The sequence below is a fragment of the Narcine bancroftii genome, chromosome 11 (assembly GCF_036971445.1).
Source record: "Narcine bancroftii isolate sNarBan1 chromosome 11, sNarBan1.hap1, whole genome shotgun sequence".
Lineage (NCBI taxonomy): Eukaryota > Metazoa > Chordata > Chondrichthyes > Torpediniformes > Narcinidae > Narcine > Narcine bancroftii.
In genome coordinates, this window is record NC_091479.1 from 65,531,911 (window position 1) to 65,603,999 (window position 72,089).

Here is a 72,089-nt window from a genome sequence, read left to right on the forward strand (position 1 = left end):
TCCAGGCTGACATAATAAATTTTTTTGCTACAGCTAGGGCTATCCTAACAAATCTTTTTTGTGCACCATCCAAATCGAGTCCAAATTCTTTGTTTTTTATGTTACTTAGGAGGAAGATCTCTGGGTTTTTTGGTATATTGCTTTTTGTGATTTTATTTAATATCTGGTTTAGATCTTCCCAAAATTTTTTCACTTTCTCACATGTCCATATTGCATGAATAGTTGTTCCCATTTCCTTTTTACAGCGAAAACATCTGTCAGATACTGTTGGGTCCCATTTATTTAACTTTTGAGGTGTAATGTATAGCCTGTGTATCCAGTTATATTGTATCATACGTAACCTCGTGTTTATTGTATTTCTCATAGTTCCAGAGCATAACTTCTCCCATGTTTCCTTCTTTATCTTTATGTTTAGATCTTGTTCCCATTTTTGTTTAGTTTTACCATTTGTTTCCTCATTCTCCTTTTCTTGTAGTTTAATATACATGTTTGTTTCAAATTTTTTGATTATCATTGTGTCTGTAATCACATATTGATCAGTCAATGAGGTTGACGGCTGTTCGGGTCTATTGTTAATTAAAGCCCATCAGTTTCACAACTTCAGTCTTTTGTGGTTATTGATGGTGCATCATTAAGATTTATCTCTTTTGTTTACTTATCTTTTCTTGAGTATGGTTCTTTTTTGCACTACTGATAAATAGAAATCTTGCCTGGCCGGCAGGCAAAGGGAACTCAGGGTTGTATGTGATTTCATGTATGTACTCTAACAATAAATCTGAACTTTGAGCTTGAACCTTGAACCTTGCAGGTCAAAGGTGACTTGGCCTTGAAGGCATAACTTACCAAGCAAGTTTCTTCACAGGCCTTGTGTTCAGTTTTGAACTGTTTGCCACAGTGGAGGGAGCAAAGAGCAGGAGTAGGCCCCTTGGTTCCTCAAGGATGCCCTGCCATGGCTGATCCACCCCAGGCCTTGGCTCCTTCTGTGTGCAATGGGCCTCCATCACCTGATCTTTTTGAAGATGTAGCTACCTCCAACTTTAAATACTTCAGGTGAATGAGCCAGCACAACCCAGATGCTGAACATGATCTGGTCATAGGGATGGCTGTAAAGTAATATTATTCTTCCTTATCCACAAGTATGCATTAGGTCGGGGTCTGGAGAGCACCGAGATCCACCTCTCTGTCAGCGACTCTCAAGCTGAGAAAAATTCCCTGATCAAAATTTCCGATGGCTGTCTCTTGCCTGCCAGCTAGTGACTTCATTGGTTTGTGGTTTTCTCATCCTGTCTGCTTCTGGTAGGAGCCTCACACGATACCTGAATCCCTGCCATAAATATTATGGCAGCCAAGAATGCAGCGAGATGGAGGCAGCATTTTGAATTTCAAGCATTTACTCCCTTGCCCAATGTTCTGGACCCCGACAAATGGTGCAGGGAGCTGGTTAAAATTGAAACAAATGCCTGAGAAGCAAGGGTAGCAAAGTAAGAGGGAAAGAAAACTGCTTTTGCAACCTGAAAGCAAAATTGTTATCCTATTTGTAGCCTCAGCAGCTGGTCTGCTCGGCTGGTAGTTGATTTGATTTAATGTGCAATTGGCAGTTGGGGCTCGCCTTGCATCTCAATGAAAAGATCACTTTCTTGACACCTCTTGAGCCAGACAGTATTCTCTTTGTTCGGCTCTTACTGCCTGGTCTATGTATTAGCCTGTCAAGCTATCACCCCCACCCCAACCCCCACCTTCTTCGCGTGCAGAATCTCTGGAAAACAGAGCACAGATATGTGGGTGTATTGTCCACGGCGACCATGGATTGAGGCTTGTTTTGCATGCTGTTTGATGGCTGACGAGGCAGATGAAACTCATTTAAAAAAAAAATGTGCAACAGGTGACGCTCTGCTTCCCAGCTCCCTGCCCCTTCCCTTTGTGATGTGCACAGCGTTCGATCCACTTACGCAAATGGACATTCTGTGCTTGAAAATGAAGCCATTATTACTGTGATGCGTTATGCAGAACAGCCTTAAGTGTTTATAGCAACCAGAGCTCTGTCACGCCTGTTCAAAATAAAACACCTGCTGCTGAACTTTCACAATAAATCATGAGAAAAGAAGCCCAAATGCACATTTTGTGGACAGTACTCTTGTGAAGATTGAATTTCACTTATTCAAGCCTCTGTGATGTTACTTATAAAATAATATTTTGACTTTTAACATTTTTTAAAGGATGTTAATATTTTGAAAGGGTTCAAAAAGGTGTTGTAGGGAAAGTGGGTTCACCATGAGTAACACTGAAACTTGGGTCAAGTCCATCACTGAGGATTTAGGGAGAAGGTTCTTGACTCAAAACAAGAATGAGAAAGGAAGATCTTACCACCACTGGGAATGCATTTAAGAAAAAGGCAGGCGAATATGGAAAGGGAAAGATGCATTTCGGGTTGGATAGAAAGGGGTGGCCGTGGGGCATTTGTGGATCTGAAATTCATAGTTGGACTGATTAGCCTGATCCTGGGCTGTAAATCATGTCATTTTGTGGTCTGTGAACCACACTGGAAATCTACGTACAGTAGTTCATTCATATTCTGGATGACAAAAAGCAAGAAAATCCCTCCTGGCTCATTTATCAGCACAGCCTTGGAAAGCCACCGCAGTTTGCCTGGAAGCCAAATCTCATGTTTAAAAAAAACCCTGTTTTCTTTAGGCAGCATTAAGCAGGTAGCTCCAGCTGCGGGTTGGGTTCCACAAGCAAAAACACCAGAGACCATCAATTTTGCCTAAGCTGGTTAGCAAGGGAATGGCAAAGGAGCCAGGTTTTGATATCTTGTGTACCAACACAGCAACACACTGTTTACGAGCCTGTGTAATTTGGGGCTTGAGAATGTTTTTGTTCGGTGGGCAAATTGAGATGGTCTGGATGGATGCCTGGGCTCAGGATCATTTCCAGTACTTAGTTGGCACTGTCCTGTATTTAATGGCTTGCTGCCTGGCCTCACTGAAGCAACATTCAGGTCCACAGGTTCCGGCCCCCAGCTATCCTTTCCTCCTCTACTGGAAGCAGAAGGTCCTGCCATCCATGTCATTTCAGGCTGGTCCCCAATCCCTCACTGTCTGTATGCTCTCTTTAATGGAACAGGATTTTTGCTCTCTCCCAATTCGGGATAACGGTTGCACTATCATGGTTTCCGGTCCTGAAAGTGGCAATTAACTTCCAATTTTAGAGAAATAAATTCCAGGTTTCCACTGACCCTTGTGTGAGGAAAAGCTTCAACTCATCATCCCTGAATGACATCACTCTAATATGAAAATTTCTGTACACTACCATTCCCCCCCCCCTATCAGGTGCTTTAATCTTCATCTTTTGAACACTACCTCAAGTCTTAATCTTCTCCAGTCCAAGGGATAGATCTAGTAAATGCAACCTTCCTCAAAGGTAAATCATATTTAGCCCCAGGATCATTCAGGGTGGCATTCATTCAAATCCTGGAAACTCCCACTGACATGAGACCACAGTGTGAAGTTAATTGCATCAGAAGTGCTTAGATAGTTGGTGCCAATGAGGTTGGGAAACGCATTGAGATGAATGAGGTTGGGAGAAAAGTCTGTAGGCCAGATTAGCAACTTTGCATTCTGTAGTTAAATGTCCATACAATATTGGCTATCATCGGAGAGATGTGATGTGGTGAAAATTTCAATAGTCCATGGAAAAGGAGAGTAAAGATTGGTGCCTTCACAAGTGGTAGGAACATGGGAGTGGCACGGTTAATGTAATGGGTGCCATAGTTACCATAGGTGGGCAGCATGGTTAATGTAGGTGGGCGGTAAGGTTAAAGTAGTGGGTGGCACTGTTAATGTAGTGGGTGGCACGGATGGTGTAGGTGGGTGGTAAGGTAAGCATAGGTGAGCAGCATGGTTAATGTAGTGGGTGACATGGTTAACACAGTGGGCGGCATGGTTAGTGTAGGTGGGCAGTAAGGTTAACGTAGGTGGGTGGCACGGTTAATGTAGTGGGTGACATGGTTAACATAGTGGGTGACATGGTTAACGTAGTGGGTGACATGGTTTACATAGTGGGCGGCATGGTTAGTGTAGGTGGACAGTAAGGTTAATGTAGTGGGTGGCACGGTGAGCATAGGTGGGCAGTAAGGTTAGCATAGTGGGTGGTTCGGTTAGTGTAGGTGGGCAGTAAGGTTAACGTAGGTGGGTGACATGGTTAACATAGTGGGTGGCATGGTTAGCGTAGGTGGACAGTAAGGTTAATGTAGTGGGTGGCACGATTAACGTAATGGGTGGAACGTTTAGCATAGCTGGGGAGTAAGGGTAATGCAGTGGGTGGCACGGTTAACACAGTGGGTGGCACGGTTAATGCATTGGGTGGCATGGTTAGCATAGGTGGGCGGTAAAGTTAGCGTAGTGGGTGTCACGGTTAGTGTAGGTGGGTGGCACGGTTAGCGTAGGTTGGTGGCATGGTTACCGTAGGTGGGCGGTAATGTTAACACAGTGGGTGGCACAGTTAGTGTAAGTGGATGGCAAGATTACCATAAAGAGTGGCATGGTTAACATAGTGGGTGGCATTAAGGTTGATGTAGTGGGTGGCACAGTTAGTGTAGGTGGGTGGCATGGTTACCGTAGGTGGGCAATAATAACACAGTGGGTGGCACGGTTAGTGTAGGTGGATGGCAAGATTAATGTAGTGGGTAGCAAGGTTAACATTGGTGAATGGCATGATTACCGAAGAGAGTGATTTGGTTAACGTAGTGGGCGACACTGTTAGCATAGGTGGATGGCACGGTGAATGTAGTAGGTGGCATGATTAGTATAGGTGTGCAGCTTGTTTAGCAGAGGTTGATGGTTAGTGTTGTAGTTAGAGCAACGCTATTACAGTGCCAGTTCAAATCCCGCACTGACTGTAAGTTTTCCTTACGTCAGCATGGGTTTCCTCCGGGTGCTCTGATTTCCTCCCACCGTTCAAAATGTACCATGGTTGTAGGTTAATTGGTGGCTTGTGGGCCAGAAGGGCCTGTTACTGTGCGGTATGTCTAATTTTTTTTTGACCGCAGCACTTTCCATGCTCTCAGGACTCTTCTTGCAGTTAATTCAGAAGAGTCATTGTTATGATCTAGGATGCTTTCAAGATAAGTTTCATGCAGCAGAATCCGAGAAAGAGCAGTGTGATAATGAGATTTTAATCTGCTTGATATGAGAGCCAGATCACAACATAATTCTTCAAGTTCTTCGAAATGGGGGGAGGGGGTTATGTACCTGAGAGAGCAAATGAGGACCTGGCTTTGCACTTTTTCCAAAAGCTCAGGTGAGTAGACCCACAACATTTTGCTTCACAAACAAGATGTTGGCTCATTGAATCACAGCGGAATTTCACACAGATGTGGATGTTAATGGTTCAATCAACTGGTGATGGGATGCATGACAACAATGCAATGCGAGCTGGAATCAGGGAGATTTTTATAACATGGAAGCAGCATCTTTTCTATATTTGCTCCACCAAATCCTTCTGTAATGTTGCTGTTTTTGAGAGTAATGACAAGAGTTAGTGCTGAAACATTGAAATGCAGCCGGTCTTACAATGCCCATAGGAGAAAAAGACATATTACTGACATTACTGACCTCGAGGTATGACCAAACTGCAGGAAGGGGCCTAAATTAAAAGGCTGGTGAAAATGGAACATGGGAGGAGTACTCTAGGAACCTAAATTCAATCCTGACCTCATGTTGTCAGTATAGGGTGTATATATAATTCATGATAAGGAAGTTGAACCTGCTGGGTCTAAACACCTCCCTCTGTAATTGGATTCTTAACTTCTTGTTGGGGTGACCTCAGGCAGTCCGGATCGGTAATAGCACCTCGAAGACCATTGAACTGAGCACGGGGGGCCCCGAGAGCTGCGTCCTTAGTTCACTGCTGTTCACTCTGCTGACCCACGACTGTGCAGCCAAACACAGCTCGAACCACATCATCAAGTTTGCTGATGACATGACCATGTTGGGCCTGATCAGTAAGGATGACGAGTCAGTGTACAGAGATGAGGTGCAGTCACTAACGAACTGGTGCAGAACCAACAACCTGTATCTGAACATTAAAAAAACAAAAGAGATGGTTGTCGACTTCAGGAGGGTCCAGGGGAACCACGCTTCGCTGACCATTGACCGCTCCACCATTAAGGTTGTCAAGAGTATCAATTTCCTTGGAGTGAACCTGGTGGAGAATCTCACCAGCTCCATAGTCAAGAAAGCCCAGCAGCGCCTCTCCTTCCTGCAAAGGCTGAGGGAAGTCCATTTCCCATCCTACAATCCTCACTACATTCCACAGAGGATGTTTTGAGATCACCCTGTGCAACTGCATCACCGCCTGGTTTGGAAGCTGTACCTCCTCGGACCACAAGGCCCTGCAGAGGATAGTGAAGTCAGGGGAAAAGATCACTGGGGGCTCTCTTCCTACCATAAAGGACATTGACAACACTCGATGCAGGCTAAAGGCAATAAACATTGTGAAGGAGTCCACACACACACCTCACGTAAACTGTTCTCCCTTCTGGCATCTGGTAGGAGGTACTGCTGCTCTCGGGCCCTTATGCCCAGATTGGGCAACAGTTTTCTCCCCCAAGCCATCAGACTCCTGGATTCCCAGAATATGTGTGGATAGTGGACTTTTACTGCATACGCCTTAATATTTTAATATTTCATTGTGTTTAACTTAGATTCTAACTGATATTTATGTAAATGTGCTCTGTGGTTCTGGAGAAACGCTATTTTGTCTTTACTGTGCGAGCAGGGAATGAATGATAAATAAAGGCGACTTGACAAGTAAAAAGCAAATTGAATCTGCAGGAGGAACTCAGCAGGGTTGAGAGGCATCAGAGGGAGAATGATAATGAAGATAATAATAACGCGTTTATGATACAATGTACATGTACCACATTCCTTACTTGCTGCAGCCAAATGGGTACTTGGTTAAAAAAAAGTATACATGAAATTATTGTACGAAAGGAAATAATCAATATAAGAGGTAAACATTATTGACAGTTGGTTAGTGCAAGGAAACAAAGGTGCAGACCAGGCTTTTTGAGGGGATGGAGTAGTTTATGACTGTAGTGAGGGAATGTTCAAGAGCCTGATACCTTCGATAAGGTCCCGCATAAACGATTGGCTTCCAAAATCAAGGCTCATGGGATTGGGGGCAAAGTATTGATGTGGATTGAGAACTGGCTGGCAGGTAGAAGACAGAGAGTTGGGATAAAAGGCTCGTTTTCTGAGTGGCAGGCGGTGACCAGTGGGGTACCACAGGGATCTGTACTGGGACCCCAGCTGTTCACAATTTACATTAATGATCTGGATGAGGGGATTGGATGTAATATCTCCAAATTTGCAGATGACACTAAGCTAGGAGGGGTTGTGTGCACGGAAGAGGGAGTCAGGAAGCTCCAGTGTGATTTGGATAAATTGAGGGACTGGGCAGATACATGGCAAATGCACTACAATGTGGATAAATGTGAGGTTATCCACTTTGGTAATACAAACCGGAGGGCAGATTACTATTTGAATGGCAATAGATTAAGAGATGGGGAAGTGCAGAGAGACCTAGGGGTACTTGTACATCAGCCTCTGAAGGCGAGCATGCAGGTACAGCAGGCGGTTAAAAAGGCAAATGGTATGTTGGCCTTCATATCAAGAGGGTTTGAGTATAGGAACAAGGATACCTTACTGCAGCTGTACAGGGCCTTGGTGAGACCCCACCTGGAGTATTGTGTGCAGTTTTGGTCACCTTATCTAAGGAAGGATGTTCTTGCAATGGAGGGAGTGCAGAGGCGATTCACCAGGCTGATACCTGGAATGGCAGGAATGACTTATGAGGAAAGATTGCGCAAATTGGGATTGTACTCGCTGGAGTTTAGAAGATTGAGAGGGGATCTCATAGAGACGTATAAAATTCTGGCAGGACTGGACAGAATGGATGCAGATGGGATGTTTCTAAGGATGGGAAAATCCAGAACCCGGGGCCATGGTTTGAGGATAATAGGCAAACCATTTAGGACCGAGATGAGGAGGAATTTCCTGACCCAGAGGGTGGTGAATCTGTGGAATTCATTGCCACAGAGGGCAGTAGAGGCAGGTTCATTAAATATATTTAAGAGGGAATTAGATCTGTTTCTTCAGTATAAGGGTATTAAAGGTTACGGAGAGAAGGCGGGGACGGAGTACTGAACTTTAAGATCAGCCATGATCTCGTTGAATGGCGGAGCAGGCTCGAAGGGTCGAATGACCTACTCCTGCTCCTACCTTCTATGTTTCTATGTTTCTCATTAGGGAAAAAAATTGTTCCTGAACTTGGAGGCAGGTCTTCAGGCTTCTGAACTGTTAACCCAAGGTTACTAGTGAGAAGAGGTTGTGACCAGGGAGATGGGGGGAGGTGTTTCATGACATCAGCTGCCTTTTTAAGGCCGCGCTACACAGAGAAATCTGCTATGGGTAAGAGTTTGGTGCCACGGAGGGACTTGGCTGTACTTGATCAATTTTTTTTTTTGCAGTCTTTTGTGTCCTTGGGGACTCAAAATGATCAAACCTCTGATGCAATCAGTCAGTATACGCACCTGGAGAAGTTTGATCAGACTATTTTAGGACATGCCAAATCTCCTCAGACTTCTTAGAAAGTAGAAGTTTTGGTTGCTTTGACATGTGATCTCCAGGAGGTCTTTCCCCCTCTGTCCCATCAATGCAGACATGTGCGCGGTCCCTCTGTCACTTCTGAAAATCAGAAATAAGTTCCTTTTGAAAAAATTTCAACTTAGTTCTTCAGATCAAGAAATAGGTATGTTTTTTCATTCGACTTAGACTTGTCCAAAGGTTAAAAGGTTTTGGTTACAAATTAAATTGTTTTTAGAACAAGTAATAAAAGTGAATTTACCTTTTTTTGATCCATTGTTATTTTTATTAGGAGATATTAAGTCAACAGCTTTAAGATTGAGACTGACTATGCAGCAAATTGAATTTTTACATTTGGCTTTGGCTGTTTCTAAAAAAAGTGTTTAGCTATTACATGGAAATCTGATTTGGTTTTAGGTAGGAAAAGATGGCATAATTAAATGAAAGCTTTAGAAAAGATAACATACAATTTGAGAGATAAATATTTTTTCTTTATTAAAGTTTGGAGCCCTTATTTGAAAGTCATTGGTGTTAAAATTTTATCTCACGGTCCGCTTCGATGGATGCCACCATTCCTGGAGCCGAAAAGTTTAAATACTGATGATGATCTCTTTTTCTTTTCTTTTATTCGTGGGGAAGGGAGGAGGGAGGGTATTAGTGGGGTGGTTGGGGAGGACGTTTTTTTTTATATATAAATAACTAATCACATTATGTTTGTATTAATATATTGTAATTAATATTATGTCATGTGTTTTTAAATTTTAAATAAAATATTTTAAACAAAAATAAACTCCTTAATCTTGGTGATGTTGAGAACAAGATTATTGTTCTGGTGCCATCCAACCAGATGTTCCATCCTGTGTTCCGACTCCTCATTTCCAGTGTCTCGGCCAGCAGCGTTGATATTGTCAGCGAATTTAAAGGTTGCGTCGGAGTTGAACTTGGCTGTGTCATTGTGAATGTACAGAGAACAGAGCAGGGGACTCAGCACACAGGAAAAAAAATGGTTGATGTTTTGGGTCCGAACCCTTCATCAAGACACGCCAAGGTTTATGTGATCTCTTCACGATACTGTGATTCTCTCTTGGTGCTCTTGGAGTCTAACTCTGGTACGTTAATTGCTTATTGCAATGTAATGCTTAGTGTACGTTATTTTGCAAAAGGCATCAAAGGAGAGTTGGCGGATGTGTGCGAGAGTGAGTAAGATATGGTGATACAGGAAAATAAGGGAAAAAGGGGGAGTAGAACTGATGGGAGTTGTTCCCTTGCGAGGCAATGTGGAGCTTATGGGGTGAAAATCAAAATAATTGATCAAAATGCACTTTTCATAGAGGGCTTAACCTAATCAGGTTTTCCGAAAATAATCTCTCAGCTGCAATATAATTTTTGTTTGTGTTTTGTATCCTCTGCTAAGGCTGGCAGAACATTATTAGGAAACTCCATGTAGCAACTTTTGACACAGCCTTCTGAATTGGGATTGAATCGTGCTTTACTTCACTGTAGACATGGTTTGAGCATTATCATTAAATGGAATAACAAAGGTCAATGCTCAAACAGAAATTGCAGGTAGCTATAGAATGGAAGCTATAGGAAGAGAAGGAAACAGATTTCGAGGTGATCTTAGCATCAGTGCCATTGACAAGTATTGTGTTAACTTGGCCTTCGCATAACTTACAATGCAGGATAGAGGGAGAAGCCAATTGTGGATGCCAGCCCATTTCTCGAACCAAAAGTAGTTGACCAGTAAGATGCTCACTTCTGTTAACACAAAACATAAAATAACTCTGAAGTTTTAAAGTAAGAAGTGGGAAGAGGAGTTAGATGAGGATAAAAATGTTTGCGTGAATGCCAGGCTTATACAGAGAAAGATTGAGACTTTATTCATTGGAGCGTAGAAGGTTGAGAAAGGATTCGATAGAGGTATTTAAAATTATGAAGGGAGGAGATGTGAATAGGTTCTTTTCCCTAAGGGTAGGGGAGATTGGTACAAGGGGTCATAAGTTAAGGGTTAGGGGGCAAAACTTTAGGAGTAATATAAGAGCATCCTCTTATAAGAGCATCTTCACTCAGAGAGTGGTGGCTGAGCGGAATGATCTTCCGGATTAAGTAGTTGCGGCAAGTTAATTCTGTCATTTAAGAGGAGGGTAGATGAGTACATGGATGATAGGGGGTTGGGGGGTTATGGGCATTGGAGTGGGTAGGTGGAACTAGTGGAGTTTCACGTAAAACAGTGTGGACTAGAAGGGCCGATATTGCCTGTTTCTGTACCGTAAATTGTTATATGGTTATATGAACTACATGGATCAATATAGAAATGATGATTAGCATGGAGATTAAAACTATCATTAAAAAAAAAATTGAAAATAACTAGAGGGAGAATGGTCTGTGATTATGAAGTGCAGGAACTCCTGTGAAATATTGCACTGTTTATTAGGGCATAGTTTGAATCTTAATGAAATCGGAGTAGGCAAAATAACTGATCAGATTTCTTTGGTGTCATCCTTCGACAACATTCCCATTTTAAACTGTGATTACAATAAAAAAGGTGGCAATACTTCTGCAATATCATTCCCCCACAACCTTTCATAAAACCAGAGGGTAAATAATTGTATAAGGCAGATTATTGCATTCCTCACAGTTGAGGAATTTGCCATGATGAATCCTCATTCTGCTTGGAATTAAAGCTTTAGAAATGAATTCCAGATTAATAATTAATACTTTAAAAATGAACCAATTGATCATTGCCTTCCTATACCTGGGTTAAAGTAAAACAGATCATTTCCAAATACTCGAGAAGATTGGTCTCCAGGGTGGAATTGAATTACCAGATTCAGTTAAGCACTATACAGCTTTTCAGGTTGAACTATCGATTTATTGCACTGATACCCAGAATTGCCTCCATTAGATTCTTATGACAGAGGAGCTGGAAACTCCTACTAATGCAAGCCTCGTAATGAAAATAAAACACTTGCATTTCTTTTACATTTCGCAGTCTGGACCTCAGTGCTTTACAGCACATGAGGGCTCTTTTGCTGAGAAGCTGCCATGGAGAAACCTTGTCAGCCAAATGGACGCACTCAGAAACACAGCAGTGGTGAGATCATCTCAGATTTCAGCTTCAGTGTTAGAGTTCATACATGACATCACATGCAACCCTGAGATTCCTTCTTCCTGTGGGTGCGGCAGAATTACCACTAATTGGTAATCCAATTCGTGATGATTTGGTGATGTTGTTTGAAAGACCAATATTGGGAGAAACATGTGGAGAACATCCTTGGTCTTTTCCTAAATAGTATTGTGGAATGTTTTGCAACCCCTGAGAGAACAGCCATGTTCTCAAGTCAACATATCATTCCAAAGATGACACCTTTGGTTGTGCCACAGTTGATAGATCCTTCTCAAATCATGGCAGCTATTTTCAATGAAAATATTGATCAATAATGAGGGATAAATATTGAACAATATAAATACTGTGGAGAGGAAAGGCTCAGAACAATGGTTCTCAACCTTTTTCTTTCCACTCACATACCACTTTAAGTAACCCCCCTATGCCATCAGTGCTCAGTGATTAGTAAGGGATTGCTTAAGGTGGGATGTGAGAGGGAAGGGGAGGGTTGAGAATCACTGCTCTAAATGTAATGATCGTGGTTGCAATGCAACTAGCAATGCCTTACTGTTTGATTATATTTGGCTGCCACCAGGGGCTGACACAGAGCAGGGCAGCCTCACTTTGGCACAGCATGGAGTTTCAAATGAGATGATCAGACTGATATTGAGCAGTTTTTAACTTGCTGAAACCAGGGAATCGGTCTGCAGTAAACCCCGGAGAGGATTGATGGAGGCTCTGAATGAGAAGGCAGAGGCACGGCAAGTGGGCCGGCATCCAAGTTAGTCTAAGAATTAACCCCTTCAGTCCCTTGCTTCCAACGATCTTACTCATAAGCTGCAAGCTGGCTAGAGAAGAAAACAGATTACCTGAGACTTGCAGCCTCACAGCATGCCTCACATGCTGTTCATATCAACTTTAAAGTAAACAAACTTTCCTTAAGAACTCACACAAGATGAAACACTAAACCCAATTGTTACTAAAATATTTTGCTTGAGAAAAATTGTCATTGCCCATTTCCATTGGAGTTATGAAACCATGCACATAACGAGTCAATTAGGGATGATTAAAACAGTGGTTTTCAAACTTTTGATTTCCACCTTAAGCAATCCCTTACTAATCACTGAGCACCAATGGTATAGGGAATACTTAAAGTGGCATATGAGTGGAAAGAGAAAGGTTTAGAACCACTGACTTAGAAGGATATGGACCAAATGCACCTATTGGGATGAGCCCAGAGCGTTAACCTGATCAGCACGGACGAGTTGGGCTGAAGGGCTTGTTCCATGCACTATGTCTCTGAGGCTGTGGAATTTTTGCCTCTACCTGCTTATCTGTTCCAGGGTCTTCTCCAACTTTTGTCATTAATATTGTACGAGAAGAGATCTTAGCTACTTTTTCACAGCAATATCAACGCCATTACCAAAGTGTAACAGTAGGGCCTTCCAAGCTGCTGTGTAAAATGGGGTTAACTGGGCAATTTTCCCAATTAGCGCCCCACTCATGCAGCAGCTTGAAAAGGTCCTAATCCAATCGGGTCCCTGATCTACCTCAGACGTGGTCAGGGAACCCAGTTAAACTTAACTAGGCCACATTCACCAGCGACTTGAACAGAAAAATGGCCGACCTGGTTACTCCTGTGACATCAATGTTTGTGTGCTGGAGTCACAGGAAAACCCCTGGCTGAAGTGCCTGCCACTATCATGGGGAGAGAGGGGTCATTGCCGCTGGACCCAGTGAGGAGGGGGGAGAGGTCACTGCCGCAATCAAAGGGAGAGAAGAGTCACTGCCACAGGACCTGAGGTGGGGAGGTAGAGGTCACTGCTGCAATCAGGAGGAGAAAGGTCGCTGCAGCGATGGGGGGGTGGGGGAGAGGGGTTGCTGCCGCTGGACCCAGGGTGGGGGTGAAGAGGTTACTGCTGCAGTTGGGGAGGGGGGTAGAGGGGTCGCTGCAGCAATTGGGAGGGAGAGGGGTTACTGCCATGATGGGGGAGAGTAGGGGTCGCAAACTGTCGCTGCTGTGAACGCTACTCCAGTTCGCAGTGATGGCTCAATGTTCGCGGCAGCGAGACATTGCTGGGGGGAGGGGCACAATTGACGGGGTGGGTGTTGATTGATGGTGGTGGTGGTGACTGATGGGAGGAGGGTGATTGACTGGAGGGGTGATGATTGATGTTGAGTGGTGACTAACAAGGTGGGGAGGGAGGGCGACTGACAGCCGATGTTGGAGGTGGGGCAAGGGAGACTTACTGATAGTTCCCATGAGTATGTGACGTTTCACTTACTGTGTCATCACGTGGATCTCCTTTAAATTGCTGGGTTAGCGATTTAATGGGTAAATCCCCATGCAATTTAAAAGGTGCTTCCATCACCTTTGCCCCAGTAATCGCACCTGGGCCCCAGGAGGTCCACCTAGGTCCTGCAGTTTCAAAGTGCCTATTGCCTAAAAGAGCCTATTGCCTCCACTCATCTGGTGTTGAAACTCTGACCTAGCCTTGGCAATCCTATTATGCCCCGGGCTTAGTCCATAAACTTGAGTAAGCCTCAAACTCCTGCCTGCATCTTTTCGGGTACCATCCCATTCATGTATCTCCTCATGATTCTAGGACCATGATTCAGCAATGTTTTGATTTTCACTTACCCTCCTTATCTCTAATCTCCTTTTGCCTTTCAACATACTGAGATATCACAGCTTATAATTGTCTCGCTACATCCTTGCCTTCTTTCTCCTTTCCTAATAACTTGCCTCCTCTCATTTGATCATCTGTCCCTATATATCCTAGGGAATTCAATTTAACAGTACTCCTGTGTGGTGTGTGGAATTTTTAACATCAAAGGTGCATTATAAATACAGCTTTTTTTTACCTTTGAGTTTCTGGTGGCTTCCTGAGCATCTCATAAATGGCAGCCTTGGGTAGAATCGTCCCAATACCAGCCCAAGAACGTCCGAACATATCCCAACCTCACACCCCTCTTACCAATGGCGATATCCTAAATTTCCACTTTGGAGCCCACAAAATTCCTTTCCTATTTCTTTCCCCTGAGCTAAGTCTCGAGCAGCCCCACACACTCCTCCCCAAGGCTGCTTCGGAACCTCAATAAACATGGCCAACCCGCGACAAGCTGCCCACGTTTTCCTGTGTGCCTTCAGAGATGAAAATTAGCATTTTACCACATAGCTTTGATTTTATAAAAGGCCTGGTAAATTACTTTGCACAATTCTTTGGCTGTTTTACTCAAATTGGTTGGCCGACCCTTAACATTGACATTGATCGACTCCGATCTTGTTCAGCAGATCTCAAAACTCAGAAATGTAACTATGAACTCAAATCAACAGAGCAAAATGGAACCTGAATCTATTAGTTCACCCAATTTTATTTTTTTCAAGAACACTTTCTGCCAGAGCTAAATAGCCACAAAACCAACCAATTAAAAAAAAAAGCCCGGGATTGGTTTTGCATTTCTCCAGTAATGACCTGACGAATGCGCAATGTTGCCAAGGTGCCTCCTTTTGGACTATAAACATGTATCATTTCCCTTGATGCAGTCAATAATCATATTAGAAAAACACAAAACACTGCAGAGGCTGGAATCTTTAGCAGGCAGTGAGCTGCTGGAGAAACTCGATGCGTCAAGCAGCATGTCTGGGTAAAAATGGTCAGTCATCATCTTGGGTCAAGATAGATTATCGAGACTAAACCTTTACCGAGATCATATTAACCCGCTTAATCAGTTTCTGCAAATCAGTTTCTTGCTTTTAGTCAATTAGCAACCTGCCCCTCCTAAATGTTTCACTTGTTTAACGTCCTCAACATGCTAAACTAATCCTCCAATCAGCTGATAATATAATTTCTTTGGTAGTACAAGGAATCACACCACAGGGCCACATATTAAGGATTCCAGCCCCACTTCAGAGGCCTTCTATACCAAACTTGCATTGAGATTCTAATGTAGTGCGTGAGAAGTGTTGGGGTCCACTCAGTTTGTGTCAGATAAACTTAAAATATTCCATTTGTTGAAATATGAAAGAATTGGGTGATATTTTTCTTCATTATAATGTATGCAAGAACAATTAATTAATTAACAATAGGTTTAATAAATAATTAATAATGCTGAAGCAACTGCACGAGTTGGCAGTGGTCACTTCGGCTCCATATAACGGTCAAATTCCCAACCCTACACATCTTCTTTATGATCAGAAAACACCAAAAGAACTTAGACGCATGGCATGGAGTTTCAAATGAGATGATCAGACTGATATTGAGCAGTTTTTAACTTGCTGAAACCAGGGAGTCGGTCTGCAGTAAACCCCGGAGCGGATTGATGGAGGCCGTTGGAAGCTCCGAATGAGAAGGCAGAGGCACGGCATCCAAGTTAGTCTAAGAATTAACCCCTTCAGTCCCTTGCTTCCAACGATCTTACTCATAAGCTGCAAGCTGGCTCGAGAAGAAAACAAATTACCTGAGACTTGCATATGACCCAGAGAGAAAAAAAAAACTGCAGGGCTGCTGTGCTCTGATCATTACCGAAATGCGGCCCCAGGACAGCCTTATTTCCCTCAGGCCAGACATGACGCTGTTGCTTCTGGCAAGACTCGAGGAGGGAGTCAGTGCATTGACCTCAGAGAGAACTAATGCACAAATATCTCTGTTGTAAAGACCTTCTGCTGCACAGAGATAGAGAACCCAATGGTGAAATGCTTACCCTTCTACCTGCCCAGGGAATTCACAGCCATGCTAATTTCTTCAATTTACGTTCTGACTTTGAGCAATGAAGGAGCTTTATGGTACCTTCTGAGAAGACAAGATGCACCACCTTAATGGTTGCATGATTGTGGCTGGTGACCAACCTGAAAACTGTTCTACTATGGCTTCAACATCATGGCAACTTTGCCACCAGAGGAGAAAATACCCTAAATCGAGCACATATCAAGTCCCTGCTGCATACAAGGCTGCTCCTCGATACCACCTTGGATACTGACTACACATCTGTCCTGCTAACTCCAGCATAGAGACCGTTGGGAAAATGGGCTAGGGAGTTTGCAGGGAGATCAGGACATGGCCTGGGGTGGGGGGGGGGGGGTGGGGGCACAGCATCGCTACAGGACTGCTTTCAGACCACAGACTGGAGCTGTTTCAGGGAGGCGGCCACCTACAACAAGTGCCTCAAGGATATCACAGATATCAAATGCTACACAACTAGTGCTAACCAGAAACCATGGTTGGCCACAGAAGACCATGCACTTCACAAAGCTTGAGATGCAGCCTTCAGGACAGGAGGCAAGTTGGCACTAAGATCAGACAGGGCTGAAGTCTCCTGTGCAATCCGGAAGGCGAAGCGCATGTATGCACAGGGGACCCATAATCAGGTGTGCGACACCAGTGACACAAACCACATGTGGCAAGGTATCAAAGCAAAAAGAAATCATGATACAACCTTACAAGTCAACGACAACAACGTCTCCCTTCCGGACGGACCGAACATTATCTATGCGCAACTCAATGAGAAGAGCAGGTTGATGCCAAAGAAAGCTCCATCTCCCCCTGATGAATGGCCCCTTTGTATAGCCAAGGCCGAAATCAGAATAAACCTATCTAAGATGAACCCACACAAGGCAGTGGGATCAGACAGCATACCCGGTTCTGAAGGACTGTGCAGGCCAACTGATGGAGGCCCTAACTGACATCTTCAACACATCACGGCAGCAGTCCGTCATCCCTGCCACCATTATCCAAGTAGCAAAGAGGGCATCAAATATAGGCCTCAATGACTACTGCGCAGCGGCACTGACCTTCACCATTATAAAAGGAGTCGAATGTCTGGTGATGAAATGCATCAAAGCGCACCTCTCAGAGATGCTGGACCCATTTCAATTCATCTATCGGTGGAACCATTCCACTGAAAATGGTATAGCCTTGTCGCTCCACTTCTTCCTGACCCACCTGGAGAATGACACCTCGTAAGCCAGGTTTATAGACTTTTAATGCAATTGTACTCCAGAGCTGGTAGAGAAGCTGTCCTTGTTAGGACTTAACACCTCTCTCTGGATACTGGGCTTCCTTATGGAAAGACCACATTCTGTCCAGATTGGCAGCAGACCGGTGAGTGGGCTGAACACTGGCACATCTCAGGGCTGCATGCTCGGCCCATTCCTGTTCATGCTGCTGACCCATGACTGCATCGCCAGGTCAAGCTCCAACAAAGTTATCAAGTTTTCAGATGATACAACAGTCATTGGTCTCATCAGCAACAATGACGAGTTGCACTATAGAGATGAGGGGGAAAAATCTTGTGAAGTGGTGCGAGAATAACAACCTGAGTCTCAACGTGGACAAGACAAAGGAGATGATCATGGACTTCAGGAGGACCAGGGATGATCGCCCCTCCACTGCACATTAATAGCATGGTTGTGTAGAGAATGGAGGGCACCAAGTTCCTCTGAGTCTGCTTAAGAAGTGACTATCCTGGACCCTGTGAGGACCTTACCACCCCACACACAGCATCTTTCAGCTACTCCCTTCGGGAAACAGATACAGAATCAGTAGAGTCAGATCCACCAGGCTGAGGGACAACTTCTTCCCAAGGACTGTGAGACTGCTCAACAGATTAAACATCACCCCATGACTCTAATATTTATTAATAATATTTATTTTTAATATAATAGGTTCTGTGTATGTTTATCCTGTTTTTGCACCATGGTCCAGAGAATGCTGAAAAGACATTATGCCAACTGTGCCAGTCCAAGTGGACCAAAGTTAACTCAGGGTATTTCCCTTAACAGGCCATTAAATTTATGCCAGGTCCATCTGAAGAAAGTTAGTAACTTCAAACTTAACACTCCTACTCCCTCACAATGATCTAATAGACCACATGTAATGGTGAAGCAGAATTCCACCAATAGGCTGTGAACTGGATGCCCCATGCCAAATGAGCGTCTGGGTGTTTTGGGAAGTTCCCATTAAGCTTCTGGCATAGCTTACATTCCCAAGCTTAGTGTCAAGCAAACTTCAATATAACTGCCCCCCTAAACTCACATTCCGCTTTAAGCAATCCCTATGCTGTAACTGCTCTGTGATTAATAAGGGATTGCTTAAGGTGGTATGTGAACGGAAAGGAAAAGGTTTGAAAACCACTGTTGTAATCGTCCCTAATTGACTCATTATGTGCACGGTTTCAATAACTCCAAAGGAAATGGGCCAATGACAATTTTTCTCAAGCAAAATATTTCAGTAACATTTGGGTCCAGAGCAGTGATTCTCATCCTTCCCTTCCCACCCACTTTCCACCTTAAGCAATCCCTTACTAATCCCTTACAAACCACTGCACTAGATTGTAAAATAATGTATCATATATCATTTTTAAAGATTCCTCCAATCCTAAATTTTCCTCTCGTCTGATGCCGCTACATGCTGGAGTTTATTTTGAAGAGGATTTAGAGGTTTGATAAAAAAATGCAGAAACAATCTACTTATGCTAGTTGTTTGTGGTGGGGGGGAGGGGGGGGGTGGAAAGAGTTAGAATGACTTGACAGAGGTCTTTAAAATAATGGTTGGGTTGGAAAGAGTGGGAGGAAGTGGAATCATTCCATCTGGGAGTATCCAGGACGAAAAATTAGATGTAATGAATAGTTCCTAATTAAATAGTTTCAAAGGGGGAGAAAATGATCTTCCTCAGAGAGTGGATGGATGTGGGTGAGGCAAATAGCTTAAGTGCTTTTGAAAGTAAAATGCACACAAGATGATGCAGGTGAAATAAGAGGCATGGAGGAGAAACATCAGCGCAGAGTGAGTGTCTGTTTCCAACTGACAAAATTCTGCCGGATCCTCTTGGCTGTTTAATCTTCCCCAAGCGGCTTTCCTTTATCAATTATTCTGGATGCCAAAGTCACCAGTTCACCTCCCTGTTCCTTTCTCCTTTTTCTGATTAAATATTTGTGATTTTTTAAAAATCTCCCTGCATTATGTTTCTGTCCTGGATCTAATGAAAGTTTCCAATGCATCTCAAATATTCTATTTTGCTAAAGCTTTTGTATAAAATCCAGGCAGTCTAATACGGCTATTGTCGTACACTACATTTCTACCTAGTGGATTTGTGTTTTCCCTTTTCTGATTTTTCGTTCTCTGTGTGTGCTAGTAATGCTGTAAGAATGGGACGATCGAGAAGAGCTCCTGTATGCCTAGTCATATCATTCCAGGCATCGTGTTTTCCGAGAAGCTCATAAATAGCTATAAATCATCAGGGTTATATTTTCACTGTCATAAATTATAAGAAGGAACATGTTCAGTACTTCCTTAAAGGTTATTTTACAGAGCTGAAAATTGGGATATTTTATCCAGCTTATTATTTGATTAAACTTAATTTCCTTTTAGATTGAATTAAGAGGAAGATCACAAATGCAGTTTTAAAAAAATAAACCAGCCATAATTTCCTGTTTGTGTTACCTTCGGTGTCATCAAGAACTCTGGTTTTGATCTCTTTAGTCAAGGCTGTTTATTTGCCATGTATGGATTTAACCCTAGCTTTATTTCCAAGAATTATGGCATCCGTAAGGATAAATTCCAACCATAGTTTTGGATTCTGAGCAGAATTAAATCATTGTAATTAAATGTAGGCATCGTGAAAAAAAATGAATAAATGCTTCACAAAAAGAAAGTCATTAAAATCATTTAATATGAAATATGTTCAGTGGAAGTCAAAACTTTCATTTGAGTATTTAATGTCAGCATGAGGTTGAAAGGAGTCCAACTTGGCTGAAAATATAGTGTTACGATTGTAAAATTTTAGTTTTGCTTTTGCATTGTGGACTGTCATACTTAAAAATGTTCAATTTGAGAATAATTGCTTTCTTTATATATTGCGTGGATTTATTATTGCACGTTTCTAATTCCAAACATGGACCTTTTTAACCTTTGAATAATTAGTTCACTTTAAATTAATTATGAGATTTTTTCCATTTTTCTGAGATTCTCCCCAGTTGAAAATTTACCACTAACATTAAATAATCATATTATAAATAGCATTATGTCAGTTATTAGCTTGTCAATTAGAGGTTCAAAACTGTTCTAAGAACAGCATCAACTTGCATTTAATTAACATATTTAATGTATCAAATATCCTAAAATATTTCAGAGCATTTAAATATGAGCATTTCACCATAGATTGCAACTTCTTCTCTACCACTGCTTTTAGACTAACTGATTGATAGTTCCAGGTTTTTGTTAACATTTTATTTAAGAATTTTAAAACCACATCCATACATGCATATGTACATATTCAATAAAGGTCCCTCACACCTTCAAACCAACATATTGTAAATATGGGCTCCATATTTTCAAGAAAATTATGCTATTTTTTCAAGTGGAGTACAAGAACACATTCCTGCATGCCACCTCTCCATCCTAAATCCATATATGATTTCCAAGTATTGGCAATGCACTTCCTAGAAACAGCTAGAACCAATGGTAAAAATTCAATTTGATAGATAGTTAATCATAGTTCCTGTTTTTTTTACCTCTTCTGAAATAGTTGAATCATATTTGCTACCATCAAAATTACAGGAACAATTCCACAGCCATAGAATTTTGGAACGTGATAACTAGGATGCCCATTGTCTCCTTTATCAAACCTCTGTGATATAACTTGAGTTCTGTGGATTTATCATTCTTTGCAAATTCACTATCTATTCAGAATTCAGATTTCAGATTGATTGTCAGAGTATATAGATGACATCACGTACAACCTTGGGATTATTTTTCCTGAGGGTGAGGCAGAATGACCACTCACTGGTAGGGAAGAAAAAACTGTGCACAACCTACACAAGTCAATGAATGAAGAACGGTAAACAGATAACAAATGTAAACAAATTGACTGTGCAATACAGAGAGAACAAAAAAAAATAAAGTGCACAAGTCAGAGTCCTTAACTGAGTCCCTGATTGAGTTTGTCATTGAGGAGTCTGATGGTGGAGGGGGAGCAGCTGTTCCTGAACCTTGTGATGTGAGTCTTGTGGCACCTCTACCTCTTTCCTGATAGCAGCAGGGAGAACAGAGCGTGTGCTGAATGGTGTGGATCCTTGATGATGACTGCTGCTCTCTGAAGATGTCCCTTAGAATGGGGAGGGTTTTGCCTATGATGTCCTGGGTGGAGTCCACTACCTTTCAGAGGGCTTCATGCTCAAGGTTATTGGTGTCCACGCACCAGATGGTATTTTTGCATGGCATTCTTTATCAATTTTTTGGTTCTCCTTTAAGTTCTAAAATGGTCCCAGTTCTCATGCCTACTGCTAATTCTGTACAAATGTTGGTATTCCTTCAATCGCATGATATGAATACCTGCTGCCATGCTGCTACTAGATGATTTATCACTTCATGTTATCCCATCTGCACCCTTTAGTGTCTTACTTTTGGTTATACATTTCCCTTGCGACTTATCCCTTGCAATCTGCTATTGGTAAGCAGGTAGTGGATTCACTGTCATGTCAGAAACTTGCATTCTAATCTTATTCAGTGGTGAGAGAGTGACGCACTGTTGGATGTTTTGAGAGATGGATGAGATTTACGTGATTGAACGGGAAAGGATGCCGAGGAGTTTGATCAAGAGGTGGTCAGATGAAATACCTCAGTTATGATGAAAGATCCATTTATGAGAAGAGACCCTTCTGCAATTGGATCCATGACTTTCTATCCTACAGGTGACAATCAGTGAAGATTGGTGACACTAACTCCTCCAGGGCCATGCACCACAACGCTGTGAATTCGGTCTTCTGGGATACTCCCTATGCGCCCATAACTGCCAAACACAGCCCCAGCCTCAATTAGCCTACAAACCTGTACCAGAGCACGTGGAGGAAACCCACGCAGACATGGGGAGAATGCCTAAACTCCTTACAGAGAGCGCTGTAATAACTTTGTTTCAACTGCTATGCTAACTGTGCTCAAGAGTTTGCTGAGGTTTGGTATGAAATCGGAAACCCTGGGCAATATTGAGTGATCTGTGGTGACCCGCTGCATCACGGGGACAACAATATCCCTGAGTGAAGAGCCCTGCAATAGGTAGTGGACACAGCCCAGGTCATCACAAGCAAACCCCTTTCCACCATCGAGAACATCTACAGAGAACGCTGCCATCGGAGGGCAGCAGCAATCATCAAGGATCCACACCCCCCAGCACATGATCTGGTCTCACTGCTACCATCAGGAAAGAGGTATTGGTGCCATAAGACTCACACCATCAGGTTCAGGAACAGCTGCTACCCCTCCACCATCAGACAAACTCGGATCAGGGACTCATTAAGGACTCTTACTTGTGCACTTTACTGTTTTCTCTCTCCTCTCTGTATTGCACAGTCAGTTTCTTTACATTTAGTTATTTGTTTGCATGTACACATTGTGTACAGTTTTCTTTTGCACTACCAATCAGTGGTAATTCTGCCTTGCCCACAAGAAAAAGAATCTCAGGGTTGTATGTGATGTCACGTGTCACGTATGCACTCTGATAATAACTCTGAAATCTAACTGTTGAAATCTTTGCAGAGAGAGGGCTGAGTGGGTCCTGTAAAGAGGCAGGTAACAGCTTGGATGATGAAAAACTCTCCCACATATTGGAGATGTCAAAAACACCAGAGTGATTGATTTGAGGTGAGAAATAAGAAGATTAGAGGGGAGCTGAGAGAAAATTCTTTCACCCATATGGTGGCTGCAACCTGGAATGCCGTGTCCGAGAAAGTGGTGCAGGCAGATAGACTCCCAAAATATAACCTGGATGAGCACGTGAATCACCAAAGCAGAGATGGCTACTGACAGACTGCCGGTAGATGGAGTCAACATTTAGCTGGTGGGTCAAGGGTTCTGTGTCTATGACTGGTTCTAAGCAGAGGTCCTGCATGCCCTCTCAGATAGGTTGCCTAGTACAATGTATGGAAATGTAAAATTGTCCTCCCGAAGGGAAAATAACAATGAAGCATATTGTGGCAGATTGCTGATCACCGAGGTGCAGAGATATTTGGTCTAACCCACCTGGAGAACGACGCCTCATACACCAGGCTGCTGCTCATTGACTTCAGCTTGGTGTTTAATATGATCATTCCCCAGAGGCTGGTGGAGAAGCTGTCCTCGCTGAGATTCAACACCCCTCTCTGTAACTGGATTCTGGACTTCCTCACAGAAAGACCATAGTCTGTCCCGGTGTGGTGAGTGAGGAAACAGGTTTGGTAGATCTCAAAGGCAAGGGCTCTGAACACAGTTTTGATGTAGGGAAGGATTTTATTTACAGAAGGCAAGGGTGGGAAAATGGCAACTGATGCAGAGCGTGCACGCACACACACACACACACACACACACACACACACACACACACACACACACACACACACACACACACACACACACACACACACACACACACACACACACACAACCCACACAATGAACTGGTACATACAATGATCAGGGAAAAATTACTATGATGCCCCACCACCCCTTGACTCAGTGCAGACACGGCTCTATGCTACAAGGGTCACTAATTAAACGTTCTCAACCCTTTTAACAGTGCACATCTTACCAACAGTTTCTCCAGCACCCTTCTACATTTCTAGGCCTGGAGTGAAGCAGGGTGGTCCAAAGCTGGCAAAGAGAGAGAACAAAGAGCACAGGGCACCTTTATAGTGCTGGAGGGACAAGCCCACATCATTTACTGGGGGCCAATAGCTCAGTGGCAGGGGGGTTAATCTAATTACAACAGCCAATGGCCCAAGGCCCAGTACAGGCAGACTGGAGAGTGCAGTCCAGGTAATTTACATGGGTCAGCAGCAAGATGTGCACTAATGGGTGGGACGGAACCAAACCTTGATTGGCAGCTGATGGGTCCTCCCACTAGATGACAGCCACAGCCCTTCCCAATACACCTAGTTGGTAGCAGGCCACCGTCATACTGAACACAGCTCAGGGCTGTGTGCTCAGCCCATTCTTTATCTTGGAATACTTTATTTTAATTTTATCAACAAACAGCACCAAAATTACCATCACAGATAAGTAATTAAATATGAATGAATCATTGATACATGTTCCAAACGTAGCCCCTATCCCCTCCACCCTGCCCCCAATAAAACCTAAATGAATGAAGAAAGAGAAGGAGAAAGGAAAAGAGAAGAAAGGAGCTGTCAAGATCTGGAATCCAATTCAACAGAAAAAGGGGCTCGATGATTTTTGTCTAAATCTTAATAAAAGGAAGAAAAATGAAAAGAAGAAAAATAAGTAGAATAAATATTTATTAAGTATTCAACCTGACATTTTGTAGGTAAGGTTCCCAAACCTGCAAAAACATGATGTACTTATTCCTTAAATTGTAAGTGATTTTCTCCAGGGAAACACAACTGTGCATTTCAGTGTTCCAACGGGATATTTCTAAGAGAGGACCAGATTTCCAGGTAACCGCAATACATTTCCTGACCACTGCCAATGCGATTTTAAGAAACTCTAATTGGTACTTAGACAGCCTCATTTTAGGCCTTACATCCACAATATTTTCTAAGAGAAACAATTCGGGACTTAGAGGCAACTGTTTCCCAATAATTTGATTTAGTAAAACTCTTTAAATTTTCCCAGAAGGGTTTCAATTTGGAACATGACCAGGTAGAATGTAAGAAAGTACCTGTTAATTCCCCGCATCTAAAGCATATGTCAGAAAAATTTGAGTTTAATTTATGTAATTTTTGCATATAGCTGATGCAAAATAATCATATTGCACCAGCCAATATCTTACATTAATTGTATTAGTCATACAGTCACAGCATAAATTCGACCAGGTCTTACCAGCAATACTAATATTCAAGTCCAATTCCCATCTTTGTTTTGATCTGTATAACTCCTGTTTAGGAGTAAACTCGATTGAAGAAAAGAATACAAAACTGATGTGAATTTCTTTGTGATCCCCTTTTGAATTAGAATCTCCATTTCACTGCACTCTGGTCCTAATTCGTCCCTGAGAAAAGCTCTTAATTGAAAGTAACAGAAGATTGTATATTTATAAATATTGTATTTATTTTTTAATTGTTCGAATGATTTTAATTGCCCTTGTACATAGCAATCTTCTACATAACCAATCCCTTTTTAGAACCAGGCATGTAGAATTAAATTGCCAATTGTTAAAAGAATTAATCTGTTCTGAAACAAGGGCATATTTTTCCTCGTGCCAATTAAATTATTTATTTTTATACCAAATGTTCAAAATTATTTTATTGTTGGTGCTTCTTAACAACCCATTTATATATGAATTCTTCTGCCACTCTTTTCCCTGACTTTGTGCAGTTTAATTTCTACCCATGAAGACGTGTCTCTTCCATCAAAGGTGGAAGTGGCAAACTTCATCTGGGCTGCCCAATAATCGTATTTAAAGTTAGGAAGTTGTAATCCTCTCATGTCGTATTTCCAAGTTAATTTTTCCATGGAGATTCTAGCTAATGTACTCTTCCATAAAAATTTCCTAATTAATTTATTTAAAATTTGAAATAATTTCTGTGGTAGTGTGTCGGGAGAGTCTGGAAGGTGTACTGCAGATGAGGAAATATGTACATTTTAATGCAATTCACTCTACCAATCAATATTATCGAGAGAGTGACCCATTTATTTAAATCCTCCAGCTTTCTTAAACAAGGGAAGATAATTCAACTTTTATAACATTTATGTCATTATTTATTTTAATCCCCATATATATGTGATGCCATTTGCCAGCCATATTTTGCAATCTGTATAATCCCCATTTGTTAAAGCTATTATCTCACTTTTACTCCAATTCATCTTTTTCCAGAAACCCTCCCCTAATCTTCCAATTGCAGATCCAATTGTAGGGAAGTTACAGGTTCCATCAGATATATTAGCACATTGTCTGCAAAAAGACTGATTTTATGCTCATCTTGGTCCACTCCAAACCCCTTAAAATCTGGATCCTGTCGAATGGCTTCAGCCAAAGGTTCTATGCCCAGAACAAAGAGGGCTGGTGATAGTGGACATCCTTGACTACTAGACCTACATAGTGGGAATGTCGAAGATGTTTGACCATTGGTCACAACCCTAGTCTTTGGCTCATTGTAAAGAGTCAAATCCAATTTATGAAATTTTGAACAAGTCCAAATTTTAAATAAAATGTCCCATCCCATCCCATCCCAATCTATCAAAGGCTTTTTCTGCACCCAAAGCAACGGCCGCCCTATATTCACCATGTTTATGGGCCAAATGGATTAAGCTAAGGAGTCTTGTTAGATTTTCTGCTGATTGTCTTTACTTCACAAATCCTGTTTGGTCCTTATTTATCAATTTAGGCAAATATTTAAGAAATCTATTTGCCAAAGCCTTAGCTAATATTTTATAATCAGCATTTAACAAAGAGATCAGTCTATATGATAACAGTTTCAATGGGTCCCTATCTGTCTTAGGAACAACCGTTTTAATTGTAATTGAGAAGGATTCTGGCAGAGTATGGGATCCCACAGCTGACTCAGCACTCCCATAAAGAGAGGCATTAATAAGCTATCTTGTGCTCAGTCCATTCCTGTTCACGCTACTGACCCATGACTGCACCATCAAATCCGACTCTAACAGAATCATTGTTTGCAGATGACACAATAGTTGACCTCATCAGTAACAATAACGAGTCGCACTACAGAGAAGAGATGGGAAATCTCATGATATGGTGCAAGAGTAACAACCTGAGTCTCACCATGGACAAGATAAAAGAGATGATCGTGGACTTCAGGAGGACTAGGGATTACCACTCTCCACTACACATCAATAATTTGATAGTGGAAAGCACTAAGGTCTACTCAACAAGTGACCTACCCTGGTTACACAACATCTCCTCACTTGTCAGGAAGCCACAACAGCGACTGCACTTACTGAGAGAACTGAAGCGGGCAAGGTTACTGGCCACCATCATGCCAACTGTCTTCAGGAGCTCTACTGAGAGCATCCTGACCGGCTGCATCACAGTTTGGTATGGTTGCTGTTGAGAATTGAATCGGAATCAATCCACAGGACCATAAGAGTGGCAGAGAGGATCACTGGGATCTCTGTCCCACCCCCCCACCACACATCCACCCCATCAACTTGATCTACCTGGGTCATTGTCAGAAGAGAGGCACATCAAATTGTTGAGGACCCCTACCACCCTGCTCACTGCATCTTTCAGCCTCTCCCAGGTAAGAAATAGAGGAGTAACAGAGCCAGCACCCAGCAGGCTGAGAAATGGTTTGTTCCTCCTGGGCCCAGTGAGAATGGTGAATAGACAAAGGAAACTGCTCACATTAAACCATCCCAGACTTTAATATTTACTAAACCGAATGTACTTATTTATTTTTACATACATATTGTGACAGAGTATATAGAAATGTTTCTGGGAGATTGGGAAAGGCTTGTTAGAGTAGGTCACATGCAAACACTTTAAAACAGATCTTATATGAAATATTGGAGACATATTGGCTTCTCAGATATTTTTGCAAGAGCTTTGAAGAGTTCTCCAGAGACGTGCGATGGAATATTTAGGAATGTTTTTGGGAGATAAGTTGGGAAACATAGAGTAAGTTACACACACACACTTTAAAACAGATCTTATTTGGAATACTGGTGATTTCATATTCACACTGCTTCGCAGAAACTGTGCAGAATACCTATGGACTTCATAAGTGGCTGTTAAGTGAAGTGAATGAATGTCTTTAAAGCCACAGCAAGAGACAGGCTGTCTCTTGATACTTCTTTGCAGGAAGGTCATTACTGGGTTCTTGTTTACCTAAAAACAACAGATGAACCAGAAGACCTGACTTCTATGGTTTGCTGGAGAAGGACAGGTGTTTTCTGCAAGAGAGAGAGAGAGAGAGAGAGAGAGAGAGAAAGAGAGAGAGAGAGAGAGAGAGAGAGAGAGAGAGAGAGAGAGAGAGAGAGAGAGAGAGAGTCACATGAGCTTTCTGGCAGTTTGAGTCTCAGAGAGAGAGAGAGACAAAAGGGAGCCTTGGACTGTGTGTGTGACACAGAAAGCTGTAACAAGCCAGGAGAAGCTTGTTGGAACTGAAGCAGAAGCTCCAGCGCGGTGGATGGCTGGAAGTGCTATCTGTCTGATGTTTCTCTTGGAATAAGTGGAACAGAAAAGAACTCTGTGATCACCTGAAAGAAAGAGGTTATCATCTGGAGAACCCTGATGGGGCAAGTTTCACCAGCAAGGCATTGAGGTGACTAATGGTGGTACCTCAGTTGTGGAAATCCTGGAACTGCACATCTCTCTCTGAAAACCTACAAGAACCTTCCTGAGCGGTAACCATTTATCTTTCGAGCACCAAAGCCTGATGAACTTTATACATGTTAAATTTTGTGCACAGTATAAGAATTGTCTGTAACCAGGGAACTTGGAAGAATGAGAAGTGAGATGGGACTGTGAACCAAAGAACTTGCTTAAATTTACACACACATTACGTACACGTGCGCTTAGAATTAGAAGGGGGTTAAGTTTGGTTAGTTAAGCTAATAGAGATAAGTTAAAGTTTGATTCTGTTTTCATGTTTAAAGATAATTTAAAGCAACTTTTGTTTAAGTAACCATTTGTCTTGGTGAATATGGGTCCTCTGGGCCCATAAAAATATGTACAAATTCATGTACAACTATACATATTTGTCCTGTGTATGTATTATTTGTCAGTATACATGTTATTTCTGGTTGTGTGTCTGCATATTTTGCACTGAGGTCCGGAGAATGCAGTTTCCTCGGGTTGTACCTGTGCAATAAACTTGAACTTGATTATTCTGGTTCATGACCTACAAATGCTGGTATGCAAGAAGTAATTTGGAAAGCTAAGCAAGTGTCATAATTAATTTCAAAGTGATTTTAAATGTAATAGGAAGGAATTGCTTGAGTTATATAGGGCATTGGTGAGACCACATTTGAAGTACTAATGTGCAGCATTGGTATTACCTGCTCCCAGTTCATTTTCACTTGAATGGAACTGTCACTTTAAGAGAATACATCAAGCTGCAAGCTTTGGAGATTGACCGTGGGCTGGCAGCGCGTACTCAAATTTGCTACTTCTGAAGAGAAAGGAAGGGCCTGGAACACAGGTGCAGAGACCATGTGACCAACATATTCATTCTTTCATCGGGGGCCATTTTAAGGTAGCAGCATGGGAGCAACCACTCTTTGAGATAGACTGTGCTGAAGTGGTTTCATGTGGTCAAAAGAAAGGTTACTTTTAAAGGGGACTTGTTGAATCCCATCATGGAAAAAAGAGACTTGTTGAACCTAATCATGGCCAAAGAAAAGTCACTTCTTTGAACAAATTGGAATAAGTGGAACAGAAAGAAATGCTGTGGTCACCTGAAAGAAAGAGGTTATCATCTGGAGAACCCCGATGGGGCAAGTTTCCTTAGTATACTTAGGGTATTGTTGAACCCCACTGTGGCTGAAAGAAAAGGTCACTTGAAGGGACCCATATTTGGGTTCTGAAAGCAGAAGAAATACTGCACTTGCATAGTGACCATAGTGAAGGTCACTTTGGACTGACCCACAAAAGGGTTTTGGAAGCATTGTCAAAGTCACTCACTTTGTTTCCCCTAGAAAAGGAAAAGGGGAGTTTTGACTACCACTCATCTGAAAGGACATTTCTTGGGAAGCAACTCAACAAGGATTTCATGAGTTTACAACAATCTCTCACCCCAGTTTCTCCCACCTCATTCGTGAACACTTCTTTGCATCAATTTAAGAGTCCTTGTGTCAACACTGGATTTCTGAGACTGGATTTTGAACTGACATTCCAGAATTGTGCCTGAACTGTAATGGTTTCCACACACACACAAGTATATTCATGCATAGTCAGGGTCTAAGTTTTGATAAGGTGCTATATTATTGGTGCTTAAAATAAAAAAAATAAATATAACACTGTCTTGGGTAATTTCTATTGCTGCTGCTGTCTGAGTATGTAACAATTAGACTCCTCATTTAAGCAAGGATGTTAAAAATGGATTGGAAGTCATTCAGGGGAAGCTTACTCGACTAACACCTGGTTATGTTGCGGGGAAAAAAATGATAGACAGACTGGACTTTTATCGTTTGGAGTTACAAAGAATGAGAGGGGATGAGATTGGAATACATGATTTAGTTCATATTACATACTTTACAAAAGCAGCAGGGATTTCCCCTTGTATCCTGGCTGATTTTTATTCCTAACCAGCACCTGTTTATTGGGCAATTATTCTTACTGCTTTCTGTTGGAGCTTCTTTGTTAAAAATTACCTGCTTCATTCCTTTAGAGATTACTCGACATGGTTGGGATATTCTGAGGTCATAAAACTCCAGATACTCCTTTCATATTTCTATTGCACAAATAAATAAAAGAATTCTGAAGGTGCCATCGACACCCGTGTGAAGATTTTTAACTATTCTTCCAATATTCTGCTAATATTAAACTATGCAGATGCCTTTCTGCCTTTGTGATTGAACATTTTTTTAGTGTAATTAATCTCCAAGAAGCAAAAATGGAGAAAGGGAAAAATAAACGGAGTAATTTTATCCAAGAATTCTCACCAAGGGATCTCAGTTTCAGGAATAGAGGGTGATTAAATGTGATTATTGAGGATTGAGTCTCACTGCAATGATTCATAGTCGGACAGAGCGAAGCAAAAAATAGTGTAACATTGGTGCACTTCCAAAATTACAGAGCTGACTCACAAGTTGGTGATGTTACAGGCAACTAAATACCAATCAAATTCAAAAATAAATAAGACCAGGAAGTCAGTTTCATGCTGCTCCTTAGGATGATATATGTTTGATTGAGTGAATCTCATCATTGTTAGCGTATAAGCAAGAGCATGGGACAGCTTTTAGTTCGGCCCACTTCCTGCAAATCAGTTGAGCTGTGCTTTAAGTGGAAGTACACAGATGATGTTCAGATAAAATTATTCATCCTGAGGACAGTTATTCTCTTAAGTGTCACAAGCTTTTGAGCTCACTTTATGCACTAAACAATTGTTTTTCAATCCATGAAATTCGTTGTTTTTTGAAGAGTAACAGTGGAAATATTTCTATAAACCACATTTCAAAATTAATGTAATAGTGCAAGAAAAAGATGAAGGCAAACTAAGGCAATGTCTTTGGTTCATTGATTATTTAGGAATCTAATGGCAGTGGGGAAGAAGCTGTCCTTGTGCCGCTGAGTGCTCGTCTTTAGGCTCCTGTACCTTTTCCCTGATGGTAGCAGAGTGAAGAGGGCCTGGTCTGGGTGGTGGGGGAGGGTTCTTTGAAGATAGAGGCTGCATTCTTAAAGCATCACCTCTTGTAGACGTACTCGATGGAGTGAAGCCTGGTGCCCGTGATGTCGCAGGCCGAGTTAACCACCCTCTGGAGTTTTTTCTTGTCCTGAGAGTTGGCACCTCTGTACCAGGCAGTGATGCAACAGGCCAGAATGCTCTCCATGGTAAACCTGTAGAGGGTTTCTAGAATCTTCGGTGACGTACCGAATCTCCTCAAACTCCTCACAAAGTATCGCTCCTACGTGGTGGCATTGGCAAGGAGTCTCCAGAACAGATCATCAGAGATGTTGACACCAAGGAATTTGAAGATTTTGACCTTCTCCACTACTAAGCTCTCGATGAGGACTGGGCCATGTTCCCCGACTTCCTTCTGATGTCCACAGTCACCCAGTCATCTCCTTGGTTTTGCTAACCTATATCCTATATGCAATGTCACTTCTTTGACTAAACAAGACCAATCGAGTTCTGCTTCCAGACCGCTTCCTCCCCCTTCACTGCTTTCAGTTTTCAATTAGTTTAATTGATTGGTGTAGTCAAGTGGCAACGATGCAGTAAGTGGGCACGATGCTCCTGGATTGACATAATGCTGTGGAAATTCAGCAGGTCCAACAGTATACTTTATTCTTCTTTCTTTTCTTTTTCTTTGGCTTGGCTTCACGGACGAAGATTTATGGAGGGGTAATATCCACTTCAGCTGCAGGCTTGTTTGTGGCAGACAAGTCCGATGCGGGACAGGCAGACACGGTTGCAGGGGTTGCAAGGGAAAATTGCTTGGTTGGGGTTGGGTGTTGGGTTTTTCCTCCTTTGTCTTTTGTCAGTGAGGTGGGCTCTGCGGTCTTCCAAGGAGGTTGCTGCCCATCGATCTGTGAGGTGCCAAGATGCACGGTTTGAGGCGATATCAGCCCACTGGCGGTGGTCAATGTGGCAGGCACCAAGAGATTTCTTTAATCAGTCCTTGTACCTCTTCTTTGGTGCACCTCTGTCTCATTGGCCAGTGGAGAGTTTGCCATATAACACGATCTTGGGAAGGTGATGGTCCTCCATTCTGGAGACGTGATCTACCCAGCGCAGTTGGATCTTCAGCAGCGTGGATTTGATGCTGTCAGCCTCTGCCATCTCGAGTACTTCTATGTTGGTGATGAAGTCGCTCCAATGAATGTTGAGGATGGAGCGGAGACAATGCTGGTGGAAGCGTTCTAGGAGCCGTAGGTGATGCCGGTAGAGGACCCATGATTCAGAGCCGAACAAGAGTATGGGTATGACAATGGCTCTGTATATGCTAATCTTTGTGAGGTTTTTCAGTTGGTTGTTTTTCCAGACTCTTTTGTGTAGTCTTCCAAAGGCGCTATTTGCCTTGGCGAGTCTGTTGTCTATCTCGTTGTCGATCCTTGAATCCGATGAAATGGTGCAGCCGAGATAGATAAACTGATTGACCGTTTTGAGTTTTGTGTGCCCGATGGAGATGTGGGGGGGCTGGTAGTCATGGTATATAGCAAAGAAAAAGATACATCACCAATGTTCTGGGCTCGAGTCCTTCATCATTCATACCTTGATGAAGGGCTAGTGGTAAACCATTGTATATATGTTTGGACGTAGTAGGACACGCCCTTTGCTGACTGTGCCTGAGGCTCCTCCCACTGACCCCTGAATAAAGGCGACTGCGCCACATCCCCCTCCTCAGACCAGGACAGTCGAGCAGCATGGGCGGACATCCATTCTGTTGTGAATAAGAGCCCATCAGTTTCTCTACAAATTTCTCGTCTTTGAAGTTTTTGATGGTGCAACAGGGCCCAAGCTTGAAATATCAGTTCTGTATCTTTATCTTTGCTAATATAAAGGACACAACTTGACCTGCTGAGTTTCTCCAGCTTTGTGTTTTTACTTCAACCGCGGTGTGCTTTACATCTTGAGTTAGTGTTTATCTGGCCATTAAACAAATTGGTGAGAGAAGACAATAATTAATGAACTCAGACAGAAATATCATGACATGGTCCCGGCTGACTGATCTTGAATATGAAGTTTTGGGGGGTAAAAATAATATGACCTAAACAGTAACCAAAAGTCTTATGGTAAACAGACCAGCATTTTGAAACCTGGGAAATAAAATGGAAAAAAAAACACTTTTGTTCAACAGTTTTATGAAACAGTTGAAGTAATTTGATACCCAGAGTATTTAAATCTTCACACTATTTACTTGTGCAAAAATATCAAACTTATGATATCTCTCCACCTGAGTTATCAGGGGCTCAAGGAGGAGGAGCCAAAGATACGAGACGAAGTAGCCTGAGATTCAGGGTTGGTGGTTGAGGTGGAAACAATATCATTAAAGATATGATTGGAGAGGACAGTAAGGAAAAGTATGCCCTCTAGAGAAGGCAAAAAAAAGCTAAAGCGTTATTGAAGATCTAGATATCCTGACCAATATTTGGCGTTCCATTTGCATCACTGAAATCCAGATCAATCTCACTGCTTGCTCCAATGTCTAAATTCCAATGGTAATTTACTTATGAGCCCTTGGGTTTGAGACATCTTGAGGTCATGAATGCACTTTGCAAATGCAAACTCATATTCTGAATCATCAATTACCATTACAGAGCCCAATTGCCAGAGGTGACATTCGGCTTACTTGTCTAAAGCACACACATGCCACCTAGTGGTTAAGTACAAAGGCAGCATGAATGAAAAGCATCGATGGAGTCAGCATTGCAGAAACGTTCATATTGAGCAGATGTGACTTTGTGATCCCACAAAGTGTAGTTTTCTCGAATGAGCCATTTAAAAAAAAACTTCAACATGAAAATCTGCAGATGCTGGTGCCGAGGGTAACACTCAAATTTGCTGGAGAAGTTCAGTAAAGTGTAACCAACATTTTGGGCTTGGGCAAGTACATGAAACATTAGTTACCCTTTACTTCCTATGGATGCTGAGTTACTCCGGCATGTTTGAGCAATTAAAGAAAAAAGTATCATTTATTGCTCTTTTTGCATTCTCCCTATTCCAGAGCCACAAAGATTGTAGCGGTTCTTTTCCATGATCGCAATTGGGCCATTTCGCTGGTCCTAAATGTCATTATAGATGCAAAGATTTCCTTGCAGGTTCGGTTGTGTCAACCCACTTCTTCAAAGACACGGGCTTATAACACAAAACTCACTCTCAGCAGCACTGAGTTTATCCTATTCAAAAAATGGTACATGAAAGGGTTACCTCTTAAATTTTTGGAGTGGTTAGAGCTCCAATTATGACTAATCTGTTTCTCACTGCCCTATCGCACAAAATTAATGGGGTAGTATCTGAGCACTAAAACCATTTGATGGGTTTTGAAAAGGAAAAATAAGATGAAAAATAGCAAGATTCTTAGAACATCATGTACAATAACTTGAATTTATAGATACCTTTTAGATTAGTAAAAGATTCCTACAATTCCGGGCAGCAAAATTTGAGGTGATATCTCTGTCTCCTTTGGATGGACCCTTATCACTGAATGAAAAGAGCTTGGAACTGCACTTATTGAATTTAGGATATCGAATGAGGTTCAATTCACTGGACCACAAAACATTTTTTTCAAAAGGTTTGCTTCCCGAAAATAAATTGGGGACAACTTCAAGCTGAATACAAAGATAATTTCAGAATTGTTGTATCATGGAGGAAGTAGGAGGAACGTTAAGTTAACTTTTATTATTGAATCTAGCATGTTTAAATGTATAATGATGCTAATACACTATGTTCGTTCAACTGACCTAAAAATGTTTTGCCACTGATTTTCATTTGTACTCAGCATCTGATGCCTCTCATGTAAGTGTCCAATTGAATTGATGGATTCCAATTGCCCTGATATCACTTTTCCATGGTTGCAATGTCCTGGTGAAACTTTTCACCATGTTCGTCACCGACTGCACCAGGATCAGCCGGGTAGAAGTGCAAGTGCGAATGCAGAAAATGAATTTTCAATGATTTTTTGCACTGCATGGTCTTGTATGCTTGAAGTAGACTGAAAATATGACAGAAAATCACAAAAATAGGTTATATCTAAAAAAAACTGTACGATAGGAATTGTTTTGTGATCAGCAGCCCAAATTTCCATAGGACAGATCTTAAAGTGTTGAGGAGGCAAAATCTTTGTTGCTCAGTGTAACCAGCAGGACTGGATAAGAGTTGTTAATATAAAAGATTCCATGGCACTGAATTGAAGAAGGGAGTGGAATATTTTCAGGATTTATTATTAATTTCTTATTGAGCAATAAATGATGATCAGAGAGGTGTTAGTGCTTTCAACAGCATGGCAGTGATTGCTCTTCAAAAGTTCTTCATTGGCTGTAAAACAATTCACGTTCCCTAAAAGGGATGTAAAAAGTGCTGTATGTTTTCAAAATTGACAGCACGTTACAAGAAATATTGGAAAATAAAATAATGCAGGTGGTAGAAATAAAATAGGAAATGCTAGAAATTCTCAGAAGGCCAGGTAGCATCTACGGAGATAGACACTGAGGTAATGTTTCTGGCCTAAGATCTGTTGTCAGCTCAATATTTTCAGTGTTTTCTGTTTTAATTAAGTAGCAATAAGAACAGGTGAAGTGAAAGATGCAGGTCACATGAGGGAACATGAGGGGAAATCGAAAAGATTTAGGGAGTTAAATCAGAAGCATAGTTCCTTACTAGGATTAGTAAGACCATCTCCTTCACAATCTCCATCAGTACCGGAGTACCACAGGGCTGCGTTCTCAGCCCTCTGCTCTACTCACTATATGAGGGTGTGGCTCGGTAGGACAACACCATTTCCAAATTTGCTGATGATGTCACAGTAGGGGGTTGTATAAAAAGGAAGGATGAGTCAGCGTACAGGAGGGTAATTGAAAACTTGGTTGAATCGTGCACCTCACATTCACTGTCACCAAAACCAAGGAGCTGATTCTCTCCTCCTGACTGCTTGCTCAGTATAAACCAGAGGTATACAATCCAGTTATTATTGGGGGATCAGTGGTGGAGAGGGAGAGCAAATTTAAGTTCTTGGGAGTCACTATCTCGGACCTAACTCACTAATGGCATCATGAATAAAGCACGTCAGTGCCTTTACTTCCTCAGGTTTGACATTGGAAACCCTGGAAAAATTCTGCAGACATGTGATGGGAAGTGTGCTGACCGGCTGCATCATGGTCTGATATGGAGGCACCAATACCCCTCAGCATAAATCCCTGAAAAGGTAGTGGACACAGCCCAGGGCATCACAGGTAAAACCCTCCCCACCAACAAGAACATCTAGAGGGAGAGCAGCGGCGATCATCAAGGGTCCCCACCACCCAGGGCACACTCTGTTCTCACTGCTACCATCAGGAAAGAAGTATAGGTTAGATTTAAGTTTATAATTTACTGTCAGAGTACTACAGGACATTGCATACAACCCTGAAATGCTTTTCTCCTGAAGGCAAAGCAGAATTACCATTGATTGGTAATGCAAAAAACAACTGTGTACAATGTACACATGTAAACAAATACATAAATGTAAACAAACAAATAAATGTAAACAAACTGTGCAATAAAGATTCAAAAAATTTTAAAAAACCCAATAATGTAGGTGCGACCAGACTCGCACGACCTGGTTCAGGAACAGCTGCTCCCCATCCACCATCAGACTCCTCAACGACAAACTCAATCAGGGACTCATTTAAGGGCTCTTACTCGTGCACTTTTTTCTCACTGTATTGCACAGTCGATCTGTCTACATTTCTTTATTTGTTTACATATATGCGTATCTTCTTGAGTACAATGTTTTGTGTTTCCAGTAAATGGTAATTTTGCATTGTCCACAGGAATCTTCAGTGTTGTATGTGATATTATGTATGTACTCTGACAAACAAATGCAGAAAGCATGGTTGTCAATGGTGGGTGAGTTGAAATCCGTCCGCATGGATAACAAGTTTGGAGGAATCTTCAGGCATTGCTTGCCAAGGGAAACTTACCAAGGCTGGGATGGTGCAAAGCAATGGAGTGAAGAGAATTTTAAAATTGAGATGTCACCATACCCAATGCAGCCACACACAATTCTTTTACCATATGTTCACGTTTGACTGTAGGTTAATGCTCTCTCTCTTTGACTGTCCAATAATTAATCTCTATGTCAATGCTTTCCCCTTCATTCTTCCTGCCACTCTAACCTCACAATCAAGAATCTCCTTCCTAAACCTCTCCACTAGCCTGTTCTCCTGTTCAACCAACAGTTTGAATGAATGATATTGTTCGATAGAGAATGAAAGCAAGGACATACAAAGGGAAAGCAGACTGTGCTTGTCTAATATTGGCCTAGGCCAGTGATCTGTACGCAATACTTCATTTCAGTGATCCACCAGACAATAAATCTGCACCCCCTCCCCTAAATGGCACCTTGATTGCTTGCCACACTGTAATACTCTTTCTCACACCTTCTTAGACGTTTTCGTATCATCACCAAATCTATAAATGACATCATTTCCATCGAGCAGGGTTAATTGCAGTTTCTGTAAATGCCTTCGAAACCTTGTCTGATTTAAAGTCATGATTAACAATTGTAGCATGACAATAATTCAGTTACTTAATAATAAGGTTAAAGATGTACAAGTCCTGGCTGCCAATGTGGCATAATAGAAACCAGAACACTTAGGTGGCAGGTGCAAGAGCTTTCAGATGTTGGAATCTGGAGCAAAAACAAGTTGCTGGAGAAACTCAATGGGGTCAGGCAGCATCTGTGGAGGGAAAGGGTTTTTAAAAAAAAGTTTTGAGCATGGAAGGCAGTGCAGAAAGGATGCAGAGATCATATAATCTTCTTGTTTGTGCTCGGCCGAGGGTGCATCAGAGAGGCAATCAATGGGAGAGACTTTTGCCACCAAAAGTGGGCTTGCATACTATCAGATTGTCTCCATTCCTCCGCCATCTATTCAAAGAGTATATTGGAAACAAAGCACCGATGCGTGATTGGGAATAAAGAAAGAAGGAATTAGCATAGTATTGGTTCTGAGTTCATGAAAGGCCCAGAGTATGTGGCCACCTATCTTCGAGATACTATTGACCCACAGCTGATATTGAACAAAGGAGCGCTGCCTTCCTTCAGCGAATATTTGAAGGACGAAGAGATATTAGACTAGGAAAGACACGTTCTGAAGATAGATGGTTGAATATACGATACCTCTGGGATCTCGCTAATGACATAATTATTTTAGCATTTGTATACTGATATCTGCCATTACTCTTTCATTTTGATTTTGCTGAATGCGCTAACATCTTGCCTGTGGATCATCTATGCTTTCAAGTGTGCACATACAATGCATGGCAGCAGGTCATTTAACAATGAAGGAGGATTGGGGGGGTGGGGGGAGGAAATTAAGGTAAAGATCCTTGATCTCCCAGATATCTGCCTATGAACTTAAGAGGTACGAGAGAACATGTTATCATTTTTAATGAGAATGTAGCGGATTTTAATCTCTTTTGTCAACCCAGAGCATCTTAACACAGGGCAAAAATCTTTCTGATTCCAGACTCCATTAGCTAAAATGGACTTATTATTTATTTGCTCAAATGTTTTCCATTACTTCATAGAACGATCACATTTGCATTTCTGCAAAAAGAGCATTCAGAGCCAAAAACTGGCACTGAGCCCAAGCCCAATTAAGGTAAGAGCAAAATTCGAATTAAAAAGACAGGTTTTAGTTCACCTTCTCTTGCTTTGCATGTTTGCCAATAGTGTTTCCCCCCCCCCCCCCCTTCATTCTGACTCTTGTTCAAACGCAGCAGTGAACATGAGACATTGCTGTGTGTTTTCTCTCCTCCTGACTGCTTGCTCAGTATGACCGGGAATCATTCCAGCTCACCCATTAATCAGCTTATCAGCTACTGCTGCTTATAGATCAACAGGCCCACATTATTTGATACAGCTTCCACCCAGTCTCTAGGATTGGTACCGGCACCATTGAACAACCACTTTTTTTTCCCTTTTTTCACTCATGGGAATTTTGGCATCAGATTCAGCGTGAGTTCAACAACTAAATTAACTGCACTGATGGTATAAAATATCATTCACCATGACTGAGCTGCAGGGTTGACTAATGCCAGATGATCCACATCTAAGTAATGATGAATGACGTCCATCTGGAAACCTTTCTTTGCCCCTCTTCAAGTTCTGCCTGTGCGTTCCCCAGCAATCTTTCAGTCAGATTTCCTGCACTCAGGCAGTTTGATTTTTAGTCTGGTTAACATTATGGCTTGTACGAAACAGTCGTTTTCCTTTCATGCTTGACCAAATTAGCAAGGGTCAAAGGCATATTTAACTAGATGCAAGGTTTTTCATTCCCCGCAAAAGCATCTCTGTGTTTATATGTAAAAAAAAGAAATGAGAAATCTGAGTAATGAGTCAAGTTAGTGTGAAAAACGGCTAAAGTTAAGGAGTGATCAGGTGATGCTAATCTTTGGCTTTCAAAAGATTGAATGCTGATTCCGATCTAGTTAATTCATGAAAGATTTTAATAGTTCTGCTAATATAGTTTGGGTGGTAGCATTTCCTTAAATATCTGCCTGTTAAATTAAGCCATTAAATCAGAAAGGAACAATAAATGTTTATATAAATAAGTAAATCCTGTGGCACACAGGTAAAACATAATGGCTCTTTGATCTTCAAACAAAAGGCTGCTCGAAGATCATTGCAGTGATTGATGGTCTCTGCAGAAGCATTACCCATTTATAGCCAACAACAAGGAACAGATTTAGTCTGGAGACATAAAGCTCATGAATATTGAGGCACACCTTTCAGTCCCCAAGCACCCTTTTCAAAAGAGTTTTATTTTCCAAGAGAAAAAAGATGCTGCTTATTGTTTAATATTTGATCTTCCTAGAGCAGATATTAAAATTTTAAAGACTTTGTTTCCTCTGCCAAGATCAGGTGAATGCAAGTAGGAGTCTTCTTCCTCTGACCTACTGCACCAAATGCTAGTGGGATGAGTGTTCTTAGCAGAAGGCCTTTCATTACATCCCTTGTCTGCTGAGGTCGATATTTATGGTTTCAAGTCCTGCTGTGAAGATCAGAGCTTGAAGCTACATTTTCTGGGGGAGACATTAAGCCACCTATCTTTCCAGTTGAATGGCAGAAATTGAAGAGAGCTAGGAGAGTTGTCCCCAGGAGTCCTGTTCACGATTTATGGGTTATCTGGTTTCCTTAAAACAGGCCTAGCCATTATCACATTGCTGTTTGTGGTCCATAAATTAGCTGCTATGTTATAATAGCTGCACTTCAGAAGCACTTTATTGGTTGTGAAGCATTTTGGGATGCGCTGAGGTGTCGTGAAAGATGCTTTTGGAAAATGTGCACATTTTGGGCCTCCAATGTTATCAGAGGAGTGTGACACCTGGGGATGGAGGCGCTGCAGAGCCAGTTGCTATCATTTTTATTTATTTCAGATCACCCAGAAGTCGAGACATGAAGGCAGCGAAACTTCGCCAAAACGCAGAATCGCCTACCTTTCTGAATGTGCGAAGGCGGTCTCCGAGCTGGGCACTCCGACCCCTTTCCGAGAGGGATCATCTCCATGGCGCAGCCCTCCGCCGATCGATTTGAATGGGGAGCCACACTAAGCAGCTGTTTGGGGATGGGCTCATGACGTCACCAGCCTGAGACGCAGGAGTGGATTTTATCAGAATTTTAATGGCATTAATGACCTTACCGAGGATGCGCTAGATCAAGACAGGCTGGACACCAAGACAGGTTGAGAACATCATAAACATTTGCCTTGCCTGCTCCGGGGCCGCCATAGTCCAGTTTCGGGCTCTTCTTCGGCGTGCTTCAATGATGTCACATTGGCAGGTGGAGCAACGGCAGCAGTTGGCCCACCTCCACAGGGCTCCAGAGGGCACTATGAGGTATCTCACCTTTGAATGGGACTCTGAAGCAGTCTTTTTTAGGGCTGCTGTTTGAACAGTAAGTTCCCATTTTTCCATCCGCTCATTGGCCGGTCTCAAGGCGGAGGCCCAACATGAAATGGCCTAAAGTGGTAATTTTAGGTTTGTGTGCATGTGGTGCAGTTCAAATTGGTCTAGTGGAGTCATGGGTTTATTGAAAAGAATGTGGGTGCAGTGGGAAAGGATGAACAGAGAATCAAAACTATTGAGTACATTTGGGTTGTTGACCATTGGGCAAGGAGGAGGATGAAATCGGAATATGGGTGGGTTATTTTTTGAAATGCCATGGATTCTTTGTGAATTGCTGTATGCTTTAATGTTGTAATTGTGTTAATATTTTTGAGGGCATATCACTGGAGTTTGAGATCGTTCAGTCATGTCACCTTTAATTGGGCAACTGGTACTTCTGCTATTTTTAACGCATTGTTCTATAAAGAATTTAGAAATGACATAGTGTTAAAATGTTATAATTGCCATAAAGGTTTCCAGATAATATGGATTAGATAGGTGAAATTACTTCTATTTACTGGTATATATTACATTGACTGAGACCTGTCCTTCCTGACCACACTTACCAGTGATCTTAACTGACCCCCTGGGGCCCTGGGCCATTTCGCTGATCTGCTACCCCAGGCTTACAGGCTTCACCACCCAGAGCTCGGTCAGTTAAATCCTGGCTCTGGTCTTGATCTTTCATTCCGTTTTCCCTCCTGCTTCTGATATGTCCGTCAAACAACCATGGCACCTTACCCAACTCCTGGCCTTGATCATCAGCCAGTTGCCCCAGTCTTTCACCTCCTTCATACCCCTGTTAACATCTGTTCTCGCTGATATGTTTTTGAATATGGAAAAGAGTGCACTAGAATTTTTAGGCAATGACTGTGATGTCTGTGATCCTTAACTATGCTGTGAACGTTCAGCATTTCTCCTTCCCAAAATAAACTAATGAATTTGACATCTTTTTGGTGACCACTCGGAAATGTGGTGGCTAATGCCAGTTTTTGAATTCCTTATTATTCATCAAACTGAATTTAAATTCACCCACTTTTCATGGGCTTGAGTTCATGGTTCCTGATCTTTGCACCTCTGAATTACTAGTAATATGCACATTTGTTACCATAGTCTTTAAAAAATCCTGATCTTTTACAACATCGGATGGAAATGGAGTGGCAGTATTTAATTTCCCATTTGAGGCAGAGAACAATTGGGCTGCCCAATTTGCAGTGTTTGAGCTTCCCAAGGAAGTCTGTTTAGTAATCAGTTGGATAATTTGCCAGCTAAATGGGGTCTAATTGACTAATTTATTTGCATGTTCTCTCAGGTTTTACATACCCTCAACATTTCAGAAGAATGCTGCAGTTATGTTTGCACTTTCTGGAGAATTTTAACATGGCTAATGGGACACGATTAACTAAATATCATATTATTATGCAAACATTTTCCAGACAAGAGTCATGTGTTTCAGCTGTAGCATGGAGCTTATTTTCCAGTGATCATAATTTTTATTTCCATATGGAAATGAGATCCTGGAGGAGACTTGCGTCAAGTTGCTTCTCTTTCCAAAAGGTTTCTAGGGGCTCTGTGATCCACAGCTCTAAGGGGAAGGTTCAGTTGCACCCTCATACATGGGATCCTTTTATACCGATCTAGTGACCTCCGTCATGTTTGAAAAAAAGACACTTTTTTTTCCTTTATTTGCCCCGCTCCACAGTTTAAAATTTATAATTAAACAATTCACATGTAATTGAAGTGCACATTCCATATTTTATTTCAAAGTTATTTGTATACATTTTGGTTTGACCATGTAGAAATCACCGCACTTTTTATACACTGTCCTGTCATTTCAGGGCACCATGTTTGGGACATTTGGCTTCACAGGTCTTTGTGAGTGCTCAGGAATGTTTAATGGTTTCATTGGTGCTGGTATAAGAGAGCTGTGCTTGTTTCAAAGCTTTTGATCATCTTTGGAGTCTGTAGTTGCTATTTTTCAACATGAGGACCAGAGTTGAGCCCGTGAAAGTTAAAAAAACGATTACAAGGCTGAAATAAAACAGTAAGAGACATCGCCCAATCCTTAGGATCCCCAAAATTACCAGTTTTGGAAAATCTTTTAGAAGAAAGAGCGTATTGGTGAGCTCAGTAATTGCAAAGGGCCTGGTGTTCCAAAGAAAACCTTCACTGCTGAAGAATACCCATCATAACCTTGAATAAAATCTGGATTCTGCACTTTAATTACATGTGAATTGTTTGATTACAAATTTAAAACTGTGGAGCACAGAGCAAAATAAAGGAAGAAAAGTGTCTGTCCAAATCATTATGACACTAAGGCTACAGACTAGATGGTCTCCTAACACCTCCTGCCCTCTAATACAGAGATCTTCGGCAGCAATAAGATGAAGAGTTTGGACCAACCAATTACTCAGGGGGAGCTGATGGACTCCATATGTTCCTTTTGGTCGAGTGAAACTCCCAAATGCTACAGCCTACTGCCTGAGTTGAACACGGCTCGTTGGACTGGGTGGGCCCTGGACCTGCTGGAGGCATGTCAGGCTCCATGAGGAAGGGCATCATCACCCTCATTCTCAAGCAGAAGGGGGAGAAGATGGATATCAGGGATGGGAGACTCATGTCATTGTTAAACGTTGACAAACAAAATTCTGTCCAAAGCAATCGCCAATCGATTCAAATCTGACCTGGCGCAGGTGATCCTGCATGGTCCCGGGCAAGAAAATCTCTGACAGCCTCGTGCTGCTCAGAGATACCATCAGTTAGGTGCAGGTCAGAGGGGTGGACAGCTGCCTGATCAGTATAGACTAGGAAAAGCTTTTTTTTTTAAATATTGTGTTAAAATTTTTAAATCACATTGATAGGTACATATATGTAGTAACATCAAGTTACGTGAATATTTTCAACCCTCCCTCCCCCCAACTTCCCACCCTAACCCTCTCCCCTTCCCTAATTATTGATTATAAAAAGATAGATTTTAAATATATATGGAAAAAGATAGATAAAAGTGGAAGAATATATATATATAGATAATATAGGAGAATGTAAATCTGAATACAGTTTGATTTAATTGTGGAGAACAGGTTCACCATTTCGACCAAATATTGAGATATCTTTAATTTAATCGATTCCTCTCCAAAGTTTGTTAACAAGGAAAAGCTCTTGACCGACTATCACATGTACCTAATGGCTGTGCTCTCCAAAGTGGTCTTTGGAGAGGGAATCAGAAATTGGATTAAACTGCTCTACCCAGACATCAAAATCAATGGGTGGGAAACAACTAACTTCCCCAGGAAGTCTGGAGTCAGGCAGTTCCTCCAGTCTTACTTGTGTGCTGCATTGATCAGGCATTCAAGACCTTTTTTTCCACTCACATACGACCATCAGTAATTTTTAACTAACTACAGAGCGCATTATGTGTAATGTATAGAATGTATGGTTTGTGTAATGGTTGGCACAGCATTATTACAGAACCAGTTACCTGTGTTTGGATCCAGCACTGTCAGGAGTTTTCAAGATTCAAGATTCAATTTATTGTCATTGTAATAAAACCATGTCACATTCATGAAATTGCTTTGGCCTGATGTAAAACAGACAGGATCGCCATCGGTGAAATTGCCTGAAGCACCTCTTACAGTCAGAGAAAGAGAAGCAGCGTCCCCCCCATTGTCATCGAGTGACCATAGATTCACCTCCAGCACTTCCGCAGCCCCCACAGCCACACAGAGTCCAGTCCAAACCATTGGCCACCTGAGCTCCAGATCCGAACCTCCGACAGGGTCAGGGACCCTTCATCACTTTCGCCTTCAGCACCACCTTGCATCACGGTTCCGATACCTTCAGCCAGTTTTGAGCCAGTCTCCAGCAGTCTCCAGGTGCCCACAGCCTCTGTAGGTTCCTTGCCTCGAGTTGCCAGCAGCCCCCTGTATGCAGAGGTCTTTCAGCCACAGAGCCCCCTCACTGGCCCGCCACCATGGTCACCATCCTCAGTATTGTCTCCCCACTTTCTGGTGCCCTGCACCAGTGCTCTGCTCCCCTGGAGTTTGCAACCCCTCGTGGCTGCGCTGATCAGAGGTGCCGCCATCTTGAGCGCAGTCCCCACAGTTGCAGGATTTTAAATAAAACTACTGGTGGCTTCTTGAACGGGCCGTTCAAAGCATGTGCAGAGCTGAGGGCAGTTAACTGGGCAGTGGGACCCCACGGGAGCATTGTCTCTGCTCCATGTGCCCCGCGGGTCTGCACCAGTGGCAGCTAAGCTGTTACAGTGGATCTGGCATTTTATCCTGGACTTTTAAAGTTCTCCCCGTGTCTGCGTGGGTTTCCTTCCACATTCTGACGATGTAGGGGGTTTGTAGGCTAATTAGTTATATGGGCAGCACGGGCCAAATGACCTTGGTACTGTACTGTATCTGTAATTTTTTTTTTAAATCAGTCAAACGATTTTTCAACTGTGGGTAGGCTACAAAACCTGCATGGTCTGTATTTTAAAGGTGAAAGGTGAAAAGTACTGCCAGAGCACTTGAATCTAATCCAGTGAATCAGCTGGATCTCACCACTGCAGATTGCAGAGCAAGATTCCCTTTGGAGTTTTTTTCTTGCCCTGAGCAATGGCACCTCTATACCGGACAATAAGACAAGCAGCCAGGATGCTCTCCACCTGCAGAAGTTTTTGACAGTTTTCGGTGACATACCAAATGTCCTCAAACTCGCAAAGTACAACCGCTAGTGGGCCCTCTGCAAGATTACATTAACATGGAGGCTCCAGGACAGGTCCTCAGAAATGTCAACACCCAGGAATTTGAAGTTCTTGGCCCTCTCCACTACTGAGCCCTGATGAGGACTGGGTCGTGTTCCCCTGACTCCCTCCTGAAGCCCACAGTCATTTCCTTGGTTTTGCACAACCTGGCATTGTTCACTCTGAAGCAAATAAGGTTAAGGAGAGATTTGATAGAAGTTTACCAGATTATGAGATGTTTAGATAAATTGGACAAAAAAAAAACAAATCTCCCCACGAGACGATGATACCAGAGCAAGTAGCTTTACATTTGAGGCAAGAGATCAGGAGATAGTCTTGGAAACTTTTTTTTTGCACATTGAAAAGCAGAGGAGAAGTAGAAATGATCAATGATCTCAAAAATAAAAATAAAAAGGTTATAGACCTTTGAGAATGAGGTGGTGGGATCGCTAAATCCCTCAATACAGGGCCAGCAGGCATGGTGTCCTCCTCCTGAGGCAGACTGACTCTATTCCACCACAGCAGGACAAAATACAGGAAACAATTACATTTGACAGGAGGTTCTGAGAAAGCATTCAGCTGCAGTCCTGCCCTTGTTTCAGGATATATTTTATTTGTGCCCTTTAATGAAATGATGTGGAAATCAGTTGATTCCCTAATGCTACCTACAAATTTATCACAAGATCACAAGAAAAAGGAACAAAATCAGGCCATTTGGCCCATCGAGTCTGTTCTGTGACACCTCCCTAAATTAACTGTTCTCACATCTAGTTCTAAGTTCCGGCCTTGTCCCCATATCCTATGATATCCTGACTAATTAGATCCCTATCAATTTCCCCTTTAAATTCTCCCAAAGATTCTGCCTCCACAGCTGCATGTGGCAGCAAATTCCACAAATCCACTACCCTCTAGCTAAAGAAATTTCTCTTCATCTCTGTTGTAAATGGGTACTTTTTAATTCTAAGACTGTGCCCTCTTGTCCTGGAATCACCCAACAGGGTGATCTTAGTTACGTCCACTCTGTCCAATCCTTTCATCATTCAAAATGTTTCTATGAGATCCCCTCTAATGAATAGAGTCCAAGAACTGTTAAGCATTCCTCATATGTTAGCCTTCTCATTCCCAGAATCATTCTGGTAATCCACCTCTCCAACCTTGCTATTCTAAGATATTGGGCCAAAAACTGCACACAGTACCCCAAATGAGGTTTCATCAGTGCCCCATAGAGTCTCATCAACATCTCTTTATTCTTATGCACAATCCCCTTTGACACGAATGCCAACATAGCATTCACCTTCTTTACCACCGATCCAACCTGGCGGTCAACTTTCAGGTTATCCTGCACAAGGAACCCCATCCCTTTGTAATTTTGAGGTTTGAATTTTCTCCCCATCCAAATAATAATCCGATCATTTATTTCCTCGACCAAAATGCACAACCATACATTTCTCAACATTATATCACATCTCCCATTTCTTCACCCATTCTCCTAGGCTGTCCCAGTCTCTCTGCAAGCATTCGATTTCTTCCACACTTCGTAATCTTGGTGTCATCTGCAAACTTTGCCACAAAACTATTTAATCCACAATCTAAATCATCAATATACATTGTAAAAAGAAGCAGCCCCAGCACTGACCCTTGCGAACACCACTCGTCACTGCCAACCAACCAGAATAGGAGCTCTTTATTCGCACCCTTTGCTTTCTGCCTACCACCCAATCTAATATCTCATCTTATTAAGCAGCCTCCTATGCGACACCTTATCCAAGGCCTTTTGAAAATCCAAATACACAACATCCACAGCCTCCACCCTACTTCAAATAATTCCATTAGGCAGGCAGGATCTTCCCTTCATGAACCCATGCTGGCTTAGACCTATCATGCCATGCACCTCAAAGTATTCCATCACCTCATCCTTGAGGATCAATTCCAATATATTTCCAACTACCAAAGTCAGACTAATAGGCCTATAATTTTCTTTTTTCTGCCTCCCTCCTTTCTTAAACAGCAGAACTACATTTGCGACTTTCCAAACCTCGGGAACCATGCCAGAATCTATTGATTTCTGGAAAGTCAATTCCAATGCCTCTACAATCTCTAAGGCCACCTCCTTCAGAACCTGTGGGTGCACCTCATCCTGTCTCAGAGACTTACCTACTTCTAGACCATTCTGCTTTAAGGACCATCTCTCTTGTAATCCTGAAAAATTATAAAAATGAAGTAAACAAATACTTTTCAACTCTCATTACCAGGAAATAATCTGGGGAAATGGCTTTAGTTTTATTCTATTGGGTGTAATTTCCATCTTTTCAAGGAGGAATAATGTTATCCCACCCCGCAAAAATGTTAGGAATGCAGATGAAATTGGGTTCAAATCCAACAGAGATTCAAAGGTTCCTTTGATTGTCATGTAATAATACATTAAAAATGGAATAAATATCATATACTTCAACTTTTGTCTCCTGTAAAGCAAACAAAGTGTTGACATGAGCATTGCCTGGTGCCCTCTAACAATAGGAGAAAAAGGGGGAAAAGAGTCACTGGGTCTCTGTGGTTTCACCTCCAGCATTCCCGCAACCTCCGCAGCAGCACAGACTCCAGTTCAACCAATTAGCAAACCAAGCTCCAGATCCAAACCTTCAATACGATTAAGGCTTCTGTGCCCAAGGTCCTTCAGGAATTTTTGCAATCAGCATCCTCTTGAATCCCAGATCCTTGACTTCTTCGTTGGAAGACTACAGTCAGTACAAATTGGAAACAATGTCTCCTCCTCACTGATTATCAACACAGGCGCACCCCAAGGATGCATGCTTAACCCACTTGCTCTACTCACTATAGACCCATGACTGTGTGGCCAGGCACAATTCCAATGCCTTCTACAAATGTGCCAATGACTCCACAGTTGTCCACAGAATCACAAATGGCAATAAGGAAGCCTACAAGAGGGAGATGGATCAGCTCATTGAATGGTGTAACGACAACAACCTTGCACTCAACGTTGGCACAATCAAGGAGATGATTGTGGACCGCAGGAGGAAGTCAGGAGGGCTCAATAGTGGGAAGAGTACAGGAGCCTAAAGATGAGCACAAGGACAGCTTGTTCCCCACTGCCATCAGATTCCTGAATAATCAATGAACCAAAGACCCTGCCTTACTTTAACTTTTTGTGCACTATGTTTAGTTTTTTTTGTAAGGTGCTTTATCTGAATGTTTGCACAGTGATGTTCTCGCAAAACATCGAATTTCGTGGCAATACGTTCTGATTCTGAAATATCTTTCATACTTTCAACGACCTTCCTAAGGTGCAGTGATTAGAAATGGATGCCTTGGAATTTTGGTACAGGAGGAATGGCTTTAGATTCTTGCATCGTTTACATTAGTTCTGGGGCAGGCCAGTGATTGAACAGGCTTTAAGCAAAACAGGCAAAAACTATATGTATATATCTATATATATATATATATATATATATATAGATATATACTGATATACTGTGTTCATGACATTTCATGTGTCTTTATGCAATACAATTTCCAACCCTTTCCAAACACACACGTGAACTTCCCTTCAGAAAAGGAACCTTCTGCCCAGAACTAGTCCCAGAATCAGAATTTGTCATGGACGTGTCACAAATTTGTTGTTTTGCGGCAGCGAATATTGCTATAAATTATATATTTTAAAATAAATAAATTAGTGCAAAAAAAGAGAAAGTAGATGCTCCAAGAGTCTAGAATTCCACCGTATGGACTTGCCATCATTTTCAGATTCAGATTTCAGATTCATGACCTCACATACAACCCTGAGATTCCTTTCTCCTGTGGGCGTGGCAGAATTACCACTAATTGGAAGTGAAAAAAATAAGCTGTACACAGCGTGAAGCATGTAAACAAAGAACTGTAAACAGATAACGAATGTACACAAACTGATTGCAATACAGAGAGAACAAAAAGAAAATCAATAAAGTGCATAGGCAAGAGTCCTTAAATGAGTCCCTGATTGATTTTGTCGTTGAGGAGGAGCAGCTGTTCCTGAACCTGGTGGTGGCACCTATACCTCTTTCCGGATGGCAGCAGTGAGAACAGAGCGTGTGCAAGATGGTGAGGGTCTTTGATGAATGCTGCTGCTCTTTGATGGCAGCGTTTCCTGTAAATGTACTCAATAGTGGGGAGGGTTTTGCCTGTAATGACCTGGGCTGTGTCCACGACCTTTTGGAAGGCTTTACACTCAGGGGTATTGGTGTCCCCATACCAGTCTGTGATGCAGCCGGTCAGCACACTTTCCACCGCACAGCTGTAGAAATTTGCCAGGGTTTCTGATGTCATATCAAACCTTTGTGTGGCGGACCGAGTGGCCACACAGAATGGTATGGTCTCCCCTTCTTTGCCCAGGAGAAGCCTGAATTTGCAAACCTGCGTGGGTTGATGGATCGCGTTGCTTCCCTGCTGGCAGGGAATTGCCAGAGAGACAATGACTCTGCAGTGCACTAACTTCACTCCCCTTTGTGAGGTGCACTGACATCACTCCCCTTTGTGAGGTGCACTGACATCACTCCCCTTTGTGAGGTGCACTGACATCACTCCCCTTTATGAAACACGTTGACATCACAAAGATACAAAAAATGCTTTTATATTTTTTCTCCCCAACCCCTCTCCTGAGGAAGTAGGGGCGCTGATGTGCTTTCTTCACGATGCCATGTGTGTGTTGGGTCCAGGATAGATCCTTTCTGATAGTGACTGCCAATAAGTTAAATTTACTCACCCTCTCCACCTCTGATCCCCCAATGATCACTGGATTGTGCTGGAAAGGAAAAGGTTTGAAATCCTCTGTCTTAATCGTCCCTAATTGACTCGTTATGTGCGCGATTTCAAAGCTCCAAAGGAAATGGGCCAATGACAATTTTTCTCAAGCAAAATATTTCAGTAACAATTTAGTCTGGAGCAGTGATTCTCAACCTTCCCTTCCCACCCACATCCCACCTTAACCAATCCCTTACTAATCACAGAGCACTGATGGTGTATGTGAGATGGCATCTGCCGTAGATATTTTCAGGTTACTCTGTGTCATCACCTGTCCCTATTTTTGTAATCACCTCTGAGATATCATCAATTCTGATCTCTTGGATGTCCCCAAATTTAATGACAGCTATGCCATTAGCTGCAAAGCTTAAGCTTTGACTTTCTCTCCCTATATTTCCAATTTTCTTTCTCCTCCAAGATGCCATTTACAGCATCCCTTTCTTAGTGGCTTCGTGTTATAAGGAGCTATAATCTGTGGGTCACCTTGAGACCATTTTATTGCATTGAAAATACAACAGGTGCCTCAATTGTATCATAGAAAGAAGCTCTTGGTTCATTCTGCTGTTCCACAAGGTAGATTTTCCTGGAGATTTAATTCACTGTTCATTGCATTAGGGGATGGGCAGGGCTGATAAACAGCCCTTTAAATAATATTGATAAAATCTTTCACAGAGGGCACTGATTGTTCTGGGAAGTAACATGGATTCAAACCCAGGTTCTTTCAAGATCTGCAGGACCAGTCCAAAAACAGTGTTGTTTGGCACAGTAATAGTTTATAGTTTATAGTTTTGATTCTGTTTTAACCAGGATTTTAAACACCTTAAGTTTCAATCTGGGAGTTTATGATTGTTTGAAGGATTTCAAACACAATATTTGGTGCTTTTCATTGCTTTGCCTTTTTATCAGCCCTTACTGACTTATTTTCTTTACTTTTTGGTTTATGTAATTTTGATTGGGGATTTAGACACAAATACACATTTTTTTGGGAAATTTTTATTTAATTATTTGTGTCATTACAGAAAAAAACCCATTTATCAAATATCCTTATCCAAAGATACAAAGATACAAAAAATGCTTTTTTCTCCCCAACCCCTCTCCTACCCAAATGTTAGAAAAATAAAGAAAAGAAGAAAACACCTGCCATTTAATTGACAGTAATATTAGCATGTACAATCATTAATCATTAAAATTACGAATTAAGAGGTGTGGATAAGATAGAAGAGGTGGACGGAGAATTATCCATAAAATCCATATACGGTTTCCAAATACTATAAAAAATTTTCAATTCAATTCAATTCCTTAAACTATATGTAATTTTTTCGAAAGGTATACAATTTCACATCTCATTATGCCATCTACTTAATAACACTTCTCCATCATCTTTCCATGATATCGCTAGACATTTCTTTGCAGTTGCTATTGCAATATTTAAAAAAATTGTTTCCTTTTCATAGATATCCCCAAATAAAAATATTCTTGGACCCTTTGGTATCTTTATCTTCATAATTTGCCATAATAATAAACTCAGTTCATTCCAACATCTCTCCATTTTTTCACAAGACCACTTCACTTCACTTTGGCTTGGCTTCGCGGACGAAGATTTATGGAGGGGTATGTCCACGTCTGCTGCAGGCTCGTTGGTGACTGACAAGTCCGATGAGGGACAGGCAGGCACGGTTGCAGCGGTTGCAAGGGAAAATTGGTGGGTTGGGGTTGAGTGTTGGGTTTTTCCTCCTTTGTCTTTTGTCAGTGAGGTGGGCTCTGCAGTCTTCTTCAAAGGAGGTTGCTGCCCGCCGAACTGTGAGGCGCCAAGATGCTCGGTTGGAGGCGATATCAGCCCACTGGTCAATGTGGCAGGCACCAAGAGATTTCTTTAAGCAGTCCTTGTACCTCTTCTTTGGTGCACCTCTGTCTCAGTGGCCAGTGGAGAGCTCGACCAGACTGGATGCAAAAAAAGTCCCATTTCTTTCATACATCAAAAACACTTAGATGAGTAATTGGAATTAAGTCCATTTAATTTATGTGGAATATAATACAATGGATGAAGAAAATTATATTGAACCATTTAATATCTATCATTTACTGTATTCGAAACACTTTCTTGACCAAATCTCCTCCTGAATTTGTATATTTAAATCTTTCACCCATTGCATTTTTGATTTATATAAATCTTTTTTCTTTGTAGTTTCTTGTAATTTTATATACATATTATTATAAATTTCTTAACAACAGATGTATCTGTTATTATATCTTCAAATTGACTTTGTTTAAGTAGTCTCAAATCTGCTCCAAGTCTCTTTTTAAAGACATTTTTAATTGATAATATGCAAAAATTGTATTATTATATATTATATTGATCTTTTAATTGATCAAAAGTTTAAAAAAATCCTTAAAAACAATCCTCTATTCTCCGTATACCTTTACTATACCAATTGCAAATGAAGAATTATTCTATGTAAAAGGAAGTTGATTTTGTTTTAACAAGATTTTTGGTAATTGATAATTTTTAATTCCTCTCTCAATATGAATTCTGTTCCATATTTTTAATGTATGCTTTAATATTGATACAACTTTAGTTCCTTTAAACAACTCACTATATCATTTATACAAAAGTTGCTCCAAAAGAGTTTCACCAATTTTATTCTTTCCATTTGAACCCAAGTTGGTTTTTCACACCTTTGATAACAGGAAAAAATTGGAAGAGGATTTGAAAGGATGAAAAGATTTATCAATAATGTTAATAGAACAAGTGAATTGTTTTAAAATGAATATTTTTCTGAGAATGCAATATTTGTTTCAATCATTGCCCATTCAACTACCAGAATCCTTTTTTCAAAGTTTGAATAAAATAGTACGTGAGTTTCTTTGGAAAGGTAAGATGTCGAGAAATGGTTTAGAAAATTTAATGTGGAAATTTGATCAGGGTGGACTAAGACTACCAAATTTTAAGAATTATTTTAAAACGGCTCAATTGAAATGCACAATTCTTCTTCCGGCAAAGAGAGTTCAGTATAGGACCTCAGTTTTGGTCTCCAATTTTGAGGAAGGACATTCTTGCTATTGAGGGAGTGCAGTGTAGGTTCACAAGGGTGGTTCCCGGGATGGTGGGACTGTTATATGTTGACCAATTGGAGCAACTGGGGTTGTATTCACTGGAATTTAGAAGGATGAGCGGGAATCTGATTGAAAAATATAAGATTATTAAGGGATTGGACACACTAGAGGCAGGAAGCATGTTCCCGATGTTGGGGGGGGTGGGGGGGGGGGGAGGGAGCCCAGAACCAGAGAGGCCACAGTTTAAGAATAAGGGGTAAGCCATTTAAAATGGAGTTGAGGAAATATTTTTTCACCCAGAGAGTTGTGGATCTGTTAAATACTCTGCCCCAGAAGGCAGTGGAGGCCAATTCTCTGGATGGTTTCAAGAAAGAGTTAGCTTGAGCTCTGAAAGATAGTGGAGTCAAGGGATATGGGGAGAAGGCAGGAATGGGGTACTGATAGTTGGATGATCAGCCATGATCACAGTGAATGGTGGTGCTGGCTCGAAGGGAAAAATGGCCTACTCTTGCACCTGTTGTCTATTGTCTATTGACGCCTATTTTTTGCTCATCACTCGACTACTTATGGCTTGCTACAGTTTTTATAAATTTGTCATGAGCCGAATTAATGCAGTTACTCCACATACGGCAGCTTGCATGCCAAATGGTGTGTACGGTATCACAGACACAAAACCAAAGATTTCCCTCAGCACTTTAATGTGATGATACCAGAGTTGGTAGGAATGTGGGGACTGTAAAATAAATCAGTGCCAGATTAGTGTAAATGGGAGCTTTATGGTTGGCGCAGACTCAATGACCTAAAGGGCTCGTTTCTGTGACTCGATACAAATTGCCAACCGAAAGTTTCCAAAACTTCTACGGTCAATAATGACCCGGAGGATGTAAATTGTTCTCTGCCCCTTATTAGTTTAAAAATGTAAATTAATACCCCTGATTGCTACTGAGAATTGAGTGGAATCGTTTATTGTCACTTGTGTGGAGATGCAATGAATTTTTTCTGCATCTAATTCTGACAAGTCAGCTCATAATTAATGCAGCAGGTCACACAATAATAAAGCAAAAATGCAGGCTACTGTATGACAAAGACTGCAGGGTATGGTTGCTATGAAGGCAAAGTGCAAGGTATAGAGAAAAGCATGGATTAAACAGTGCAAGGTCATCAGTCAGTGAACGTGTGGCCTGCTCATGAAAGGCAGTGGCTCTCGACCCCAAGAGGCTGTGGATGCAAAGCAGCTATCCCAACCTCAAGGATGGAATCAATAACTGTTTTAAGCTTGCTAAGATAGGTAAGTACACTCGAAGTACACGTCAGAGCAATAAATTCATCCTACTGATGTGGAAAATCCCCCACCCCTATACATTCTTTTGCATCTTTGTTGGCAAGAAAGTAGGGACAAGTACAACACCTCTTCCAAAAGGATGTGCGCTGAATGCACTGAGATTCCAGTGCAGGGAATGTTGTACTGGAGTCTCAGCTGGAATTATGGGTAAAAATATTGTAACGCAAATGTAAGGTTAGTTCCTTTTGAAGAGAGGGGCTAATTAGGAGAGAAACATCTGGATTTTCTTTAAAAAAAAAGTCTATCCTTTTTATAAACGATGAATATAGCCTTTAATAAATGGCAGCTTCACATTTTCCTTTTCCATAAAAGTGTTTCAGCACAGCATGAGTGGGCTTACTTCAATATTCACTGATCCTGCTGCGTCCTGAATAAAGGGAGATTTTCTTTTTGAGTAAACAATCATTTGATAAACATCTTCCTGCACAACCACTGAAAAGATTACCAATTTCATTTGCGGGGCTTAGCACCAGTGATAAAATAATGAAGCTATCCTGGGGAAAGGGGGTGTGGGGGGGGGGGGGGATAGTGGTGAGGAAGATATATTATGGTTGTTCGAAATTCCATATTTGAGTGTACAGTTTAAAGTTTGGCATTCATTAAAGTGGTGAAGGACAGAGGGAGCTATTATGAGAAGCGCCATTTCTCACTCCTGTGTCTGGAGAGATTAACATTTTTATATAAATAGCATTTATATTGAGAAAGTCAGAGGGAGAACATCATGAGGCTTGTCACGTTATGCAAGCAGATCATACTTATGTCAGTGCTTTAGCTAGCAGTCTCCTGGCAACCAGAAGACACTGGTTGGTCAGGGATTCAGTTACAGATTGCCACTTTCAACCTGCAGATAGGAAAAAGTGGAGTCCAAGCCAGCCTGTGGGTTTTGAGAGGAAGCCATCCCAGCCTTTTTCAAACATTCAAGGCAATTCACTAAAAGAAGGGATGCACCAGATACTGGCAATAACTCCAACTTAGTGTGCTATGAAGGTAGTGTTGAGCCTCTCCATACATGTAGATAAATGTTGTTCTGAGTATTCATATATTGGACTATAACCAACAGAATGTTACTGGTTTATATACTGCTTGAGGAACACACAAAGACAGAGAGACCCATTGTAGGTCTCATCCCCACTTGTCCAGCCCGAAGTGTCCCAAACCCTCATTCCTCGCTCTAACGGATTCAAAAAACTGGATTTCAATCTAATCTCAGCTCCTGGTTCTGAATGAGAACTGTGAAATGAAGTTTTATGGCATGTTCCTTAAGTTTCCAATTTTTAAAAATTTTTGCATGGATAAATTAAAGAGCAGTCAGTTTTGTCAGGTTTTGAGATCCACTCCAAAGTCTCGGGAACCAAAATCTAGGCTGACACTACAGTGTAGTGCCAAAGGAATGCTGGAGATTCTGCCTATCATGTGAGTTATTAATTAACCAAGACCTTGAGTGTCAGCATTCGATCCAAAGACTCTTGTGAAGAGGATCAGGTAAGTTTCCACCTCTCTGAGGGAGTTGATATTTGTCCAGAAATCATCACATTGCTGGTGGTTTAAGAGGTTATTCCAACAGTGAAAACACTACATGAATACTGAATTGGCTGGAAACCACTTTGGGATGAGAAAGGCACCGTATAAATGTAATGCACAAAAGTGCTGAGAAAGTCGGCAGGTTACGCAACATCCATGTGAAGTAACCGGCTTTTTGGGCCAGAGGAATCCTGACAAGGACCCAGGCCTGAAACACTGGTTACTTTTTGCTTCCTCTTGAAGTTGCATGGCCTGCTGACTTTCTCCAGTACATTGTATGTATTGCACTCCGCCTCATTACCTGCAGATTTTCTTTTTTAACTTTATATAAATGTGTCGTTTTTCTCTTATTATGAACCATTAAATGCAACACCTAGTCTCCAAAGTTGAAATGTTTGTTCTGCTTTTTTTTCACTTCATCTGCCTCTGGATCTTTGCTTTAGTTATAAATACCCATCAAGATATGACCTCCCTTTGATTCTGTAACGAGAACTGAATGTATTACTGTATTCCAAGTGGGGTCTAACCAAGTCCTTATATCGCTGTAACATTTCCTCAAATTCCTCAGTTAATAAAGGGCAACTCACCACACACCACCTTAACAACAACCACAATGTCATCCCAATAACCATCTTGGGTCCATTATCAATGAACAACCGGAGGATCACTTTTGGTCAAAAAGTGTGGGTTCAGGCAATGGGTTGTTTAATGATTCAGGTCAGGACCGGGATCAGGATTTGACGAAAGGAGGGGTTCAAATCTCTAGCCAAGTCCGATCTTAGTTGTCAATGAAAGCCTCCTTGCAGATCCCAGCTCAGGATTTCCGATTTTGAATTCAAATTTATTGTCAGAGTACATACAAGACATCACATGCAACCCTGAGATTCTTTTTCCTGCGGGTGAGGGCAGAATTACCACTTATAAGCAGTACACATGTTAAAAAATAAAGAAATATAAACAAATTGACTGTGCAATAGAGAGAAAAAAATCCATAAAGTGAGAAAGTAAGTCTCCTTAAATCAGTCCCTGATTGAGTTTGTTGATGATGGAGGGGGAGCAGCTGTTCCTGAACCTGGTGGTGAGAGTCTTGTGGCACCTAGACCTCTTTCCCATTGGCAGCAGTGAGAACAGAGCACGTGCTGGGTGGTGTGGATCCTTGATGATTGCTGCTGCTCTCTGACAGCAGTGCTCCCAGTAGGTGTTCTCGATGGTGAGGAGGGTTTTACCCATGATGTCCTGGGCTGTGTCCATGTCCTTTTGCAGGGCTTTTCGCTCATGTTATGATGTCATCATTTGTGCAATTGGACATTTAGATCCATAGAACATTCCAGTGCAGAAACATTCTAGTCTGTGCCAAACAATTATTCTGCTTAGCCCCACTTACTTGCACCCAGCCCATAGGCCTCCCTATTCCTTCCATCCATGTACCAGTCCAATTTTTTTAATGTGAAAATCAAGCCCACATTCACCACTTCAGCTGGCAGCTCATTCCACACTCCCACTATTCTCTGATTCATGGAAGGAAGAGATCCAGAACAAACCCAAGCACCTCCAGAACATCCAATTTATTTTTTGCTGCAAAATATGTATCTCAGGCAGCCAACCAAAAGTTGAAGTAAGCCTCTGTGCACAAACATCGTAATCTACTGGCATTTGTGTGTGTGTGTGTGTGTGTGTGTGTGTGTGTGTGTGTGTGTGTGTGTGTGTGTGTGTGTGTGTGTGTGTGTGTGTGTGTGTGTGTGTGTGTGTGTGTGTGTGTGTGTGTGTGTGTGTGTGTGTGTCTTGCTCCAGAGATTTCAACACATAATCCAGGTCAGTACAGTCCCAAGGTGTGCTGTTAAAACAAGGAGATGTCATTTTTCTCATGGGTGTGTATTAGATGCTATGGCACACTTCTAAAATCAATCTCCTTGGCTCATTTTTATTCCTCATCCAAAAGTGTTGTGAAAGGGAGTGAGTGGACATTATCACATTGCTATTTGTGGAATCTACAGAGTGCAAGTTGGATGCTCTCTTTCCCACGTGTTAAATAAGATTTTTTTTTAAACAGCTTTTAATTGGTTGAGAAGTATTTTGGATCATGCCAAAATCTTGAAAAGCACAAGATAAATGCATGCCTTTTCTCTATTTTTGGTTCTCCTCTAATCCTGTAATTGACTGAGGGAACTGAATCATTAAAATGTGAAAATGTCAGTGGGAGGTACTCAGCAGGTCTCCCAGTGTCCATCTTCCAGTGAGGGCTCAGGCCTGAAATGTCAGCTCTATATCTTCATCTCCGACGAATACTGAGACCTCCTGAGTTCCTCAGCATTTTGGCGTTTTTACAGTGACAGCAGACTTTCATGTTTCACCCCACTTAAGCCGGACAAACCCATGTGTTTTATGTATTTGCAAATGAATGCAGAGGTCTTAAAGTTGCAATCAGTGGCTTTCTGCAGGATAGCCAGCTGGTTTGACATTAGAGCAACTCAAAAGCTACCATCTGGAAGCTTGAGCTGACAAAGAATCGCTGGAGGAACTTAGCGGGTCAGGCAGGATCCATGGGTTGAAATGGTCAATGTGTTGAGTCAGAACCCTTTGTCAAGATATAATGGTAAAATTACATATTTAAGGAGGAAAGAGACTGGAGAAGTGGCCCAGAGGTGTTCAGACAGGATGCGTGAGAGGTGAAGAGGCAGGTAGAGGGAGAGACCATTAGGATAGTGAAGGGAAGAAAAGTCAGAGGGAGAGAGAGAGAAACTAAATAGAGGAGTAGATAAAGGGATGGAAACGGTGGGATCAGATGAGGGTGGGATATTAGTCTGTCCAGGAGGAATATCTACTTTGCTTGTGGAGTTTGATGTAGATACTTGGGTAAGGAATCGGAAAGTACCACAACTGCTTTGTGGATGGTCATGTCATGCAACTGATCTTTTTTCATTCATTTGAATGGTCAGGGATGTCAACAGATAAATGATTGTCACATTTTAGAGATAGGATCTTCATGTAAAATACTTCTATCAGGTTAAAAATAAATATTTGAATTGCTACTTTATTTTTCTAAAATGGTTTAAAGTGTTCAAATGTTTTTTTTTAGTACTTTTGTGTAGAAAGAGTGCAAAGATTTACTAGGATGTTGCCTGGACTTCAGGTACTGAGTTACAGGGAAAGGTTATTCCCTGGAGCGTAGAAGAATGAGGGGAGATTTGATTGAGGTATTTAAAATTATGAGAGGGAGAGACAGAGTAAATGTAGATAGGGTTATTCCATTGAGAGTTGGTGAGATACAAACCAGAAGATTTGGGTTAGAAATGAAAGGGGCAGAGTTTAGGGTGAAAATGAGGGGGAACTTCTTCACCCAGAGAGTAGTGGGAGTGTGGAATGAGCTGCCAGTTGAAGAGGTGAATGCGAGCTCAATTTTAACATTTAAAAAGAATGTGGACAGGTACATGGATGGGTGGGGTATGGAGGGCTATGGACTGGGTGCAGGTCAGTGGGACTAGCCAGAATAAGTGGTTCAGCATAGACTAGAAGGGCCAAAGAGGCCTGTTCCTGTGCTGTGGATCTATGGTTTATAAAATCATTCAATATTTATTTATTTTAAATGTTTCTGAAATATTCAGTGTCTTTTAAGCTTCGATAAACTTTGACAGTTTTGGGCAGTGAGGCTCCGCTGCCTGAAGAAATATTTTCTTTGGTGCCCTGGGTTTGTCCTGGCTGCCTCACACAATCCCAATATGGCATGAAAGAGCCTCACCACACAAGATTCCAGAAACTCCCACGAGGTAGTTTGCAAAATATATTTTTTCTCTGAGGCTGGAACACGCATGGGAGGTTGACCACTTCATCTTCTGCCAGCGCTGCTTCTCTGATGTCCATCTAAGCTCTTCCTTGTTTGCCAAGTACCTTCTGCGAGAGAAACCAAACAGGTCATGCAGAATTAGAGGGGAAAGAAGTACACAAGAGTGCTGGAAAAACTCAGCAGGTCACACAGCCTCCATAGAAAGCAAAAGGACATTGGTGTTTCTGCTTCCAGTGCTTCCAATATCATTGTGTGACCTGCTGAGTTTCAACAGCATTTTTGTGTACTGCACTAGACCCTATAATTACTTCTGTGGGAGAATAAGAATGGTTGCTCTTTTAAGCCCAAACCCTTTATTAAGAGAGTTTTAATAGAGGTCAAAGTGGGTGGTGCAGGTCAGGGATACTATCAGGTTAGGGGCTGTGGAGAGGAGATCTGGTCAGTGTAGAAGACTGTGGTCTGGATTTGCTGGTGGGGTTGTGATTGAGAAGTAGGTATCTGAGATCTGGCGTCTGGTGTCTGCAAGGTAGAGGCCACCATTTGGCACTCCCTGTGTCTGCAGGTGTGTGACAAGGTTGGAGTTGGTGTGTGAAGAGAGTGGATGCTGTGTGTTTGGAGGGGGCGAGGTCAGAATCGATAAGGGGAATGCAGCAGTTGACACATCAGCATTGAGAAATAACAAGGTCAAGAGAGGGTAAAAGGCTTGAAGAAAGCATCCAAGAGGAAAGAGAATGGTGGAGACGAATGAAAGGATCATCAGTGGAACTGTAGGAACTCTGTACCCTATTTAGTTTGTTCCATTCTTGCATATTAAATTTTTGCTGAAAAATTCCCTGCAATGTTTGCCTTCCCGCTCTCACTGTTATCTGTGTTCCACACAGGCCAAAATTCCCCAGTCTCAACTATCCTGATCATTTTGTTTATCTCTATTGGTGATCTCCTTCAGAGGTGCAATGTCAAGTTCCATATATATATATATATATATATATATATATATATATATATATATATATATAATATATACACCACGTTCCCTCTCCGTGAACCACTCTTCAATCACAGATTGACCATGCTGCTTAACTAGAAGAAAAATGATTTAAGAAAAATGAAAACTATTTCTCAAACTGCTCCTATCTTTGTGTCTAATTGCATTTCGATGGGGGAGGAAATGTCAAGAACTGAAGTGAATTGTTGACTGTCATGTGTATTGAGACACAGTAACATGCTTTGTTTAATGTGCTATCCAGGCAAGTCAATTCATACAATAATAACAATAAATGAGCAACAGTGTTAGGGGTAGTGTTGCAGTGGCCCAACTTACAAGTTGGGGCAAGGTTACAATGATCATCTGTTTTCAGTAGGAGTTTGAAAGCTAGCCAAAGGTTAATGAGTAATTATCTTTACTTGGGGGTTCTTTAGCTGCCGTAGTTAAAACCAAGTGCGAATTTGCACATGTGGAACGTTAACTTGGATGAAGTTGTTCCTTATTGTTTTTAAATTTGATTGCCACTTCCATGCCCGTGATTTGGAGCACTAGATCAAAGTCTATTCAGTTGAGCAGCGGTTGATCATTTACTCTGCCGATTCTCTTTCCAAATGGGAACTTTCTCGACTGGCACCAAATTAATAAGAGAGGATATCCCGCATTTGCAAAATGGAGATTAATTTGACCTGTCACCACTGTGAAAACACGTCTTTACAAAAGATAAAATGGAAAACTGATTGGCATTTGTGAGCAGAAGCATAAATCTATCCTCGTTACATTCTCAACTGGTGCAGCCGCATCCATCTTCTTGAACAAGTACTTGGAGTTGTATGTGACTGTATTAAAACTGAACAGCAAAATTCAAATAGTCACCCTAGCTTCAATGCCATTGTATCAAATTAATGTAAGTATGCTAGGAATCCCAGAATTTCCTTTCCATGTAGATACATCTTTTTCTCTATTTCATCAACCAACTCCCGTAAACATCAAGCCACTGTCTCCAGAATACCTACTGTTTCTGCGTGCTCCTGCCCCACCAAGCTAGTATCATCTTACCTTCACTCTATTTGTCCACCCTGGTGCAGTCCCTTCCTAACATGACCTAGTCCTCATCAAGAGACCAGTCGTGGAGAGGGTCAAGAACTTCAAATTCCTGGGTGCCAACATCTCCGAGGATCTGTCCTGGAGCCTCTATGTTGATGCAATCACAAAGGAGGCTCACCAGCAGCTATACTTTGTGAGATGTCTTAGGCTGTTCAGTATGTCACCGAAGACACTCGTAAACATCTACAGTTGTACATGGAGAGCATTCTGGTTGATTGCATCACTGCCTGGTATGGAGGGACCAACTTTCAGGGCAAGAATAAACTACAGAGTGTTGTTAACTTGGCCTTCCAGTGATGTCCACAGTAACAACCTGGTGTGGAGCGATCTCTGGGGCTTGGAGCAGGAGAAAGAGAGAAAGAATGTGCTGTGCATTGATGTTATATACAGTTCTGATCTGGGCTCCAACCAATAGGTAATTTAAACAAGCCAATGGCAAGGTGTGCACTAATGGGTGGCTGGAGTCCAAACTTGATTGACAGTTGATGTAACTTCTGAATAAGTTTCAGACAGAGAGGACACATGATGACCTGCAATACACACATTCCAGACCGGCATGGAAGCCACTTGTTTCTCCACAATCCATGTATAAAACAATGAATTAAATTAATAATAGAGTTTACGCATCAATACAAATGAGGATGGCCAATGGAAGTATCTGTGTAGTCAGAGGCATCGGGAGTTCCAATCGGTGAGTGGTCAGGGATGATGTGCAGGCTGTGGTGTTAGACACATTGTGAGGGGCAGGGGGGGCTGAGGCTTGAGTTTCTGACTGAGACATTGGACCTCCAGCCTGCGGGCAGCCTGGGACAAGGTGAGAGACTAGGGTCGACTTTTACAAGATATATATGGGAAATTTTGGATTTTCTGGCCAAATATTGGGGGGGGGGGGGTTGACTTTACCACCAATTCAATAATCCTGATTTCAGTTCATTTTCTTGTCCAGTTTTTTCAATTTAAAAAAAATCTAAAATAAAATATATTTAGAAATATTACCAAAAGCAATAAAAGGAGCATTATGGAAGAAATTGATTCGTCTGTTTTTGAAGAACTGAAGGAACATATCCGTGGGGTCATGGTGGTTACCACAATGCTGCTACGGTGCCAGTGACTGGGGTTCGAATCCCACGCAGTCTGTAAGGAGTTTGTACGTTCTCCCCATGTCTGCATGGGTTTCCTCCAGGTGCTCCAGTTTCCTCCCACCCTTACTGGCTACGGGGGGGGGGGGGGGTCTGTAGGTCAATTGGGTGGCACAGACTCATGGGCTACTCTGCTGTGTGTCTAAGATTTTTTTTTAAATTAATATCCAGTTCCAGTTTGTACCAACTAACAGAACCAACATCTTCCAAGATGTGTGTTTGGTGTCATGGGAATTAGCAACTTGAACAAAATAATTCTGTGACAACGTATTGCTGTCATTTGGATAAAGTGAATAAACTCTGGAGAGGAGAGTGCATTGCACATTGATCTTCAGTCAGAACACGGAGCTCTGTGCCTTCCGTTTAACTTAATTCCAGTTTGGTTTGCTTTCAGAATAGTTCTTGCTCACAACCCAAAAGGGAAATTGGAGAGGAGCAGAATATCATTGCAGCTTGGGATTGTGCAGCTGAAGGATACGCTTAACACAAAAGCATATTGCTTAGCAGACAGGGAATGTTAACGCTCTCCTGCCCTGAAAGAGATTCGAGGATTTCAGAGCTGATGTGGTATAGTAAACCAACGAGAAAATATTCCCGTGGAGAGAAAAAACTGTTCAGATTGCAGATGGATAATCTTAACAGTACAGCAAGCCAGTTCAAATTTAAAAAAAAATGATGATCTGAAATTGTTGAATGTGATGTTGAGTTCTGAAGACTGATACGGCCAGATGGAAGATATTGTTCCTCTTGCTTATCTTGGGCTCTGTTGAAACAGTACAGGAGGCTGCAGATGGATGGTCAGAGAGGGTGTGGGGTGAAGAATTACAGTGAAGCATCAGGGATTCCCGAGGTCTGAACAGCAATGCCTCGCAAAGTGATCGGTTAATCTGCAGTCGATTCCCGTAGGTTCCAAACCAGGGCACTAGATTGGAAGTGGAGAAGTGAATTGTTACTTCAATTATTTGGGGCCTGATTTGTAACAGCTGGAATAAAAGAGTTGTTGCACTTTCTATAGTTGCATGGGAAAGTGCTGAAAGAAGAGGAATGGTTATAATATGATGCAAAAGTTTATTGTCATATACTTAAGTACAGAGGCGCCAAAATTCTTAACTTGCTGCAGCCACACAGGTACATAAAATACACCAACAGCAAGGTGATAAATTATCATGAGATAGAGAGATAATAAATATAAAAGAATATAAATATAATGTGAATATAAATATTCACATTTGCAATCAGTGCAAAAAAAACTAATGTTTCAATGTTTCAACATATCCCACCTGCACTTCACACCTTTAACATGCCCCTTTTTATTTTTTTCTCTCTCTTTGCCATTTGGTCTGTTTATAATTAAATTCGCCAGTCAACTCCAAAATCCCCAGATAACTTGCGTAATTTATTCACCCTAACTACCATACTTACTGTGGGCAATTTCTCTGAAATTACTGCCTTAGAGTAGCATTCCCTGTCCAAGTTGTTTTTGCATGTGACATCCACACAGTTCGGATATTTCAACGACTGGATGTTTCCAGTTGTCTCATCCTTGGATAAATATGTGTACTTTGGTAGAAAGAAGGAAAGCAAGATACAGTCGGAATAGATTGTCAGCAAATAAAGAAATCCCTCGGAGCAAAATCTCCAATGTCTCTTTGGCTTGGCTTCGCGGACGAAGATTTATGGAGGGGGTAAAAGTCCACGTCAGCTGCAGGCTCGTTTGTGACTGACAAGTCCGATGCGGGACAGGCAGACACGGTTGCAGCGGCTGCAGGGGAAAATTGGTTGGTTGGGGTTGGGTGTTGGGTTTTTCCTCCTTTGCCTTTTGTCAGTGAGATGGGCTCTGCGGTCATCTTCAAAGGCGCCAAACTGTGAGGCGCCAAGATGCACGGTTTGAGGCGATATCAGCCCACTGGCGGTGGTCAATGTGGCAGGCACCAAGAGATTTCTTTAGGCAGTCATTGTACCTTTTCTTTGGTGCACCTCTGTCACGGTGGCCAGTGGAGAGCTCGCCATATAACACGATCTTGGGAAGGCGATGGTCCTCCATTCTGGAGACGTGACCCACCCAGCGCAGCTGCACATAGAAACACACCTTCAGATATTTGTGCATTCTTACCCTTGTTGCTCAGACAGAATGAAGAGTCTATTTGTTTTAAAAAAAATGTTACAAGCAGCTGAACTTGCAGCAATTCAAATAATTCTGAAACTGTCTTTAATGTTGCTCCACAGCGCAAGATTTGCTGATAAATCAGTAGCATCAGTTTCATCCGATTAACTGGCTCCTGGTCTGTCTCCTTCTTGTTTGTGGCCTGCTGCTACATGCTATTGTTGTTGGCTTACTTTGAGTGAAGTATTGCCTGCCACTGTAATCAGCAGGCCAGCTGTTCTTTGTTTCTTTCTCTTCCTTGAAACAATGGACAATTATCCACATCCTTTGAAGTCAAACAGCATCTTTCACTTCCTTACTGGCTTTAACTTTGCCATCACATTTACATAATTCAGATGTACAACAGGTGATTATTTTTATGAAAGGTTAGTATTGCAACTTCAAGCATGTATAGTGTGTGTGGACATCAACCATGGGGAAAAATTAGTGCAGGTCTGTGTATTCGAGCGTGGAGGGGCGCAAAGTCAATGTCAACTCCTCAGTAACACCGGTGGAATCTCTTCTCCATTCAGATTACCTTTCATTGATTGCCCGGAATCTGTGGTCTTATGTGTCAGCCTTAACCACTCATGAATCTCCCACAGGCAGGTATAAAATGGTTATTTTTCTTCACTGATGTTGGTTTAAGGGATAGTTGTTTGCTAACACATCACGAATAATCGCTGTTCTCTTGGGATCTTCCAAAAGACCAGAATGGGCCTTGTTCTCATCCACAAAAGCTACTTCTAACAGGCTGACACTTGCTGCACTCTCTAAAGTGTCACACTTGATCTTTGTGCTTACTTCTGGAATGAGACCTGAATCCTTTGGCCTTGAAGTAAGAACGCTAGCCACTGAGCCACTTGATTTAATTGTCTAAGGTTGAGTTGCTGAGCTTTTAAGCAAACATGGTAATTCTTAGAGGTGATCAAAATAATAATAATATATATATATATATATATATATATATATATATAATATTAATACTGAGCTGTTCTGTGCTGTAAGACTGTGATTCAGTAGCAATTCAGTCTCCAGGTTCTTTACCACAACTATTTTTCGCGGAGGCATCACTCCACATCAACCAGTGGCACTCTTATCTTTTCTTACAAAAACTGTGGATTCAGATCCAGTTGCAAAAACTTGGCCATAATGTTTGGGCTGGTAGTAGTGCAGGGGCACAGAATCAGGACCAAGGTATTTAGGGCAATGATGCCGTTCATTCATTCATCTTGTGGCTGACCTGGATCCTAACTCCACTCATCCCACTTGATTGCCAGCAAAGATCTTCCAGCACAAATTTAAAATAAGTTCTGCATGTCATGCAGATCAAGTTTTAGAATCAGTGATCTTTCGTGTGGATCACTCAAAAATTTCACTTCTGCTCTGGGGAGACTATCAATTTAGTCATTCCTTCCAAAATTTGCGAAGCCTTCATTAAATTGACATGAAACCAGTGTCCCGAAGAACGCTAGTTACTGCATTATCTGGTCATGGTCCGATATTCTCATAACATTCTTATGAATGTGTACCATTTGCCTGAGGCTAGTGCATGCTTTCTAAGGTGTGGTGTCCAGTAATGTACACCAGATGTGGCCTTGCTTACCTAGAGTATAATATTCTCTCATTTAAATTCAAGTCTTTTCATTATAACCACAAAATGTCCTTCAAATTTTCTAGTAACTGATTTCTATTTCACACCACTGTCAATGTCTTTGCATATTTTTAAAAGAAAATTGACAGATTGATGTACTGCCATCTTTAAATGATGTGTTAAACTGAGAGTCTCTCAGAATTGCAAAAAAAGACCCTCTTATTCTGTTCAAAGCAAAGATCTGCAGTGATCTGAAACAAAAAAAAAGCACAATCTGCTGGAGGAACTCAGCAGATCGACCAGGTCGGTGGGAGGCAAGGGAGGGGCAACATTTCGGATCAGAATCCTTGGTCGAGACCGCTCCGGCAAGTTGATATTTTTTTGGTGCTGATTCCAGCATATCTGCTGCCTCTCACACGACCCCTGCTCTCTGCAGCCCCAATATTTATCACTTATCAAAACTAATACTTAATCGCTCTATTTGTTTGTGAAAGTCTGCTTACTGAAAACCAGCGATAATGTTTCTGACAGAGCGACAGATAATGCTATTCGTGAGTACTTTATTTGCTGAAGAGAACCTTGTGAAGTCTTGAGATTCTCAGAAGCAGGCTGAGGTTTTTTTTCCTGGGTAATTCGTTGATCGAATGTCAATGTGCTCAAAAAGATAACATAAAGCAAACAAATCTGTTAAATATAATTCTGAGCTGAATGACGTACAAGCACCAAAATAGTTTTATGAAATGAAATAGAATTCATTGCAAATCTCTGGTCTATTGAGATTGTCCAGAGAAAAACATGAGGCAAAGAAATAGTTTGAACTGAATTCTCCAGCAAGGTGATCTTGATCTGCAGTCTTATGGCTGAAGTGATGGGGATAACTCAACAAAAAGATGTCGGGAATTCTTGTGCAGTTTGGCTTGAAAAGAACAGCCCTCAACTTTGCTTGCACGAAACTTAACCCTTCATCCACTTGAAGCATTAGTGAGTCTGCCACTGAAACAGAGGCCACAGTTACAAAGGCATGACCTGATCGGAGACCAGAAGACAAATGTCACTGGGTGATCAACATATTGATGATCGAGACAGTCATGGACATTCAGAAATAATCTTGAGGCTTGCATGACCATGTATTAGATTACATAACTGTAATTTCTCAACTCAAATAAAAAAAGAGCATTACAGAGTTAGTTTCTAAACTATTTTTATCAGCATTTATTAAATCTCTGGCTTGGATACATATGCCTATTCCTGCCTATTTTAAATGTAGATAAGTTTAGTCAAGAAACTTGTCCTCCACAGAAACCTTACAGGCCAGCAGCTCATCACATAAAGATGGTAGATTTTTGTGTCCTGTGCAAAATTACAGTGCCCTCCATAATGTTTGGGACAAAGACACTTTTTTTTCCTATCTTTGCCGCTGTGCTCCACAGTTTTAAATTTGCAATCAAGCAATTCACATGTGAGATTCTGATAGTTCAATGGTTAGAGCATTAGTCTTTTAAACCAAAGGTTGTGAGTTCACCCCTTGCTGGAGCCTCATTCCTATGAGGAGTGCTGGACAAAGTGGCAACTCTCTGTCTTCCTTACAGTAGACAAAGTTAATGAATTTCATGGATGTTACATTCTAAATGTAATATTATAGAAAAAATTAAAAAAAGAAAAATTTTAAAAAGCAATTCACATGTAATGAAAGTGCACATTTTAGATTTTATTCAAGGTTATTTGTATACATTTTGGTTTGACCGTGTAGTTTCCCCCATTTCATGGTTTCATAATGTCTGCAATATTTGGCTTCACAGGTGGTTGTGAGTACTCGGGTATGTTTAATTGCTTTGTTGATGCAGGTATAAGAGAGCAAGGCTTGCTTCTTAGCTTTTGATCATCTTTGGAGTCTGTAATTGCCATTTTCCTACATGAGGACCAGAGTTGTGCCAATCAAAGTCAAAGAAGCTGTTATGAGTCTGAATGCTTGGATGACCAACATCAACAGTTCAGCATATCATTAAGAAGAAAGAGCGTACTGGTGACCTCAGTAATTGCAAACACTCTGTAGGCCAAGGAAGATCTCCACTGCTGATAACAGGAGAATTCTAATCATAATGAAGAAAAATCCCCGAGCACCTGTTCGACAGATCAGAAGCCCTCTTCAGGAAGAAGATATAGAATGTAAAGTCATGAGGAGGTGTTGTGAATCCAGGATAGGTCACACCTTGTATGCACTGCAAGGTTGCATCAGTACGCAGGTTGAACAGCATCTGGAGGAGAAAAAGAATTGTCGACGTTTTGGGTTGAATCTCGACGAAGGGTTCTGACCCAAAACGACGACAATTCTTTTTCTCCCACTGACACTTCTCGACCTGAGTTCCTCCGGTTAAATGAATGTTAAGTGAATCTTGCAATGGAGATTTAAGCAGGGCAACAGAGTAAAGGAGAAAGAAGGTTGATCAGATGCCAATGGGCTTAACAGGAGTAGAGGAAGGCTCAGGTTTCAAAAGACTCACAACTAAAATTAATTAGCTCATCGCACATTAGGATTCCAACAAGCTAAAATGGGAGCCTGATCAATGGAGGTTTTTTTTTCATCAACTTTTTGTACAATTGCTTGAGATACCCAAGATGCAAAATAGAAACAAATATTCAGCAGGTTAGAGCAGCACTTGTGGAGGGAAAATCAGACAGATGATGTCTTAAACAGGGAGGAAATCAGAAGAGGGTGGGCAGAGTAGGCAAAGGGGAGGTTCTCTAATAAGGTGGAGGTGGGAATATTTAAAAAAGAGGGATGGAAATAGATCAAATAAAAATGAGTCCAGAGGACCCTCTTTGCTATAACTATTTTGAGATAGACTGCAGGGTCCTCATACAGTCAACATTGTGACTGTTACAAATATGTAACGTTGACCAGAATCACTACCAACAAGGTCCTTCAGCAACTAATCATTTTCTATTTAATTGTTTCCAGCTTGGAGTTCACAATGGAGTATAAACTGTCAACTTCAGCTAGTGTCTTCAGGCTGGTCATAAAATGGTAGACTCCTGCCCATTATTGACTTGTTCCTCATGTCTGAACCAACATGACTAATAGAAGGAAAAGCTGGAACAGATGAAATTTTGGCTGCAGGCCTGAAATGTACGTTTAATACATTTCATCTGATTTTTCATGGATCATAATAGGTTTGGAAGTAAGAGTTGAGGGTCAGATCAATGTACAGAAAGTAATTTGTCGAAACTCACAACCTCCTCCACCTTGAAGAACAAAGGATGGCAGAGGCAATGGAACTCTCAATTCCCTAAGTCATACATTATTTCCCTTTCTGTCACTAGCTGGACGAATACCTTCAAGCATTCAGCAACACCATTAAAACAAATTCACAAATAGCTAAAGAAATTTGAGGATGCTCTTACCACCACCTTCTCAATAGCGAGCCTGGGCGGGCAATGAATGCCAACTCTGCCAGGACTGCCAGTCTCACATTTTTTTTTGTGGAACCAAAGAGTCTCTTCAAAGACTGTTTCAATGAGAGGTCACAATTCGCAAATGGCTTTAACCTCTATGAAAAATGACCAAAGGGCCCCAGGCCTGAAGCGTTGGTTACTCTTTACTTCCAAAGAATCCTGTGTGACCTGCTCTATTTCTCCAGCACATTTGTGTATTGTTATAAAGTATCACCTGCCTCATCAGAAAATATTGTGGCAGAGGACCTGGGCTCATAAGTCCCTTTTCCACTGGCAATTGCAATGTTCCAGGATAGGAAGCCCTTCTGTGCCATTTCCACTGGGTCACCCTTAACTGCTTTTACACTGAACACATTCATCCCTGGGGGTCGGAGTGTTCTACCTTCATCTGGAAACGGGTAACTTTCTGCTGTCCCTTTTCCACTGATTTTATCAGCACGCCGGCAACAGCAAACACCGGGGAAATGAGGAGGGGTAGAGGTGAAATGATGTCACTT

The 72,089-nt window shown here is 41.7% G+C and overlaps 1 long non-coding RNA gene across 1 annotated transcript; it reads right to left on the reverse strand.

Moving 5' to 3' along the window:
* Positions 1-5,156: 5,156 nt before the first annotated feature.
* Positions 5,157-51,178, reverse strand: LOC138745825 (uncharacterized). The gene is made up of 5 exons (XR_011346528.1): positions 51,090-51,178; positions 48,837-48,881; positions 10,321-10,403; positions 8,594-8,747; positions 5,157-5,510 (listed from the first exon to the last, which is right to left on the reverse strand). It is a non-coding gene; the product is annotated as an uncharacterized lncRNA (long non-coding RNA).
* Positions 51,179-72,089: the final 20,911 nt, after the last annotated feature.